The following is a 65,862-nucleotide window of genomic DNA, read 5'->3' as shown; positions in this document are numbered from 1 at the left end:
TGGCTTGGAATTGAGGTTTGGGGGCTGCTACTTACTCCAGAGGACTGGTCACCTGGGACTCAGACTTCATTTTCTTTGCTTCCCAGCTCTTTCCATGTCCCATCACCAGTTCCAAGACCACAGGCTGTAGCCTAAGTCTCCCACTTTCCCACCAACCCCAGCCACTATTTACCTAGGAACCAGGCTGAACAGGTGTATAGCACCCAACTGGTAGCTGATCATTTCCTTTCTTAAACCTGGAAGCTGTGAACTGGTTTTCACAGAGCCATACTGACTATTACGATTGAGTACAGTGATCCAAGAACTGTATTTGAGACATGACATATTTTGGACATCACTGACTCAATCTTTAAAACCACTAATTTCTGCACTTGGACAGTGAGGCTTGCCATTCAGAAAGAAATCATATTCATGTCTAAGTATCCATTCGACATGTCCATATCTAGGTAGTTTTTAAAGACATTTAAGATCTTTCCCTTGCATGGAAATGGAATATGGGTGGCCTGCTTATGCTCAGAGACCTTTTTCAGCACAGATAAAATTCCAAGACAAAAAAGATTTTGATCTGATGTAAGTTCCTTTGTGCTTTGTAAAATGGTGCAGATAAACATAGAAGAAAATGGACTTTACACAAATAAGTGGAACTAAACTATGTTTCTCTAGTGTAAAAATAGATCAAATGGTAGGAAGACAAAAATAGGTGAAGTGGTAACATAAACTGACTTGTGTAATCAGAGGGTCAACTCTAACATTTTTCTCTCTAGGTCTTTTCTAATGGTTTTGTTGCTAGGGCTACAATGTTTTTGCCAGATTGGAACAGGATTGTCAACTCTAATGGAGATTAAGTAGCTTTCCCAGCTAGATTTAAAAAAAAAATAAGCATTGTTTAATACTGCTAGCTTTCAAAGCCATATTCATGAGGAATGGAAAGATCACTTAAGATTTGTTTTTGAAAATGTAACTGTTAAATTTGAAAGTTAGTAGACAGGTTTTATTCCACAGTCATTCCAACACAGACACTTATCATGGTTACACTGAACAAAATAACCTGAAATATAATTTCACACACTGGATTAAAAAATGAGAAATTATTATTTACAAGTAAAGTCAAAATTAATTCCCCAAGGAGTAACTAAGGTTGCTAAATGAATAAGTCTTCTGATTAGTTGGAAAACTGTTTCACAACTGCTTGAAAAGTCACACCTGATTTATTCTTTAAATAATATAGATAAGATATAGGATAAAGTCTTCTGTCTTTTGATTCCTTCCATTCATTGGTCAAAGTTGTCTGAGGAAAGTGTGAATACAAACTCACCCAATGAAATTCAAAGCACAGTAAAGGAAAACTAATTTGTTTTGGATACTCAATTGCTAAAAGGATGTAAAAGGTAAAAACCATTACAAAAAGGGTAAAGAAACATTCCCTTTAACATGCTAGTTGTAGAGTCAGGTGAGCTTCATTGGCCACGGAAAAAAGAGACCATCTAAACTTTAAAAAACAGTGCAATTTGCATCTCCATTGTCCCCACAATTTTGCTTGTGCAAGATAGCATGAGAATTAAATGAAATACTTCATGTAAAGTGCCTAGCAAATGGCAGATGCTGTGTTTTTTCCCCTGATATATTTATATTTTTGTAGCCAGAAATCCCAATGTTAACTTCTGGTTAAAAAAAAAGCTCAATATTATATTCTTTAGAGTCAAAAGAAATTCACCTTAAGTATCACAGCATTGGTGACACCTGGTGGAAAATATAAGCATTACAATGTAGTATTAATATAGCTATTCTAATTTTTCATGTATAATAAAATTAAGATAAAACTTACAGAGTAAGCAATTAAATAGAAACAGAAGGTAAAGAAAAAAATTAAATGTCAAGGTGGACACCTATCTAATGACAACAATTTGAGTTCATATTCTAAAATATATGAGGTTAATGAACCTAAGAAACGAATGCATCCTAATAATAAAAATTTTTATTCAGTATACGTATTTATATAGTGATTAAAAATAGAGGTTTAGAGCCTTTATGCTATATACTAAGTCTTTTTGTGTATCATGTGCCAAAGAACCTTCCTCCCCAAGTTTTCAGATCAGAATTCACTGTGGGGTTTCCTGAGGAGTACCTCAAAGAAATAGCCAGGTGCGTTTCAGAGAATCATTCCTTTTGAGGTATTATGGATGGAGACAACAAATGATGTTTTTAATGTAAGTCATAAATGTCACAAAATCAATTGCTGTGAGCCAGGGAGGGGTTTGAATATTTGTGAACTAGAGAGCAGACAGATCTATTACAGGGTCAGCAAACTACAACCCATGGGCCAAATATAGCCTGCCATCTGGTGTTTTATATTGGAACACAGCCATGATCATTTGTTTACCTATTGTCTAAGGCTGCTTTCAAGCAACAAGGACTGACTCAAGTAGGTGTAAGAGACTGTATGGCTACAAAGCCTAAACTATCATCTGGCCCTTTACAGGAAGCTTACCAACCCCTGGTCTATTGGATCCTTGCATCAGATTTTTCACGCCTCTTCTCCCATCTCCTTGGGAAGAGTAGACGTCCCTTCTCCATTGAAGTTAGGCTTAGCTGTAAGACTTGCCTTGGTCACTGAAATGTGGGAAAAGTGTTAGTGAAAGTTCTGAAGCTGCACCTTAAGAATTCTGGCTAGCCATTGTCCCTTCAGTGGTACAATGACATGTGACCTTCAGGCTTAGGTGAGAATGGGACAAGCACCCCAGCTGACCTGCAGGCCTGAAGGAGAAAAGAATGCTTATTGTTGATATTTTATGGTTGTTTGCTTTGCAACAAAAGCCAACTAATACATGACATTGCTGTAACTCTCTGTAAACATTCCCACAGAGGCTTGACTTCTCTGTCCAATTGATGGTACTGGGAGAAGGATCCTGAAGACCAGATGTGGCTCAGTCCCCCTGGGGCTCTATTTCAGACCTCAGTGGGCTCGACAGGAACCTGTTTTCATTCCTCTACCTATTGTAAGCAAAACTGAGTCAAAGCCCAGGCCAGGTCTAGAGGCCCACCAGACTCTCTTGGGATCTTCCATTCTCTATGCTTAACATGGTGTGCAAGTCAGTCATGATTCTTTCATCTGTTGGTTTAAATATTTTCCTCCTAAGGTGAGCCTCAAGGTACAGAAAGAGCGTGGGATAAGTCTAGTTGCAACCACAGGCCAAAACTTTTCCTATCAAGCTTTATCAATAAAGGTCATAGCTTGGCTCCTACTCAACTTCGATACATATATTTCTGAATTGATATATAATCTGTAAGAGATAAAAAAGATCACAACTAGCTCCTCAGAAACCTCATAAGATTAAATAGTAGCATGCAAATGGTGTAGGAAATCTAATTTAACCATGTTAACAATGTTGGCTGAGATGAAACGAGCAAAATATTTAAATATGCAATTTCACAGAATTCTTAGTCTTACATCTCAGCTTGTTAAAATACAGACAAGAGCTTGTCATTGTCACTTTTTTTGAAACCTTCAGTCTGAGTCATTTGTATAGATCACTGGGTAACCAGGGGTCCATTTATTACATGGAGATATGCATAGTTCACAGATTTGCCAGAGAATCTTTGGAGCTGCTCTAGTTCTCTGGTTTTCAGCCTTCCCTTTCTTTATGTAGCTAATATTCTTCCATTAAATTTTTTCAAAGCCAATTTTTGCTGATTTCAAAAAAGGAAGAGCCTAGCTGATGCAGACCTGATACTACAGAGTAACTATCAGGTAACAGATTGAATGGCAGAAGCTTCTATTATTGAGACTAACATTCAAATCCTGGGCTTTAATTTCTGGACACAACTCTTAAAATGGGAGAGAAGTCAGTACCATACTAAGTCACAAACTAAAAGTAGTAATATCAGGAACACTAAATTTGTCAAAAACATAAATGACAGAAATTAAATGTTACCAGTAATATATGTTGCTGGTGAGCTTTTGGCAGGGAAGAACCACATTTTATTACTGCTGGTGTTTAACAAAGGGGCATTCAGTGTTTCCCGAAGCAACCATTGCTTTCTATAAAGATTTTCAAACATATTTCCTAAAAATAGGATTATAATTTTCAACTGTCTCCATATTTTTATTCAAGTTCTATTTTTGCTTTTCCTTCTTAACGTGTATTTCAAATGTTTACAGGTTATGAACAGCCAAACATTCAAATGTTTTAATCTTAATGGAGTCTACTGTATACCTCACACTGTTTGGAAACTTAAGACTCTTGTCCATCCCTAAATCAGTGTGATTTCCATTTCTGCATAGCTACTTTTCTTATTCAAGGAAAAAAAAAACTTGTGGGTGGACCTCAGCTAGATAGCTTCAACGACTGTTTAGGGCATGGGCTTTCCCAAGAGCATTCACCATACCTGTCACCAAACATAGGCACCTACTTGTCTAGCACTAAGAGATGAAAGAATGTAGGACATTGCCCTTAATTCTTAACAAGCACACAAATGAGTCAAAGAGGTAAGACTATCCAGGTGAAATAACAAAGACAAATACATAATGAAATCAACCTGTTTGGTAACTTCATGGTCCTTCGCCATGTATTTTCCTGTCCTTCCTAAGATTTCAAGTTTCAGAAAGGCCACGATTTTGTTTCATTCATCTTGGCACTTGGCACACAGTATTCTGCACGGTCATAGATGCTCACTATGTAACTTTTGAATGAATGGATACAGGCTATGTGTATTTACTTAATAGTGAAGGTTAAATGAATATATGTAAAGATCTTACACTAAGTGCTTACAAGACTTTTTAGAAGTTTGCCTTAAACTGACCTTAGAAAGATAGGTAGGAACTGAAAGAATATACATGATGAGAGAATAAATGAAGGCACAGGAATAACCCTAGTGTTTAAGTATACATTTGACCCTTAAACAACACGGTTTGAACTGCTCAGGTCTGCTTATTCTTGGATATTTTTCAATAGTAAATACTCCAGTACTACACCATCTGCGGTGGGTTGAATCCATGGAGTAACTACAGATATGCTGGCTATAGTTTTACTGAGATTTTCAACTGCTTGGAGGGTCAGTGCTCTAACCCTGCATTGTTCAAGGCTCAACTGGTGTAAGAAAAATTAGGCTGACAGTAAGGCTAAGAGTATAAAAAGGTTCTACAAGCCAACATTTGCTAAACTTGAATTAATTCCAAATGATATTTATCATTTTACACAAAGAACAATGTTTGTTTTAAATCTACTCTTATGAGATGAAGGGGGTACATAAAAGCTTGTCCATTAAATTGAAAGTACCTTAAGACTTAACTTCTGTACCCTTAGTTCCTGAAACATAGCAGGCACAAGAAATAATATGCTGTACTGAATCCACCATAACTATTTAACTGTATCAACACCATACCAAAATAAAAATATCTTAAGACAAACTTAAAACATACACATTTAACTTTATTTTGTATTTGTCATTTAAATCTTGATTTTATAAAACATAAAAAGACATTTTTAAGAATGGAATTTAAACAGTAGAAATATCCAGGGCTTTACAGGTTCAAGTTATATAAATTAAAATCAAATAATTGGAAAAAATTTCAATATGGAAACTATACAAATGAAATAAATGGCAAAAGGACCTAATAGAAGCAATATTTAATTACTATGGACTATCAGTTACTTTCAGACCTAAACAAAGATTCTGAATATTCATATTTCTTTTGCTGTATTTTATATTTAAATATTTCTCTATTTTCTGAGTCAAGATGCTTGATGAAACAGTCTGATTTAGGAAGGGATTTAGCTTTATAGCAAAAGTTTTTCCATCTACAGTTACCACCTCCAAAGGAACTGACATAACAATACTGATGTAATCTGCTAGTTCCCTTTTGAACAGTATGCAGTAACTTTTGTCAATCCTATGGAAAGTCAAACAGGTACCAAAAAAGGAACAGTTATGCAGATTCAGTAAAGTATAATGTTAAGTCTTCCCCATCTAAAAATTAACCAATGAAATAAAACATATCAACTATAGTTGATCAGGTTCCAGGAAAACCACATTTGAGAATTTTAAGTACATTATTCTCCTTATCTCAGACTCAGTCATTGACAGGAATTTTGTAAGCTACCATGCTGTTTACTTTGTGAATTGTGGTAGTAAATGAACGAAGACGAACTTCCTCAGAATTGGTAATGAATTGTGGTCCCGACTCTTCCCATTTTTCAGGTACAACCAAATCTTTGTCTGTATAAATTAGGAGATCAAATGAACCTAAATTGGGAATAAAATCATTAAAGTACATTATTTTTTCAAAAATAAAACTACCCTCCCTGTCTCATACTTCGAACCATCCAGTGTGTTAGAAAAGAGTTCAGCCTGGTCTCTTAAGTTAACTGCTTTTTCTCAATGGAAATTTACTGCAGTACTGTAAGTATTGCACTCCTTTCACTTTATCTTATGAAAAATTCAAGTTTCTTTTTTTCTTTAAAGAGTAAACCATTAAAAATATTTGTAGGAAGTGTATAATCAATTACGTGGGATATCAAGAATGTAACCTAAGGAAAGCTAACATCTTGGTTCTGTGACTGATGTATCCTAGTGCCTAGAACAATGTGTGGCATATAGTAGGTATTCAGGAAATACCTGATGACTGAAGCAGTAACAAAGATAGAAAGGCAAGACATAATTATAGCTTTAGTCTTAAATATATACATAAAACTGTAAAAAATTAAAATAATGAAAGGAATTACATCAAAACAATCAAGAGTGAGTATTGTGGAATAATTTTATTCCTTTCTTTTTCAGCATTTGCAAATTTTCTAGAATGTACATAACTTACTTTTGCTTTATAATTCTTTTCTCATTTTTATTACATGATATTGATAATTAAGAAAAAATTTAATAAAGGGATAATTCTTAAAATAGTAACTTCGTTTTTTTCCCAATAAATTGAAGTCAACGTGAAGTTGTGTAATACTTACAAGAGACTTCCAACAGTGGCAGAAATGTCACTGTAGCTGTGATCTGTCTGATCACTGAACGGATTTCATCTTGGATAGCTTTCTGAGATTTTTCTCTGGGTGCACTATCAAAGAAGCCAAATGAATTAATTTATTTTAAGTTTTAACAAGTTTTTAAAATTTTGGTAAGATTATCTGATTAAATGCTTCTAAAATCAATTAAGTAACGCATTAAAAAGGAATTAAAAAAAAGTATAAGTATATCCTAAGGACCTTTAACACAATAGGCATAATATGTGTTTTTATTATTTCATTTATTCTTCTAATCATATTTTAGGGTTGATCTTAGTATTAGGCCATTCTGTATCAGATGACCAGAAAAATCTTCCAAATGCTCCAAGTCAGGAAAACATCAGGAACTCTTAAAAAATAAAAATAATAAGTAGTATCTAAAATATTTAATTGTTATAAATATTCTGGCATTTTTAGTAATGTCTAAATGTCTAGTTCCTTATTCCTCAAAGATATTAAATTATATATCAGATTATTTTTATATGCTAAAAATTTCCTAAAATTGACCAAAGGCTTCAGAAGCAAACTACATTTCATTATGAGAAATGGCTCTGAATTTACAGGGAAGCATGCCTACGATAATGCTAGACATTAGCATATAATGATGGGCATTTCCCACTTACATCATCTGGAAACTTCAGAGTTTATGAACGGTCTTAGGAAACTTGTAGCATTAAATGAAATACAGTAGAGCTGCGTCTTAAACTGGGAGAGTCTAATAATCCCTTATGGTTAAAAGTCCTTTCTAAAAATAATTTCTTTTATGAATTACCAGTTAAAAATTAACAATTTTAATGAATTAACAATTCATTAAATGGGCCACCTAGTACACTATGTGTAGTTTTGCATATACCACCAGAAACACTAGTCTGAAATTCACCAGTTCAGACTAAAGGCAATTATGTTAAAAGTACACTATCTATACAAGCCAGTGATACGCCAAGTGAGCACAGTTCTTTTCCGTAGGAGACTGAAGATCAAATTAAACATCTTAGGAAAAAGTATACCTTAAATGAAACTTATTCAATATAATTAGAACTCATTTAGTAAAGAAAACAAGTTTTAGAATAAACATATGAAAGTGGAAATAATTTAATTCATACTTACCTGTCATCTTTTGCAGTCTTGTCACACTCAATATCAAACTGCCATCTTTCAAGGACCTCACCACTTTCAATATTTGAGATGACTACCACCAGTTTCTGAACTGAACATTTGTATAACCATTCTGCAATACATAACAAGGCATCTTTTTTTGGTGCACTGCATTACAAACCAACTTTCTTCTCAGGTCCCCCTCACCACTTTCAGGAAATTTCTACCACTGCTATTTTGGATCTCCTCCAAATTGTAGAGAAAACTTGCCCCATCAATGACCTAGCTGCTGCTTTCAAATTCTCAGTATTTGTCCTAGGTATAGTACTGGGTGCTGAGGGCAGGTAGTGAATATGTGGTACTTCCATCCCAATCGACGGGAAGAGTGTAGGAGATGGTATTAATCATTGCACCAATAAACATGAATTATAATTGTGATAACTGCTATGAAGGTGTGATATATGGTGCTATAAAAGCATAAAATAGGAAAATTTGAGTCACTTAGGGATGGTTTGAATTTAGTCCTAAGAATCAGCAACATTAAATATGCAAAAGGATAGGAAAGAGGTATATGTCTTAAAGACTCGAAAGGCCAGTACAATGGCAGTTAAGAAAGGGAGAATGAACAAGGCAAGTCTGGCAAGATAAATAGGGGCTAGACCATGCAAGGCCATGTGGGCCAAATTAAGGAAATTATACTTTAAGAACTAAGGAGGTCATTACTGTGTTTGAAGCAGGGTATGAAGTAATTAGACTTGTATTTCAAAACTATCATTCTGGATGTGACGTGGGGAGTGAATTGGAGGTAAATAGGGGATGTACAGACACCAATTAATTAGTAATTCAAGCAAGACGTAATAAAGGCTTGTAGGAGGATAAACTGGTAGAGATGGAGCAGTAGACAGAGTCAAGAGATTTCATGGTTAAAATTGTTAAGATTTATTGGATTACCTCTGAGAGTAAAGAAGAATAAATCAGGGCTAAATCCCAAGTTTCTGATTTATATTCTAGTTGGATGGTTGACTCATTCACTGAGAGGAAAGAGAACTGAAATGGAGATGATTTCAAATTTAGTTTTTAATATGCTGAGTCTGAGTAGATCTGGGATAGCCACATTAAGGCATCGAAGGAGACACTCAGTATATGAGCCCAGAGTTAGAAGAGGTTAGTTAGTCAATTACACAAAGGTTATTACTGAACCCATGTACATGTAAGAGATCAACTAGAGAGAGACTATAGGAAGAGGGCCTCACAGATTGAGTCCTGAATTAATCTTAGAAATTGGGATAGTGTATTCAGGAATCAGCAGTTTTTTGTTTCTTGGGATAGAAAATAATTTAGAAATATTTAAGGCTTGTGGGCTAACTAGGTTACAGTCTTTTTTTATTTTTTAATTGAAGTATCATCAATTACAGTGATCAATTTCTGGTGTACCGCCTCCATGTCCCAGTCATGCATATATATACATACATTCATTTTCCTATTCTTTTTCATTAAAGGTTATTACAAGATACTGAATATAGTTCCCTGTGTTATACAGAAAAAAATTGCTTTTTTAATCTATTTTTATATATAATTGTTATCATTTGCAAATCTCAAACTCCTAGTACATAGTCTTTTTAAAAACAACCCTTTAAAAATATAAAATATTCTTAGCTTGCAGGTAATACAAAAATAGGCCACTTGCTGGATTTGGCCTGTCAGCCTTGCTTACCCCTGGCATATATGAACAACTTTTATCAGTTTAGTTCTGAAAAGGAGAGATTAGATGGTAATTTGAAAATCTAGGGTAGGTGATAATTTTTTTCCCCATTTAAAATTGCAGAGAAATGAAACCGATGGGAATAATCAAAACAAAGAAGTTGACAGTACAAGAGAGAAGGAATAGGGTAAAGTTCCTAAGTAGGCTAGAGGAATGGGATTTAAAACAGACTGAACAATTTGCCTGTAAAGAGCAATCCCTCCATTTTAACTAGCAAGAAGTTAAATAAGAAGGTCTAGATACATCTAAGGTGAAATGCCATTAGTCTCAAAGGAGACAACCCAAAAACCAGTAGCTTAGGCAAGGCTTGCTTCTCCATCAAATTATGAAGACATAGATGCATAGTTGCCTAGAGGTTCCATGCCAGATAATCTGAGTGCAGCCCTATGAATGACTATGGGTGATTTAGCCCTCAAGTTAATGAAAATAAAATGATGTAATTTTAAAAATGAAACTATTTGAAACAACAAAAAATGATTCATAAATTTTAAAATAAAAAAGATGAGGACCATAGTGTTTTTTTACAACTAGTATTTTAGAAGATCAAATGGGTAGCTAGGGAGAAATATCCTACAACAGAGGAAAATTAGAAGTGAGAATTCTAAAAGGAGAGAAACATGAAAGAGAAACTAACAAGAATTTTAGAAGAAGAAAAGGAATAGATGGAAAACAAATACTGATCCAACAACACTGTAACTTCTTGAACTAAAAGGAAGAAATGAGTGTTCAGATACAAAAAGACTTACTGACTCACAGGCAGAATTTTTAAAAAAGATAAATAGAAATAGATGAAAAGTAAGAAAATCTTAATGGGTACTCTATTATTTGTAGTTCTTCATTTTTTTTCTTTTTTTTTCAAGTTTAGTTCCCAGGCTGAATTCAGTTTTAATTTCTTGGTCTTAATATAACGATGGCTTTAGACTCCAAGCAATTACAAAAAATATATTAAGAATACATAGTGGATTTTTCTCAGATAATGAATACCGTCATAACTGCGTAAAATTCCAGTGTGTCCCATTAGGTTACATAAACTGCAATAGTCATTTTAAAGGAGTTGATGGAGATTGTTTTGTTAAGTCATATCAGATTCCTAACATTAAAATATGCAGCCAACTCAAAATGTGGTGCGGGAATGGTGGGATTTCTTCAATTTATATATCATTTGTTTCCTCCCAATTGATTCACTATATTTGAGACAGTGGTGTATTTTACACCACTATGCTCAGAGCTGAAAAATGATCACTAAGATGCTAGAAAATGTGGATCCTAGAAGGTCTGCAAAACTCAAAACTGTTTCCATCAATTAAATACCTTTTAGTTGTTCCACGACATTATTTAAGTATTTTATGAGCTCAGGATCAGTGGTTACAAGCAAAGTGAGTCCATATTTCTGCACTCGAGTAAAGGTTTCAGATGGATATATGCCACGCTGATATAAAATGCTGTTGATGCCAAATGCTGAAAACAAAAGAAATGTTACAGCAAGGTCATTATCACTTTGTAACTTAGGAAAATAAAACATAGTTAGCTGTGGCTGTAGTTTCAGTAATGGTGTAAGGCTGCAGATGTCTAAACACAGGTGTTTCTGCGTGTTTTGCTGAAAGCAGAGTAGGTACAAAGTGGCATTAAAAAATCCTTAAAATTTTACTTTTAAGAGAGAAAGCGCCTGCAAAAAAAAAAAAAGGTATTTATGTGACAATGAAAGATACCAAACTGCATTAATCTACTGCTGCCAAATTTCATTTCATTGTAGTACAAGACGAAATTCAGATTATATGGTTAAAAGATGTCAAAATAGGCAACTGATTGGCAGTCCAGTGCCCCAGGCAAGCCTCTCCCTGTCTCTTTTCCTCCATTTCTCCTCACAAGTCCTGTCAGGTTCTATCAGAAGGTACAACCGGCCTGGTCCAGAACAGTGCTTCCGGAAATCTAGTCCCATCACCTTCAACTCCGGATTCACCTGGGGAGGGGGCGGGGGAAGGAGGATCTGCGCTTTAAAGAAATGCTCCTGGCGAAGGGGCTGCGCCGCGAGGCAGGCCTCCGCAGCCCTAGGCCTCCTCCACCATTAGCAATGCGTCCAGAAGTCGCGCCTGCACCCGCCTCTTCCCCGATTCCTCCTGCAGGCTGAGAGGGCCTGAATTCGGGGCCACTCGGGCCCACCCGGCTTCCCCGCCTCGGAGGCCAGCCGCGGGCCTACCAGGCGGCCTGGGCTCAGTTCTCCCCGCCCTCCGGCTGCGCGAGGAGGACTTACAGAAGAACTCGGCCACGATTTCGGCGCTCCCGCGCAGGGTGATGCCTTGCTCCCGGGAGAGCTGCAGCGCCATGGCCAGGCTCACGGACGAAGGCACGCGCTTCCACCCTGCAGACAGCGACACCAGGGGCTTCCAGCGCAGTTCCCCGCCACTCGTTTCAAAAGTAACGACGCAGGACGCCGTGGGGCTCTTCGCGCAGGCGCGGCGAGCCTTTGGGCCCCGCCCTACGCAGGGAGGCCCTGCCCCTTTTTTCCGCTGTCGCCCGAGCCGGCTATTGGCGCAGGCGCAGTGGGTAGGCAAGGGCTGGCTAGTCCTGGTAAGGAAGCTCGGCAGGTTGCCTGTTGTGCGCTGGACCCCAGGGAGGAAGATGCTGGATCCCGTTTTAGTGGCCGCTCCCTCCCTAGGTCTGCGGACAAGAGCGAACAAGGAGTACAATTTCTGAATCTGAAAGATCTTTTGAAAATAATGCGAACGGTCCGCCAGCTGCACCTTGAGTGGCCCCAATGATCCTTCGTGGGCGATGGAAACTCCCTAGATGTTTTGGGAGCTCGTAGAGCAACTGCGTGCGAGGCAGCCCAGCCACAGTGTGGGAGCACGGCTTCTCCTGAGAAAAAGAGGGATTAAAGGGACGTTTAGGAATTAAAGAGACGTACCGCATCCATTTCTCTGTCCTCTGTCAGCCTGGACTCAGCTCGCCTCTACCCGCCCACCCCGCCGAGCCCGCCATGAGGCTGAGTCTGGGAGCAGCAGGGGGCTGCGCCTACTGGTCCAGTTTGAGCTCTGTATACCCTGCCCACCTTTAGGCGACTGGTCAGGAAAAAGGTGACCTCGAGTTTTTCAGTGAATTTTGACTAACAAATTTAGTGACTTTTAATGTTAGGATGAGAAGTATTAAGGAGGTAGTGCACAGTGTTCATGTAAATTATGAAACAATTTTATTCTTAAAGCAATTGGATAGGTTATTTGTAAAATGGAGTCTGAAAAACTTAACCACTAGACATACTGTTACTTACTTATATGAGAAAGTTCCTGAGTGTATTAGTTTTCTATTGCTGCATAACAGATTACCACAGATTAGTGTTTTAAAGCAAGACTTATTTATTATCTCAGTCCTTAGGTCACGAGTCTGGGCATGGCATAGCTGGGTGCTCAGTCTCACAAGTTTGAAGTAAAGGCATCTGTCTGCACGTAGGATCTCATCTAGAATCTGGGGTCCTTTTCTGAGCCCCTTGGTTCTTGGCAGAATTAATATCCTTGTGGTTCTTGGACCGAGGTTCTCGTTGACTTGCTACCTGTTGGCCGGAGGACAGGCTTGTGCTTTTGCTAGGTAGCCCTTCTGTAGGCCTTCACTTCCAGCCTCTCTGACTTCAGGGAGGTTCTTTTTAAGGGCTCATCATATTAGGTCAGACCCGGTCGGATAACTTCCTCTTTGATGAACCTAATCCTCAAAGTATATCTCCTCATAATTACAGGTCTTGCTATACTCAAGGGGAGGTATATAGGATATGCTCCCCAGAGACCACACATTTTGGAAGCCATCTTAGAACTCTGCCTATCACAATGTTATATATCAGATTTTGGTCAGTTTGAGGAGTGAAACAGGTATAACAGGTAATAAGCTGGCTTGACCTAGTAAAATATTTTCCTTACATCTTTTAGTCTCTGTGGTACATGTGCAATAGTGTGTTTAAATCACCATCTTTTCACTCCTTCCAACAGTATTTTGGGTTAGAGCCAGAATTCTGGCATCACCCTGATAGGGCATGATGCTCACCCTACTCCATATAGAAATTGTCTCTTTTTCTAAGATACTTACTACTCAGCACTTCAGGAAAGACTTCCTTCAGTTTCATAATAATACAGTTTGTAAATTATCTGAACAAACAAGTAATTTTTAGTATGATTTTGGACATTCTGGAATTTAAAAGGCTAGCAAAATAAGTGAAATGTCCTTGTACAGAGGAAGTATTTGTTAATGTTTTTTGTGTTCAATGAGGAGATATAAGAGTTAAGGTTTAGAAGACATGGTCTGTACTTTTTGAGTTTATAATCTAGCTTTGTTTAAACATATGTAATTTTTAAAAAGTTGAAGGCTCACATTTGATCTTACCTGGCTCTGCCTATCTGGGCAGCCCTCTTTCAGTTTACTGTCCTAATCTACCTACTTCTTTAGTAACTTTTCCAACTCAAGGCTTTTGATAATGTGGATTCCTTTGCCCAGAAATTTCATTTTATTTGTTTAAATTTCTGATTATATTTATAATTTTTAAACTTAAATGTTAATGCATTAAAGAAACTTTCTTTGATCCCTCAAACTGTAAGTTCCTGCTCATGCTTTCTCATAGCATCTCCTTAGTGTTGTTTTAGGGCATTGCTTTCATTGTTGCAATGAACACAACTACATTATCATTATTTAAAGATTTGTTTTATATTTTCCTGTTTTGGCCGAGGTTCACGATGACATTTAGTGGGTACTCCAGAAATATTTGTTCAATTAATATTTTAGTATTTGCCTAGGAAAACTTCATGGAAGAACCCAAAACATTTTTTAGTTGGAGAGCAGGTTGGATGGATGAAGTGATGCCACTTTTAGGGAGCTTTGAATACCCATCTGAGTTAACTGAACTGGAGGTACCAGGGATTTTTAAATTCTTAGGACTGATGTAATTAAAGGGGCATTTTTTTCCCCCAAGTGTAGATTCTGTAAGGATTGTAGAATAGATTATATACAGGACCATGTAGAGTGGTGGTTCTTAAACTTGTGTATATGAAAGATGACTTGGGTATTTTGCAAAATATGTAGATTCCTGGCTTCTATTCCCCCTTTTTAAAGTCTGGTTCAGTTCAGCACCACAGCCATTAACTACAGGTGACACTTAAGTACTTGAAATGTGTTAGTCCTAACTGAGATGTACTACAAGTATAAAGTTTTTAACTGATTACATATTAAGGTGATATTATACATGCATTGGATTAAATAAAATATATTAGTGGAATAATTTCACTTTTTTGTTTTTAGTTTTTTTTTATCAATCTACCAGCACATTTAAAATTACATAAGTGACGTGTTACATTTATATTGGATAGTGCTGGTCTACTGCATGGGCTATAAAGAAATGACATGTTGTAACCAGCATTCCAAATGATTCTGATGCAAGTTCTTAAATCACTCTTTGAAAGGCAGTAAACTGTGATGGATATTTTAGTAATGCAGGCCTAGGAGGTTGAATTGCTGGACTACATAGATGATAGAGTTTAAATAAGAAGGTATATATCAGAGCAAGATGTTTTGAAGAAATAATTGAGTTTTGATGACTGATATGGAGGAAGAATGAAATGGAAGTACAGAATCCAAGGGGGCAAGCTTGCAATATATGGTAGTGTTGGTCAGGGGATGTCAGGAAGAGCTGCTCAAGATTTGAGCCTGTCCTACTTCTTATTTATCACTATTAACACTCATGATTCTAGAAGCTTTTTGGAGGGACTTCTTTCCCATTAACTTTTGGGTACATGATTTGACATTGACCTCATCTTATCAAAATCATGCATACTCATCTTTACGGAAGGTTTTTTAAAAACTTGTTTTCAGTTACTTGAGTTTACTAAGTTTACTTTTGTTCATAATTCAGTGAAGTCTTTCTAATGTGTATTGTTTAGGGGAAGATTCTTCAGCCAGGGAGAAGTATAAATTAAGATATATTTCTGAATAAAATTCAAGCAGAATATATAACTAGACAAATCAGTATTAATAAAAGAGGTAACTACGGAAACATAAGTCATAAATGGGCCTGCATTCCATATTATGATGCTAAAATCAGAAGTACTTGTACAAATTTCTAAAGGTAGAATCAAATGGAATTTTGGACAGAAAATAACTTAATAACTTAGTTGGACAATCCTACAGATTAGGAAACTGAGGTCCAGAGTCATTAGATAGTCTAAGATTGAATATCTGATTAGTAGATTTGGTAGTAGGATCTAGGGTTCCTGACTTAGTTTCTCTTAAAATTATTTCTATTTGAAGACATACCTGAAAATCCTCTTATTTTTAAAATATTAACTGGTTTTAGCCTCAAGATGTTCAATAACCTCTTAACTTGACTTGCCAAGAAAATGGCAGTTACAATCCGTAATGAATTTTATGCCCATACTCAAATAGTTTCAATTGCCACAAGATGGCACTGTTTACATGTGAAATAATACCATTAAAACTTCAGCCTGAGAGTGTGTGTGCGCGTATGTGCTTTAGTTTAAAGTGAAATGAGGAAGAAAGAATTTAGTGATTTCTAAGGTACTTGTATATGTGGAATACATCAGAATGAAATATTGAATCATAATATATTACTGAACTGACATCCTTCTTTTAAATATTATGCCTGTATGCATACACACATGCCTGAAAACATATTTATTTACATTTATATTTAATTTGCGTATTCGTTTTTACGTGGAAAAGATAACATTTTAAGTAGTTGAATTATTATTCTGATAGACTTATGTCAGTTTTCCGTCAAATTGCCCGATGTTATTTTATTACTTGAGTCCAATATCTTGAAATAGAACATTTTATTCTAAATCAGGGGTACTTATCTTTGTGATAATTTTAATAAGATATTCATCTACTAAATTTAGATAAAAAATCCTGTTCACATAGATATTTATGTCAGTTTGGGAACTTGCTTTCTTTCAAAGAAAGGCTGCTGTCATAAATCTTAGTTATTCTTTTTCTTATTTCATATAGATCATTTCTCATTTGATGCTAAGAGCAAGAATTAAAATCAGAAATTTTCTACTGTGATTACTTAAGGTTTATTTTGTAGATCTAATGAATGTTTACATTTTTCATAAACTTAAAAATTAAATTGCATAATGTAAATCTCCTAAAGATCTATTTTCCCCAAATACTTCCCTCCAAAGGACTCTTTGATTGTTGACCCACATGTTCAAAATCATAGAACAAAGTTCAATCATGACATTTTATTAATAAGCAATGGCTTAATATAGTTAACAAATATATCTCTACTTGCATAATTCATAATTTTTAATGATCCAGTTGCATATGTAGGATATTAAAATTTTATTTTTATTGAAAATTCAGTACAAATATTATTGAACCATATTAAAAAGTTCTTATAATGAGAAATGTGGACTGTTCTTATCAGGAAGCATTGCTATGTTGTATTATTTAATTATAATTCTATTATGTTAGTAATATATAGTCACTTAGAAGTCTTCCATAGATCAACAATGGTTAGACACCAGAAGGCATAAATTAAAAAGTAAGTAATAATCTTATTCATATTTAATCTCCAGAAATTCTTGGATGGAATATTTATATATGTGTGTGTGTGCATGTGTATATGTGTGGGTCTAATATATATATACATATACACACATGAAAAATGGGTTCTTCAATCAGTTGGAATTGACAGCAGAGTATATTTTAAAATATAATTGCAATCAAAACAACTCAGAACAGTTTCTCATATGGAAACTACTTACATCAAGCCTCTGTGAAGAATTTAAAGCTATGGTTGCAATTCAGTTATTAAAAACAGACTTTATATTAAATGATTTTATAATTACATATTAAATGTGGTTAGATATTTTATGTCTATAGTACATTTTAAGCTTATTGCTTCTGAATCTTTTGTATGTAGGATTATTTTTATTATTGCTTAATATGTAAATATAGGTGAGTTATTTCTACTAAATCTACAGCTAATAATACAATTAAGATGTTATTTGAGTAAGTGGAGAAATATTTTTTGAGCTAGTCCATAGACAAAGCAAAGTAAATAAGCCATAAAGTTGGGTCTTTGTCAAATATTTGTCAGTACCATTTTATAAAACATTTATGGGAAGAGAAAGCTTTGTGAAAACATGAAAAGCCACTTTACTTTAAATTTGTTTGTATTTTCCTATTTAGATAAACGTGGCTTTTTCAACTGAAAGTTTTCTTATAACTTGCCTTGTGTTTATAGCTCATTCAAGCAATACAATGGTGAAGCCATATTTATCAGGTTAACAGGTCAGTCATGCACATTAATTCTATTATTTGAGCATGACAGTGTTTTTCATTCTTGAATAATATACATAATCTGTTTAACATCAACTAACAACAAAAAGGCTTACTGAACTCCAGAGTTTTCCGTTTAATGTTGGAGATCAAGTGGATTAAAAATTAAATGGTATCTTTTTATGATTGCCTGGTGCCAATATGGTTATAAATACAGATGCTAACTTTTTACACCAAAATAGATTGCATTTCTGTTTCAAGGTAGTCATCTGGATGATCCAGAATATACCTCCTTAAACCTGTGTTGAGCTATTATCAAAATAAAACAAATTTGAACTTAAATTCATTTAATTAGTATATCTCCAAGAATATTCTTGTAGACCCTAGTATGAGAAACAATGGACTGTAGCCTTTATATATATTAAAATTATTCACAGAATTTTGTTATTACAAGTAAGATGTAGTTACGAGTCTTTACAATTAAAATATTATTAATAAGGTAGGTTCTTTTTTGTTTTTGGAATTTTACATTAAGATTGTTATTAATTTTGAGTTATCTTTAGTCTCCATTGAATTAATAAGAAGTGATAATATTTACTTGGCAAGAACAGCTAAAAATACTACTGTTAACACGGAACATCTCAGGGACTTAAGAAGTTACGTGCTGCTATTCCTAGGGTGGCTGCCTGCCTTAGGAAAAAGATCAGGGGTGTGGGAAGAGCAGGACTTTACTTAATGCTCCAAATACACTTGCCAGTGCCCTCTGGGAGACTGGAACTTGAAGCAAGGTTATTGGAAGAACTCTGGAAGTGTAAATGTACCTTCTCTTTCTCAAAGACCTTGTTTGAAATAGTGTATCTCATCAGTAACAGAACTGAAAGTAACAGAAAAAATAATAAATACACCCTGATATAGGTTTATTTATCTCTAAATTATAGAAATTTTCCACAGTATTAGGTATTGTGTATATGTGTGTACACACACACACACACACACACACAGGTATTAGAAATTAAGAAAGATAAGATAAAGACATGTTTATTAAAAAATGGGAAATAGATTAATTTTACTTTCACTAAGTATATTAACTATGTTAAGATTTATGTGGCTAATATATGTCCTTATTCTTAAAAATCTTGGTCTGATTATTTCTGAACGGTGATTTGAAAGTCTGATACTTATTTCAGCTTATTTTAATACTTGAGTTTTTAAACTTGTTTTTTGAGTTTTTGGTTTTTTGACCGTCCGAGCTAAAACAGATACATCACAAAGATATGAAAATCCAAATGGAAGGGGTGCATTGTTGACTTCTTATTTGTTTACCTGTATTTAGCAGTTATGCAAAGTTTCTGTCGAAAAGTCATTATTAAATTACCCATTTTCCTAGTGCTGATTAGATGTTCTTTCAAACTAATTACAAATTTATATTTTTATAATTTTAGCAAATGGGTCTAAAAACAAAAAGTTAAGCAGCTTTGCTCCATTTCTTAAAAATATGAAAACACAGCTCCTTTCTATTAGTTTGGAACTAATTGAACTAATTGTTTCCACCTTTTAATTGTCTTTGGAACTAATTTGTAATTTAGAAATATTATAAATAGGTTAGAAAAATTGGTTTCCAAGTTTTTTAATGTGTAGATGAAGTTTTTAAAAAAATTGATACAGACATGCTCTCTAGTAGCTTGAATGTCTTTTGAAAAACATTTCCTCATTTTTTAAAAGTCACTTTTTCTTTGAAAGAACATACTGAGTGTTACTTTTTCTGAAATTCTTGTTAGATAGCACAGTACTGACAGTTAACCTGCACAGGGAAAGGACCTGTAAACTTGCAATGGTTGAGCTTCATTCGTTTGGGATACCAGTCATCACTGGTGCCTTTCTGACATGCAGATTGTGAGGGTGTCGGTGTCAATCCATTTGTTACATTTTAGTACAGCTTAGTTTATTTTTTAGATTAAAAATTCAGCATAAGTGGGAATTCTGACATTTCTTCCCGTACTCCAGTGAATTGTTTTATGCACATAGCCCACTTTGGAAATCATTGGTTTAGAGAATGTATACAGAAACCCTATAGGCTGAAGGATATGTCACCCTGAGTTGGCAATGGTAGTGGTCCTTGCTTGTCCCCTCTCCCAGGCAGACATGGAATGGATGTAGCTAGGATGGCCAACTTGCATGCCTGTGTAGAAATTTGAGTTATCATTCTTCTTTCTGGCTTCTGCCAGAACAATCCTATGAGGAAAGTACATTATCTTCATTGGGAAAGAGTGCCCCAGACTTCTGAACCCCATTCATTTCATTTTCCACTGAAGTCTGCTGAAGGGGTAAAATAAAAACCAACCCTAAGAGTTTGGACAAATTCTTATGTGGCAAAAGTCTACTTGGATCACATGAAAAAGAGCTTTACTACTGGTAGCGTAGAGGTGGAGTATCATAGCTTTGTCTGAAGAAGCAGGAATCTCTAAGCAATCTATCAGAAGCAGAGTTCGTAGGCAAATGCGCAAGAAAAGGATGCCGAGTTAGCATGTTCTAGAAATGTTTTAGAGGCAGATTATCTGGACAATGTAAGAGAAATTATCTAAGGATTTTTTCCCTTCATTTGTAAAATGGAGGTAACAATAGTACTTGCCACATAAAACTTTTGTAAGATACATGAGATAATGCAAGTGAAGTTTTGGCTTACTGACACTAGATTATTCTTAGTATTATTGTTATATTATTGTTATTATTAGTTATTGTCATTATTTAGCTAGCTTTTCCCCCCACTTTCCAATGTACCTTTCCTGGGTCTGGTCCATGTTTGGTCCAGGATAATAAAGGAATCCTCAGATAATGCAACATAAGGCAAAGATGGGGGTGGACACTCTCTTGACATTTTGACAAACATGATACGATAATAAAAATACCAACTACCATTTACTGAGCACTTATTTTCTGCCAGGAGCTCTTCTAAGTGCTTTGTTAATTTATTTAATCCCTTCATAAGCCTATGAGTTATGTATTATTACTACCTGCATTTTCACAGTGGAGGAAACTAAGTTACAGAAGGAAATTGGATAGTTTATCCAAGGTCACCCAGTTAGGAGAGCTGGAATCAAGTCCAGGCAGTCTGGATGATAGTGGCATGTGAATCCTGAAAATGAGGAAGGTCTGAGTATGTTTTAAATAATCCACCCTTGTGCTCTGTCCCTCCCTCCATCCTTGATGGGAAACTCCTAAAACCTCCCATACCAATGGAACACAGTGAAGCTGAATGGCTGGAAGCCTAATGTGAACTCAGCATAGAGAGAAGACCCTGGGCTTAGGATAGGGGTTGGAACAAGAGAAAGAGGCCAGAAGTGGAGGAAGAGAGGAGAGGTGGGGTCCAGGGTGAAGTATGATCTCTTCTGATTAAGCATGGGCAGGCAAAAAGGGTACCCTGAGTAGGAGTGCAAGAACAGGAATGGTTTTTTATTTTGTGCACTGTACGAATACTCTGGCCAAAGGGACAGAATGGAATTTAAATCCAGCCTTCTATTCACCTTGCCATCTCTGTGGATAGTTCTAACAAAAGGAAAGAGGATGAGTACAGTAAGAATGTAAAGAGATGACAATTCTGAGAGGCATGTTGAAAATGTATTCATATGTGTTTGAACTCTGAAGAATAACATCTGGTATCTTGGAGGTCATAGTGGAATTGTATACATAGAGATGATAACTAAGTTTGTGCAATTGGATTAGTTTAGGTCAGGAAAAAAACTCAGAGAAGGATTTGAGGGTAATAACTAATAAAATGACATATGGAGGAAGAAGAGGCAGTAAAGGAACTCAGAAGGAATGGAGAAGTAGGAGGCAAATCATTAAGATGAACGTCCTAAAAATGAACTTAGTGAATTTGAGTTGAGTGGAAAAATATTTCAGTAGTTCAGTACACAATTCAGTAAAAATTAGAATGACTGGGAAGACATCATTAGATTTCGCACTTAAAAGATCTTTGGTGAACTACAAGGAAGCAATTTGGGTCATGCGGAGGGGATGGAAGTCTTTTGCAATGAGTTTTTGGAAGTGAGGGATAAGGAGATAGAAGCAAAAGCTTTGTGAGTAAGAGAAACGAAGAATGGGGAAATAACACGAGCAACTTCTGCACTTGGAAATTTTATTTTTAGGAGTATAGAGGAAAGAGAGCCAGAAGAAATATAAAAACTGAGGTTGGAAGTTGGAAAGGTTTCATTAATAGAGCCAGAGGCCACAGAAAACACTGGCATCAAGGACCTAAATGGAGAATAAGCCTTAAAGAGAGTTTTTTCTTAGGAAATGATAATATGCAAGAAAGGAGAGGTGAGAGTATAGACATTCTTATTTTTATGAAATATTATTTGAGGATAACTGCAAAGATTTCCTGGACCCAATTCCTCTGTGTGTGTGTGTGTGTGTGTGTGTGTGTGTAGGCTTTTGCACACCAACAAGCAATTCTCAAATGCCATCAGTGTCCGAGAATTCCACTTAATTCTGACACTATCTACCCAGATATGGAATCAGATTCCATAGGTAAAGGGCTCAGTCCCACAAGACCACCCTTCACTTGAGACACCAGTTTTAAGCCCAGGTTGTTACATGTGCTTCTGACCTACTGGTCATAAATGAGAAATTCCCTCGACCCCCTCCTCAGGTTCGATTAATATGCTAGAACGGCTCATTGAACTTGGGAAAACTTGTCTATTCATTAATTACCAATTTATTATAAAAGGATATTAAAGGATACGAGTCAACAGCCAGATAAAGAGATACACAGAGTGAGCTCCTGAACGAAGGAATGTCAGTCCTCATGGAGCGTGGGGCCTGGCTCTGTGGTCTGTGAAACATTCTGGTTCCCCTACACGGAAGCTCTCTGAAAAAGGGCAAAAGCTGTCCTTTTGGGTTTTTATGGAGGCTTCATTACATGGTCATGGTTGAATGAATGATTGGCCAATGGCAACTGATTCAACCTCCAGCTTCTCTTGTCTCCCAGGTAATCAGGAGGTGGGACTGCAAGTTCTCACCCCCTAATCACAAGGTTAGTTTTCCTGGAAACCAGCACGCTTGGGTGAGACCCAAAAGTTACCTTCCCTGTAGCTTTCTCTGGAACTGAGGACAGGAGACCAAATACTATCTTTTTGCTCTTATTGATCAGGAAATTCCAACGGTTTTGGGGGCTGTGATCCAGAAACTGTGGATGAAGACCAAATATATATCGCTACGTATATGTATTTGGTCACCATGTATATATGTTTATGTTTGTATTTCTCACATATTGTTTTTCTATAAATTACAATAACTTTTAATTCTCAGTGGAGAAAGAGGCAAGATAGGAAGTGGGGGAGGGCCAAGATAGGCAGACATGTTTTTTTTCAGCAGCCATTGTGGGAAATGGGAAAAGAAGTCAACCAAGGAGAAGTAACAATACAGAGCATTTGTTTCTTGATAGATATTTATTGAGTGCTGTTTACCTCATGATGTGGTGCTGTGTGGCTACAAGAGGGAAAAGAAAACAGCCTTTCTTTGCCAGGCAAATCTAATTGGGGAGCTGATACACAAAAATAGCTGCAAATAAGGAGGTATGAGATGAAACCAAGTGAATGTAAGCAGCAAATGCGAAACAAATTCAAAGATGATTGTGGGACTTTCTCTTGGAGAACAAGAACTTAAAGAGTGCTTGGAGCTTTGGCTGACAGAGAGGGGTGGTGGCCTTGGGAAAGGTTTAATGGAGACCATTAAGTCCAGTTTGGGTCATAAAGGAAAAGCAAGGAAATAACGTTTTTAGTTGTAGCCGTATAAGTAGGACATTATAGGCACAGAACTTGAAAATCAAGGACCAAAAGTGTTTTAAGCACCAAACTAGCTCACTTTTACCCAGAACATGGTCTTCATGTAATTAGATCACATTTCGATCCTTTTTCTAGAGAGTCTGGTGTGGCAGGCTAAAAATATTGGACTTTACCCAGGACATTAGAGAACCACTGAAGGCTTTTAACTTGGGAACAATACGCAGTGATGTTTTAAGAACATTATAATAGCTGACGTAAAGTACAGACTGCAAAGCTATAGTAACGGTCAAGACATGAAACGCTCAAGAGTATTTGTTTATTTGTTCAGTTTAAATTCCTGTGAGTGCTGTAATTACCAGGAGAATCCCTGGTTTTGCCTCATTATCTTAGATTTATCAATTTCCCCGTTTTTATCCTTATCAAAGACACCAAAGGTGTCTTTGATTTGGTTCTTTAATTCTCCCAAATTTTCAGTCATTTAACAAATCTCCTATTCTTTCCTCTTGATCGTATTTGCTCTATCTTCTGTTGCTCTTTTTGTATGAGTGAGCTGTCCTGTTCTTTGTCCTGACTTTATTCAGACACTAGGCCTGCACATTTCAGCCTCACTGTGAGAATCCCAACAAACTGATGAGCTGTATCATTCAGTTCCTAATGTCACTGACATATTCCATAATATTTTAAGCTTGAATGGCCACTAGTGCTTAATATCATTTTATTATATAAGTTCAACAAAGTAGTTCTGCCTTTTTTTTGGTATGACCAGCATATGAGCATATTGAATTTCGTGTGCTTGTATTTGTGAGTGGACGGTAGCTCTAGGAAACCTAGAAGTTTTTACCATTTTTACGAAGTTTTCATTCAATTTTAATTAAATTTGAAAGTCATTAAAATTAAGATCAGAAAATTACACACATCACGTTGGTTTTTATACTGTCTTTAAAACATCAAAGTATTGCTGTTGGTTGCTATTTGAATAAAATGGTTTCTATTTAAAAATTATCTATTTCTGCTTTCTCTTATAGTGACTTAGTATCCAAAAAATAGTGGATATTAAAATGAGATGAAAAGGCATCAAGGGTGAAAATGAATAGAAAGAAGTCTTGATCCTGGAATATGGATATGACTGCACACATAGTAGGACCCCTATGCCATTTGAATCTATAGTAATCACCCTCTAAAAGCATCATTAGAATAGTTTGTAAGTCTCGAAATTATTTTTAAGTTACTTAAGGCTTTAGAAAGTAGAAGTTTCAAGTAATTAATGCTTAATGTCAATTGTATTGAAGGCAATAAGAAAACATCAAGTTGTTAAAACGGCCTTTTTCATTATGAGATAATTTATGAATGATTCAGTCCTGCCCTTCTGCTTGAACACGTCTACTTGAAACCTCTTTTCTTTAGTGAAAGAGGACAATCAAATTTCGTTTTATCTTGAAAGTTCAAGAAGGGGTTAAAAAATGAATAGAAGGAAGTCTTTACTTCTGGAAAATGAATCTAATTTTGAAGTTCAACTGGAATAAGCAATTGCTAAATTTTGTATGAAAATTATATGTAACTTCATAATTAACTGATTATTTGATCTGTTAAATAAACAAAGCGTAATGTTTCTTAAAGCCTATGAATAAATACTTCTTTCCAAGCATGACAAATTAAGTGAAAACAGAGGGAGTGAACAAAGATGGGAGGGGGTCAGGGATCTGTATCTGCATGGAGGAAGAGGGCAGTACTTTTGGGGAGTGCAATTTACATGAGCATCTGGGTCTTTTGTCATGTTTTGGATGGATGACCTAAGTCTGATATACTGATGAATAGCATTAACAAAGGTCTGGTTGTCAAAGGCTAGGAAGAAAAATGCAATTAGCCACAGCAATGAGGTGATGTCTGTGTTTGGGAGAGAAATGGATACCTAACTGGCTATAGGAAACACTGAAATGATACCGTCAGTAAACGGCTGGATTTGTGTGTGGGGCGGGGGGCGGGGGGCGGGTATCTGTTATATAGTGATTTTAATTCAGTGGAATATGACCAAAAAAGTTTTTTTGGGGGGTAATATTTGGTTTATGTGCTGAAAGTGGATATGTACTTGTTACTAACGAAATGACACATTAATCTCAATACATTTGTAATTTATAACACACTAATTTCACCAACCTGCCATTTGCAATGCTATTTGTTTCTATTTAAAGAAAAAAATAGAATTAAATAAAAGTGCACTGGAGTTCAAAAGAAGTTTGCTCTCTTTTGGTTTAATTTTTTTTTTTTCTTTATAAACTGTGCCATCCAGAGTAGAGAACCATATCTAATCTCCCAATTAGGTCAGGCCCTAGGATAATCAATCTCTTTAACAGCAGATGCCTTGTTTTAGCAAATGAATGCTTGGTTTCAAAAGAAGTTTTGTGTTGAGAGAGGAGTGCAGTTGGCATGGGTGATTAGAACTCTTTTAAACCCTATAAAAAGCTTCTGGAGATTGTTTTATCCCCACACTTTGGGAACTGAAGTAAATGCTGTATATATCCATCTTAAAATGAACATGGTGGGGAGTTTCTACAGCCTGTGAGAACATCTGCATGCATATAAATGGACTTACTTGAAGTTCAAAGTATTTTAATGCCCATTTGAATTACACTGTGATTTTGATAACATCTAAAAAGTAGTGTATATTTTTTCAGTATGGTGTTCTTTGTATTTATTAAGTAAGCTCCTTATGGTAATAACTTAATTAATAGATTAGCATTTTTTAGACTGAAAATACAGTAAGTTAACATGATTCTCATATTTACTTTTTGGACTACATTAATACTAGTTTGTGAATGCCCTTCTTCATATCTGATGCTTTTTCAGTTCATATTCATACCATATGCACATGGGCAGTGTGTAAGACAACTTTGAAATCAAGAAGAAATAATTTAAAATTAAAGTTTATAAGCGATATGTATTAAGTTAAAACTATAGATTGAATTAATTTTGCTCACAATTCAACTCATTTAATCTAAAGTATTGAAATATAGTGAAATATTTTTCAGTATGGTACAATGAAAAATTCTAAGGCTTTAGTAAATTATTTTAGATAATCATTGTTCAAAATTTGATTGCTGGAACTCATCAGTGATGCCTGAGAGTGATACATAAAATAATTCAGGAGGCCACAAATTACTTATTGCCTTTTTTTAAGGAGGACAGATTACATAATTAAAAGCATACATTGAAACATTTGCAAAGTAGTCAAGAAAAAAGCATTTACCAACATATTTTGGATATTACTATTCCAACTTTATTGTATAATGGTCAGTTCTACCAATTTTTCTCCCTTTTTAAAAATTGTTTCAATCATGACTAATCTTTGGAAAGTAAATGTTTTTCAGTGAAGGCTGATAAAACATCTGAAGAAAAATTAAAAGTGGATGGTCTTTAAGAAACATTAATGCTAATTACTGTTTACTTTTCACACAACTCAAATGTCAGTAAATGTATAGGATTACATTATTTTTTCAAGTAAGGTTTTAAGGCTAAATTGGTAGGTAAGGCAGAGATCCAGTGAAACCAGATTTTAAAATACAGCCATTCTTAATAATAACAAATACCAAAAAAGAACTGTGATGTTCATTTGTACTTATTCTACTGTATAACAGCATTTTAATATGATTAATAGGATGGCTTCTGTATATTAGGAACTTCTGTATATTAAAAAATTCAACTGGAAGACAATTTAATGCCCAGATTCATTACTCAGCTACATTTTAGATTTAAAACTTAATTATTGTAGCAGGTCAGGCAGTATATATTTGATTTAATGAAATTAACACTTAGGTTTACACAATAGTTTTCTTACTTAGATCTCAATGATTTTCAGAATCCAGAGATTTCCCCACATCGTACTCATTGCAGTTGGTAATTATTTATTTGCACAATCAGTTGATTAATAGCTGCTTCTCTCACTACACTGTTAGCTCTAAAAAGGAAAGGTCTGAGCCAGCTTTCCCACCTCATAGCCAGGACCTTCAGCATAGTCTTTGGCATGTGATAGAAACTCTTTAAGAGGTGTGGAATATATGTTAGAATATGACTGAGCATTTAGTGCACTTTGGATTCCACAGAATATTTTCCTGTACATTTTATATTTTGGGGTTCTCCATCCTTCTTAAAGTTGGCTTTTGTGATAATTCTCAGTTCTCGTTTCTTTCTCACCTCCTTGGCTGTGCCATTTCTATCTCCCTTCATGACTTTTGTTTTAATTTCTAGTTCCTTAAGGCAAGCATTAAGTTCTGCCTTGCCCTTTACTGTTTTTCTCTTTTATACACGTTCTCTCAATTAACCGTGACCTCTGATTCTCAAATCTAAATGTCTAATCCCAGTCTCTCCCTCAAACCATAGTTGGCATCTTCTAGGTATTCTCTGTACATTTCCAATCAGGTGTCCATCTTTAAAGCCAACAGATACATGACTAAATTCACCGTCTTTCATCCTATATCAATTATGCCTTGTGCTTCTCTGTCCCAGGAGAAGCACTGCTTTTCCTCTTTTTGCTCTTCCTTCATCTTTGCTTTTATGGAGACCTATCAGGTTTGTCTCTCACTCAGGGTCCATAGTTTCATCCCAGTTGCCATCACACTAGCTGACCTCTTGGCTGTCTCATGTCTGTCCTTTGGTTATGGCCTTTATACTTCCCCTTCTCTGTGATGGTTTACTTGGCTGTAATACGTCTTGTACACTGGCACCATGGTAACTTTTCTAAATCATTGCTTTCACCACATGTTTTTTCTCTTAAAAATTTTTGGTCAATTCATAATTTGAACATTGTCTGTGTATTTAATGATATTAAGGAATTATTATTTTTTAGATTTGATAGTGGTATTGAGATTGTATTAAAAGAAAAACAGGTCCTTATATTTTATACATGCATACTGAAATATTTATGAATAATTGATGTGATGCCTGGGAATTGATTCAAAACATATGGAGTGAGAATACATGGATGAGAGTATAGATTGACTAAGACAGGCCAGAGTTGATGCTCACTGAGACTAGATGATGGGTACATGGAGGTTCACTATACAGTTCTTCATAATATTGCATATGTTTGAAATTTTGCATAATAAAAAATTTTATTTTAAATCAACTCTAGTTCTTTAAGTGCTCATAAAATAAAGTCCAAGCTCTTTATTTAGAAGTTCAAAGCCACAAGTCAATCCCAGTCTGTCTTCCCAGTGTGTCACTGGCCAATGTCCACTACATATGTCCTCTGCTGACAGAGCAGATCTGCAGACTTTCTCTATGGAAGTCTCTAATAAGAGATGTGCCTTTTTCTAAATGTCCCATTTTCATAACTTTGGACCCTTAACACTTTTCAAATTCAGCAGCTCCTTTTCCTGCTTCTTTTCTCCTGTTTGAAGGCTAATTTGTATTCTCTAGTCTCTGTTCCCTATGCTCTTCTTTTATAGCTTGCTTTCCTGCCCTTTTATTTTCTTTGCTTTCATTTTTAGAGTGTGGTTGAGTTGATACCTTAGGCAGACCACTGTCATTAATCATCTGCACTTATTAACTTGCTTTGCTGTGAGTCCTTTCTTTGGTAAACAGCTAAGAGGTATTCTTATTTTGGTAAATATTTAGATTTGCTCAGGCTTTGGTTGATACTTGATAAGCTAAGGATGGTTGAATAAATGTGAGCATGTGCTGCAAATGAATTCACAATCCCACTTCTCTTTTGCTTCTTCTAGAATAATAGAAAGTGTCTCTTCATCCTCAGACCATCAGTCTCATTTACTGGCACACTTCATCCTCAAAGCTGTAAAGTGTTTTCAAGTTTACACAATTCTCTGCCTTCTCTTTATGTTCGTCATTCAAAACTTCATGTAACCAATTGCTACCTACATGAATGGAATCCTCCAATTTGGCATCATCCAGAGCACCAATCTTATCATCTTATTGCTCATAAAACTCAAACTGCTCATTTAGGGTCAGCTGTTCATTTTTCTCATGACTGAGAAAGTAATAGAATTCTCTATGAGGTGATTTTTTATTTCTCTGAAATGGCTTCCTATGACTCCGTGAGGTTTGTCCAGCCAGATAAATCATCTTCATTTGAGAATGGGCTTTACAAATCAGAGCCATCATTTCTCCCATCACTTTTCTTCTCATCCATATCTTCCTACTCACTGACATTTTCAGCTTCAGATTTCTGTACATCCATTCCCACTTCCCCTCTTGTTCCCCCAAAAATCTGGAAGGTAAAATCATCTTCACATGGACTCTCTGGATCATCAAAGTTGAAATCATCACCAAGAGCTGAAACAATGTCAGGATCCACATCCAGTCGAGGGCCCAAAATAAGAGCTTCTTTATTACCAATTCAATACCTTCCTTAAACTCTGATGCAAATGCTGACTAAGGCACTTAATTCTGGGGCCTAGAATTCCTTTAAGTTTCTTCTTTCTCCTCTCTCCAGTTAGGTGCACTAAAGGTATTTTGGATTTCAGCATGGAGGGCCCAGATGATTCTTTCAAGTGCTGTAGGCAGTTATCATCATCATCAAAGAGCTCTTTATACTTCCTCTGTTTTGCTCACATCCTTCATCATTTGTTTTCTGTGTAGGCAACAGAACCCTCTGGGATGCATCTGCATCTGCTGCTAAAGACTCTGTGATTTGAATGGACCATGTGGAAAGGACACAGTTTATCTCTCTATAAAGGGCTTCCCCTCATTCTATTGCTGTGAACAATAGACCTGAAGGCCCCAGAGCATGTGACACATCTTAGAATTGGACAAGGCCCAGATAGCAGCCACGTCTTAAGGCTGTGCCATACATCTGCCCTCAGACTTCAAAGTACAGGTCTGAGGAATTGGCTCGGAGACATGATAAAAGCTACAAATATTGTTTCACCCAACAATGCCTAGAAACACCTCATCTCTGCCTCAGCCACACCTGCAAGGTCAGCCAAAGCTGTCAAAATAGTCTCAGATTACCTGTCTGACTACATGCCCACTCAGGCCTGAAAGCCCACATAGCCTAACACAGTACAGCCCCGGCCTTGAGCAGAACATCACTTTCCCATGCTATTTTGTCCCCTCCCTCATCCTTTTCTTATTTATTTCTCAAGATTCCCTATTCATTTACCAAGATGTTGGAGTCTGAGTGGGTCAATAAGTACTACTCCTTTCTCCCCATCTTGAGTCTGGAACCAACCCAGAGACAGATGTAGGCTCTCAAGAGAAGAAAACTTAATAGATCACTTTTACTAAACAGAAAGCTGATTTCTAGAATCAGAGTATTCCAGACATTGTTCTTTTAAATTAAACTCTTAACCTCTGGATTCCATATGACCACTGAGTGCTATTTTTCCCTTACTTAACCCAAAAATGTGATTTATTCTTTCATAATATAAACCTCCACTAATTGTTATTTGTTCATTAGTAAGTCTACTAATTTTACCTAGTTAAACTGGGATTTCTTGAGACCTATAGCTAAATAGTTATGCACTTCCAATTTAGACAGGGTTACCTACTTTGCCACTGGCACAGCTGACAAGCACAAGCCTCCCTCTTAGGGCAGGTCTCTTACTCCATCACAGAGAGCTGTGCATGGCTTCCAGTTCAGGCTGTCATTGAAGGAAGAGTGGTTCGTACTGAATGGCCCAGATGTTCCTCCCAAACTGTCCTATCAGGTACATCACTCCACACCTGGTTGAAGCAGAAGTCAGAAAGGTTGCTTCAGTCGATGAACTTCTACATACAACCTGAAGCCAGGTAAATGGAACTCCCCTCCCAGTAGATGTATACTCTATCCATCAGTATGTGAGAGGTAATTTCAGGGCCCCCATCCCTCCCCCAGTCTTAAGGCTGAGCTAGCCCAGAGGCAGCTGTTTCTGAAGGCTGAGCAATCCTCAGAAGAAAGTACCAGGAACATATCTAGTCTCATCCCTGATGATAATTGCTATTGTTTTACAGATAACTGCTAGTCAGTGAAAAGGTTCAGATTTAGATAACAGAAGGTTTAGTTAGAAAGATCAAATCAAATTGCTTCCATTTGACTTTCATGTTTTTTTCCCTCCAGTTTGAATTACAAAACAGGAAATGGGAATGACCATTTGTTAGCATTATAACGTAGCAAGTAGAGAGAAAATTAAATTTTTGCAAATATAAATGAGTGCATTAAGAGCAAGAAATTACTATTATGAAATCCCAAAATTAATTTGTATCTTAGTTATACACAATATTCCTTTTCCTTCTTTTTAAATTTTGTCATCTAATGGATTAATTGTGCCCTTTCTTGGATTCCATTTTACCTGCGTAGTTTATTAGCTGTAACTCTTTGCTTTATTACTTGCTAGGTTATTTTAAAGTGTGTATTATACATCTTTACTTCATCACAGTCTACCTCCAAGTGATAGTATTTCACACACAGAATGAAGACTTTAAGTAGACTTCCATTACTTTGCTCTGCCTTTCTGCTCCTGTTGTCATACGCTTCACTTCTAGATGTTATTAAGCACCTAATATATTATCATTTTCACTTTGAACAGTTGATTATATTTGAAATGTATATCGAAATATATTTAAATAATAATTTAGAAACTTTCTTTATATTTACCCTCTTGATTACCAGATCCAATGTCTCTTACGTCCATTGAGGAGATACAAGTTTCCATCTGGTATCATTTTACTTCTGCTTGAAGGACTTTAACATTTTTTGTAGGGCTCACCTCAATTTTTCCCTGTCTCCAAAGGATTACTGTCCTTCATTGCCTGATATCCAGTGTTCTGAATGCTGTTGTTTCATGTGTTTTGTCTGTTTCTTCAGTTGTTTCAAGAAGGAATGTAAATCTAGCCTCTCTTAATCAATGTTGAATGAAAGTGGAAGTCCCATTGGTTGATTTTTTTAATGTTTCCCCAGTCTTACATACTGGTATAAACTCCACTTGGTCATGATGCACCATTCTTTTTATTTATTGCTGGACTGGGTTTGCTAATAGTTTGTTGAAGAATTTTACATCTGTTTTCATAATGGATATTAGTCTGTGCTTTTCTTTCCTCATAATATCTTTATCTGGTTTTGATGTCAGGGTAATGCAACCTTTATAAAATGAATTGGGAAGTATTTTCTCCTCTTCTAGTGTCTGCAGCAAGTTGTGTATAATTTATTTTATTTCTTTATTAAAGTTTGGGTAGAATTTACCAGTGAAAATATTTGAACCTGGAGTTTTCTTTGTTGGAAGATTTTTAAGGAAAAATTCAATTTCTTTAATAGATACAGGACTATTGAGATTACCTTTTTCGTCTTGAGTGAGGTATGATACTTTGGGTCTTTTAAAGAATTGGTCAGTTTCATCAAAGTTGCCAAAAGCAGTTTCTGGGGAATGGTGCAGGCGAAAACCAAACTGGAGTGGATTGAAGATCTTTAGAGGAGTTTTTGTACAAAAAGTAGCACATAATGTGGTAGTTTCTGAAAAGAAATCGGTTCAAGAGAAGTCTTTAAATTTTTTTTAATATAAAGAGAATAATATATGGTGATGAGAATAACCCAGTAGAAAATTCTTGCTGTCCATTGTTTAATTCATATGATTAGTGTGCAATCAAATGGGATAAAAGATATACAAACTGATTTTAAATTGCCAAGTTGTATCTGAAGAGAGTTTTAATATGAATTTAGTGCACATTCTTCTTGATCTTTCACCCTTGCATCCTAGATCAAGGCAGATAACTGAGTATATCTAGTCAAGAACTTCTCCACCAGCTTGAAAAAACAAGCTTCTGGGAAACTGATGGTTTTCAGGCCTAATTCCAAATGAGAGTTATTATAGTTGAGGGGGAAGATGTTTTATTATACATTACTACTGTCTCCTGTTTTCCCATTTACTTTCCCACAACTTGATATTTTATTTCTAAAATGGGAAATGAAAAATTATGCTGATAACTTATACTCAGTTGTGAAAATAGGCACTGAGTGGAGCCAACAAGATACTCTAATGCCCTTAGAAGAAGGGGGAGAGTCTCAGCAGCTGGTATGCAAACAGTTATACAGGAGACAGGGGTTGAGAGATGAACCCTGATGACTGAGATCAACAAATTATCTTTAATTTGGAGCCAGTCATCATGCAAAGAGCTGGGACAAAAGTGAGCTCGGCAAAGCATACCATAAATTCAAAATCCCGAGGGGGAAAAACGTCATGTTATTTAATGCATAGTGCGACAGAATACAGTGATGGTGGAGTGTGTTAGAAGGTGGGATCTCAGATACAAGACAGGGTCCAAATTATTAGGGATTTGGGAGCTATGGTTTAAAAAATTGCATTTTATTGTATAGTTGATTCTAAATAGAGGATTTCTATTTTTAAATGATCACTTAGGCTGCTGCATAGAAGACGGACTGCAGCAAGAATAGAGGTTGATAGACTATTGTGGTAATTCATAAGATGGTGGTGTTATACACTAGGGTGGAGAGGAAGTGAAGTAGATGGGTTTGGGGTATACTTTGGAGGTAGAACTCAAAATCTGAAATTCTGCAGCTTACTCATCATATGCCTTTGGCCAGATTTAAAAAACTTCTTTTACATTGTTTCTCATCTGTAGAATGGGGATTATGGGAATATTAAATAACACATATAAAATATGAAGTGTATACTACAATGTCTGACATGTAGCAGTCACTTAATAAATAGTAGCCATCTTTCCTATGTTTTTGTAGCCCTTAAGTGATCTTCCTGGGTCCAGTTCTCTCTCCACACAAACATTTGTCTACATTGCCACCAAGACTATCCTGTAAGTCACAGATTACATCACTCCATTGTTTAAGAAACCCTTTAAATCCTTCTAATCAGCATAAACTTAATGGCATATATCAAGGACACTCATCTGTCTTTTCATCTCTCACATTATTTTTCTCCCCTTTACCATAGACTCCGGACTAGTGTTTCGTAAATTTTAATGTGCCTACAGCTCACCAGGGATCTTATTAAAATGCAGGCTCTACTTTAGAAGATCTGAGGTTCTGCATTCCTAACAAGCTTCCAGGGGATGCTGCTTCTGCTGGTCCCTGGGCCTCACTTTGAGAAGCATAGGTCTAGAGTATTTAATGTCCCTGAAGGTTACTTTGTGTTCCTGCAACTTTGGCTCTTCTCATCAGTCTGATCTCACTGTCAGGAGTGACCTTTCGTTATTTCTCAGCTTAATGAAATCATTCTCATCTTTCAAGGTCTATCTAGCTCAAAGGTCACTTTCTCTAAGAAATGTTCTTCAAACATCCATTTTATTCACCATCACAGCTTTCCAAATGTTTGGTTTCTCTATTCCCGACAGTATTTTGTAAATAGATTTATCACAGCATGTATCCTTTTGCAATACTGCTGATATTTAGATCAGCGGTCTTGTCAGATGGTGCTTCGTAAGGTCAAGCAGGTGTCTCTGTTTCTTCCTTAAGTTGCACAGCTCCCTGTGCAGAGGGCACTTGGCAGGCGCTCAGTAAATATTTCTTGAATAAATGAAACTGATACATACTTTCAAAAAGTGGTGAATCACTCTGTACAGTAAATGTTATCCCAAGTAAATTAAAAAGATTTTTTTACCTTAAATTATTGATTTTGCATTTCTTTATGTAAAATACTACCTTTTCTTCTTAAATTTTCTTCAGTGTTCTAGCTGGTCACCCAGAGCAATAATATATACATAATATATATCTATTAACTCTTAACAGAGCAATATATCTTTTCGAGGTTGGAAAGCCTCTGACTTTCTATTAACTAATGCCAAGCTAAAATTTATAAAGATTATGCACACTGTGACTAATGATTTTTTTCTGACTGTGCTACCAGAGAGTAATATGGTTAAATTTTTTGCCTGAAGCTGGTGAGAAATGAGAAAAAGAGTGGGAATATAACTGCCTTTTAAACATTTAAATTATATAAAAAGAAGAATAGGAATGTTACTTAATATATGTTTTAATATTTATAGCCAAATCCAAAAATTTTATTTCAAACTTTTAAGAAATTATATTTATCTAATAGAGTAATTTGACTTGCATTGGATGAAAAGTTTCTTAAGGAGATGCATGTACAATTACGCCCATTTCTCAAGAATTCTTTAGCCTTTATGAAATTTTCTCAAGAAGAGAAATCAGGTTAACCCTCCAACCCCACCCTACCAGGTTCCCAACCTGGGAAAATCTCTTCAAGAACTCTAAGAACTCCTTGCTTACTTTGTAACATAAAATGAGCACATTCTCTAAAACGGCTAAGCTGGAGCTATGTATAGCCATCAAAGCTTGGACGGTTCTGTTCTCAGGGCTGATGAATTGTGTTTTCCATATGCACAACTCTTGGTGTTGCTGATTTCAGTTAAGTAGACTTTCAAATTTTAATTTGCATAGCATTAACACTTTCCCCTGAGAAGTGACAGTTTTATGGAGACATTTCCTTGACTGTTCTCATGCAATTAAAAAAAAATCCACGGGGCATTCATTAACACTTCTAAAAGTGATAGGCTCTGTTTTTATGCCATTTTCATTTGCACTGCTTTTGATTTTGCCATAACTAATCAAAAGGGAATTTAGGGTAATATAAACAATGCTTTTTGGTCAAAAGGGAATTTAGGGTGATATAAACAATGCTTTTTGGCTATACTAGAAGCTATTTTTTGTCTGATAAAGATGAAAAGTCTACAAGGTCTCTTGGACAAAGGATAAGGATGTACTTTTTATGACTTGACTCTCAAGAGGCCTTCTAGTCTATTATGTTTGAGGTGCCTGCCTTTGTGGAACTTGTGGAACTAGTGTAGCTTCTACTACCTAGCATCCTGTCCTCCTACCTCAGCCCTGTACCCTTAAGTAAATCACTTTGAAGGGAAGGTTTTCAACTGAGTCTTGAAATAGGTATATGATTCTAGTATTAGGAGGGAAGGTAGTTGGTAATGGCTGGTCAAGAAACAATTGTCAGCCAAAGCCCAGACATAGGGAGAAAGTTAGTAACATTCTGGTGGCAGCTCAGTGACCAGCTTTGCTGAATAATAATAGATAATTGAAAAAGGAAAATTTGAGACAGATTTTTGAGAAACCTCAATTTGGAGCAAGTTGTTCGGAGTTCAATCAGTACATATTGCTAAGTTGTTAAAGTTTTTTTTTTTCTCTAATGGCAGGATGATGGCCATATTAAATTTGGATGGGCATAGATATACGATATCTTGGGCCTACAGTAATTCTCAACCTGCTAGGAAAGGAGGAAAACACAGTAGATGAAATGGAACCTTAGCAACCCAACCCACATGTATAGTCTGGTTTATGGCAGGCTCACAAGCTCCAGCACTTAAGTGGGAAGTTATAGTGACAGGAATCATTCTTTCTCCTGGAGAATAGCAGTAAACCATATTAAACAGCAATTTTGGAATTCAGGAAGGTCACAGTGCATGTCACAAAGTCCTCCCATTTGGTAGATCCCTTGCAGGTAGGGGACAAGTGATCAGATGAAGAAAGAGCTTATCACAATTGAGGCAGAGAACTAGGAGCCCCTATTACTTGTTGGGGTTCAAAAATAGGATTCCAACTCTATCGTTTGTGTGGTGGGTGGAATAGGTTGATTGTGGGACTGGGATTTTAGGCTAATTAACTTGGCAGAAAATAGAAAGAAGGAAAGAGCCAGACACTCAGTCTGATGGATTAGGCAAGCAGAATATGGCTCCATGATCACCCCAAGCTTATCCCTCTTTTGCTGGACCCTGTTTTGGTTGGTGATGGAGGAGGCTCTAGGCTTGAGGAAATCCAGCTGTCAGTGCTGGATCATAGTATCTGGAGAGACTAATATGTTAGTGTTACTGAGGTTGTAAACTGCAGTGGGGCTAAGCCTGCAGTAAGCAATTGAGTCAGTTTTAGGGGAAGAAGCAAAGAAAATGAATCAGGGCATAGCAGATGTTTCATATAATGTCTGTCCCTGTGGAAAACTCTTTAGTGGCCTTTATAATAATATCCAAATGCAATGGCCTACTATTCAAGTCTCTATCCAATACAGATTAAATGCCTTTGTCCTATATTATCTCTTATACTTCTCTACATGGATTTTCTACCGCAAGCAGTTTAATTTACACACTACTCTCATATACCTCATACTTCTCATTTTCCACTTCTTTTCATTTAATTCTCATTTCCTGAAATACTTTGTTACTTTTTTTCTGTCTATAAAATTCTGTAAGATCCTGGACAACCATTTATGTCCTTTTTGTTTAGTTCAGCACAAAGTAACCTCTCTCCCAATATCTATCTTCTTATTCATAAGACATTTCCTTATCCTATGTTCTTGTGAGAAATTCTTCTTAATTCTTAATTCTCTTAACCTATATTTATTCAGTAGGTTAGGTTTATTGAGAGTCTACTATATACCTTTATAACAAACTCCAATGTTTGAATTTCCTAATCTCTATCACAACATATCACTGGATATATTACTCTGCTCAGATTGTCATAGGAAAATACCATAGAGTGGGTGGCTGAAACAATAGAAATGCATTTCTCACAGTTAGAGAGGCTGAGGAGTCCAAAGTCAGGATACCTTTTTCCTGGCTTGCGGATGGCTGTCCTTTTGCTATGCTCACACGTGGCAGAGAAAGGAAACTATGGTGTCTCTTCCTCTTATAAGAGCACTAATCTCATCATGGGAGCTTCACTGTCATGATCTCATCTAAAACCTAATTACTTCCCAAAGATCTCCAACTCCTAATACCATCACATTCAGGGGTTAGGGCTTCAACATATGAATTTTGGGGGGACAGAAAGATTCAGTCCATAACATCCCACCCCTGGCCTCCCAAAGTTCATTTTCTTCCTTCATGCAAAGTATATTCATTCCGTCCTAGCATCTCTAAAGCCTTAACTTGTTCTAGCATCAACTCTGAAGCCTCAAGTCTCATCTAAATATCATCTAAATCAGATATGAATTAGACTCAGGGTACAATTCATTCTGGAGCAAAATTCTTCTCCAGCTGTGAACCTGTGAAATCAGGCAAGTTGTTCTCTTCCAAAATACAATGGTGAGACAGACATAGGATAGACATTCCCTTCCAAAAGGAAGAAACAGGAGAGAAGGGAGGAGTGAGGGGTCCTAAGGAAGTCTAAAACCTGGCAAGGCAAATCCATTCGATATTAAAGTGCAAGAATAATCCTTCTTGATTCGATGGTTTGTCCTTCAGGCCCACTGAGATGGTAAAGTCACTCCCACAGCTTACCTGGTCTACCCCATGCTTGTGACTAGCCAGGACCAAGGCTTTCTGCAGAGGCCCTACCCACACTGGGGCTTTATGTGGGGGCAGTGGTCCCCCTTCTGAAACCAAGGTGGACGTAGCCTTGTCTGACATTTCCCCTGGGCCTTTGCACACTGGGTCTTTGGTGGGGGTGGGAACCCTGATGATCTTTGAGTCACCTTTGGGATCCTTCACCCTTCCCTTTTCTTAAAGAATAGTACATGTTTACAGAAATTTGACAGCTTTCCTTCATTCTCTTCTGCTTTCTCTGTCTCCTTTTGTTCAGCTGACAGTGTCCTTGCTGGTTTAATCCTATTGTTATTCCAGGTCTCTGTTGAGATGCCTGATAATTTCGTGAGCCACACTCATCATCTCTTTATCAAATGACTGTTCAGACAGACACTTACTGTTCTCTTCAGAACAGACTTTCTCATTTTTGCAATATGGATAGGCTGAGATTTTTTCAGAGCTCCAAGTTCTGGTTCCTTTTTACTTAACAATTACATCTTCAATTTATTTTTTCCTTTGGCATTTTACTGTAAGTAGTCAGGAGGGATCAAGCTACTCCTTCAATACTTTGCTTAGAAATTTCCTCTGCTAAATATCCAGTTTCACTGCTTGCAAGTTCTATCTTCTACAGAACACTAGGACATGAATACAATTTACCCAAGTTCTTTGCCACTTTATAGCAAGGATCAGCTTTCCTCTGGGTTCCAGTAATGTGTTCCTCATTTCTATCTGAGACCTTGCCAGAATGGCCTTTACCATCCGTATTTCTGCCCAGAATCTATTCATGATTATTTGTATGTTCTCTAAGAGTGGAGGCTTTCTCTGGCCCCTTTTCTTTCCGAGCTTTCATCAGAATTATCCTTAATGTTCATATTTGTTTCATGCACCTCAAAATTCCTCCAGCCTCTATCCATTATTTAGTTCCAAAGCCACTTCCACATTTTTAGGTGGCTGTTACAGCAACATCCCACTTTTTGGTGTCACTGGCACACAATTCTAAATATTGATTTAACAAAAACTGATAGAAATGTAAGGAGAAATAAATAAATCCACAATTATAGTTGGAAATTTCAACACTCATTTCCAATAAATAACAGAATAAGAAGATAGAATACTAGGAAGATTGTAAAGTTGAACACCATTATCAACCTACTTGACCTAATTGACATTTACAGTACCCTCCAAATAACAGCAGCAGAGTACACATTCTTCTCTAGGGCACGGTGTCAAGACAGATCATATGCTGAGTCATAAAATAAATTTAAATAAAATTTGAAAGATTAAAATCATTTTTGGATTAGGTTGTTTGTTTTTTTCCTTATTAAGTCATATGAGGTGCTTATATATTCTGGAGATCAAGCCTTTGTTGGTTTCATTGTTTGTAAAAAGTTTCTCCCATTCCATAGGTTGTTGTTTTGTTTTACTTCTGGTTTCCTTTGCTGTGCAGAAGCTTGTAAGTTTCATTAGGTCCCATTTGTTTATGCTTGCTTTTATTTCTATTGCTTGGGTAGATTGCCCTAGGAGAACAATTTTGAGATGTATGTGAGATAATGTTTTGCCTATATTTTCTTCTAGGAGGTTTATTTTATCTTGCCTTATGTTTAAGTCTTTGATCCATTTTGAGTTGATTTTTGTATATGGTGTAAGGGAGTGTTCTAGCTTCATTGCTTTACATGCTGCTGTCCAGTTTCCTCAATACCATTTGCTGAAGAGACTGTCTTTATTCCATTGTATATTCTTGCCTCCTTTGTTGAAGATTAGTTGACCAAAAGTTTGTGGGTTCTTTCCTGGGCTCTCTGTGCTGTTCCATTGGTCCATATGTCTGTTTTTGTACCAATACCGTGCTGTCTTGATTACTGTAGCTCTATAGTATTGTCTGAAGTCTAGGAGAGTAATTCCTCCAGCCTCTTTTTCTTCAGTAATGTTTTGGCAATTCTAGGTCTTCTGTGGTTCCATATAAATTTTATTATGATTTGTTGTAGTTCTGTGAAATATGTTCTGGGTAATTGGATAGGGATTGCATTAAATCTGTAGATTGCCTTGGGCAGTGTGACCATTTTAACAATATTGATTCTTCCAATCTAGGAGCATGTGATATCTTTCCATTTTTTTAAGTCTTATTAAATTTCCTTAAACAACCCAATCCAAAATGGACAGAAGACCTAAACAAGCAATTCTCCAAGGAAAAAATACAAATCATCAGTAGACACATGAAAAAATGCTCAATATCACTAATTATCAGAGAAATACAAATCAAAAGTAATGAGATATCACCTCACACCAGTCAAAATGGCCATCATTCAAAAGTCCACAAATGACAAATGCTCGAGAGGCTGTGGAGAAAAGGGAACCCTCCTACGCTGCTGGTGGGAATGCAATTTGATGCAGCCACTGTGAAAAACAGTACGGAGATTCCTCAAAAGACTAGGAATAGACTTACCATATGATCCACCAATCCCACTCCTGGGCATATATCCAGAAGGAGCCCTACTTCAAAAAGACACCTGCACCCCAATGTTCATAGCAGCACTATAGCCAAGACATGGAAACAGCCTAAATGTCCATCGACAGATGACTGGATAAAGAAGAAGTGGTATATTTATACAATGGAATACTATTCAGCCATAAAACTGACAACATAATGCCATTTGCAGCAACATGGGTGTTCGTGGAGAACGTCATTCTAAGTGAAGTAAGCCAGAAAGAGAAAGAAAAATACCATATGAGATCGCTCATATGTGGAATCTAAAAAAAAAGAAAAAAAAAAGAACATAAATGCAAAACAGAAACAGACACATAGACAAAGAATACAAACTTGTGATTGCCAAGGGGGAGGGAGGTGGGAAGGGATAGACTGGGAGTTCAAAATTTGTAGATACTGACAGGCATATGTAGAATAGATAAACAAGATTATACTGTATAACACAGGGAAATATATACACGATCTTGTGGTAGCTCACAGCAAAAAAGAATGTGACAATGAATATATGTATATTCACGTGTAACTGAAAAATTGTGCTCTACACTGGAATTTGACACAACATTGTAAAATGACTATAACTCAATAAAAAAAGTTTAAAAAAAAAGAATGAGAAGACAGAAAAGAAATGATTAAAATCATGAAATACATTATCTGACCATTAAGGAATTAAATTGGAAATCAAAAATAGAAAGATACTGGGATAAACAAATCAATATTTGGAAACTAAATAACATACCCTTAAATAAACCATTCACAGAAGTAATGAAAAGGAAAATTAGCAAGTATTTTGGTCTGAATGAAACTAAAGCACCACAGTTAAAATTTATAGAGTGGAGCTAAACAATACATAGAAAATTATAGCACTAATTGCATTTTAGGAAGGAAGAAAGGCCATCAATGACCTAAGTTTTAACTTTAAGAAACTAGAAAAGGAGCAAATGAAATCCAAAGTTAGCTGGACAAAAAAAAAAAAGGAAAGAAAAATACCAGCAAAAATCCATATTAAAAAAGCAAAATAATTCAGAAAAATCAATGAAACCCAAAACTGATTCCTTGAGAATATTAAAAATATTGATAAAACTCTAGTCAGACTGATCAGGAAAAAAAGAGCAGAGATACATATTGCAAACATCAAAAATAAGAGACATGACATAACTGCAGTTTATACAGATATTTCAAAAGATAACAGGGAAGAAGATAATAGGGGTTTATTATGTACATTTCATACTAATAATTGAGATAGCTTAAATGATATGGTCAAAGTCCTTGAAAGCTGTCAACCCTCACTGAAGAAGAATTAGATAACCTGAATAGCCCTATATATTAAAGGAATTGAATTTTTAGTTAGAAACCTCCCCCCACCACACACACACAGATACACAGACACACACAGACACACACACACACACACACAAACCATGCCCAGCTAGATTTCATTGGTGAATTCTACAAAGCATGCAAGGAAGAAATAATATAAATTTCACGAAAAATTCTTCCAAAATTTAAAGAATGACTGCTTCTCAAACTATTCCATGAGGCTAGAAATCCTCTGATACCAAAACCAAGCAAAGACAGTACATGAAAAAAAAACCACAGACCAGCATCCATTCATTAACATACATGCAGAAAGTCTTAACGAAACTTTCAAAAATCAAATACAACAATATATAGAAGTGAGAGTACATCATGACCAATATAAATCCAAGAATGCAAGGTTAGTTTAAGATTTGGTAATCTACCAGTTTAATACACCATGACCAACTCAATATATGCAGAGAATGTATTTGACAAAATCTAATATCAATTCCTGATTAAAATCTTTCAGAATAGAAAGAAACTTCCTTAAGTTGATAAAGAGTTATAAAAAAAAACCTTACTATTAAAATTCTACTCCATGATGAAAGACTGAATATTTTTCTTGCTAAGATCAAGAACAAGTGAAGGTTTTCTGCTTTCACCACTTCTGTTCAGTAGAGTTTAGACAGTGTAGTAAAGAGGAAGAAAATCCAAAGGCATACGATTTGGAAGAAGTAAAACTGTCTTTATTGACAGATGGCAAGATTATATCTTTAGAAAATCCAATGCAATCTACAAACACATGTTCAAGCTTATTCAAAATGTAATAAGTGAATTTTGCGAGTTTGCAAGACACAAAATCAATACACAAAAAAAATCAATTGTGAAGTGGCCTCTATCAGTAGAGTTCTGTTAAATTCAATATTTTAGGATTAGCAAAAGAAGATAAAGAATCTGTTGATACCTACCCTATTAGTATGTATTACTTTTTCATGGATACCATGTTGCTAATACCCTCAGAGACCAAAATCTATTTTGTTTTCTATCTTGAGAATGTTTATAATCTGTCCTCTGGTACAGCGATGATTGGAGTTACATTTAGGACTCTGCAACTCTTCAACTTTGTTCTGTTAATATCTGTTCTACCTAATTCTTGCATTCCAAGCTGTTTTATTGGCAAATATATTTCCTCACAAAAATCAAGAATCATTATCTGATGTGGAGATTCATAATGTTCATCAATCTTTTGTTTTGTCTAAGTTACTTCACTCAAATATTCTGAATAGCAGTATTCTAGGAATTTCTATGTTAGAAATTTAGACATAATAGAACTCCAAGAGGTAAATAAAATTTTTATCTGCATTGCATAATTCCTACCTCCAGACTGGTTCCCAGGGTTTGATTTGACACAGGTGGGGCTTAAAGAGTTGGCCCATTTCCAAGCCATCTCCTACACAAACATTGACGAATAAATTGGTTTCAATGTCAGTTATGGTCCATATGAGTGATTATGCTTAACTGACATCAAGAATGTTCTTTTTCTGTATTTCCATCCAAATGGTCCAAATAAATATGTGACAGGCTATCCACGCATTTGAGTGAGAATAACAACGAATGATTGACTATATTTTTTAGGATGAGAGAGGAGATTTTTTGGTTTATTTGATGGAGACATTTAATATTTTAAAATGATACAATGTGGCAGAAAACATTGAGCCAAAGATATGAATAACTTAGAAGTATATGTTTCTAAAAGAATAAGGAAAAACACCATATATATATATAAAATAAGCCATAAATCTGTACCTATTCTAAAATAACTTTTCAGATTCTTTGACACTGAGAACTAAAAAACTAATGGCAAGCATTATTAGATAGTAAAGTATTAGATAGTAAAGCAAAGAAATCCCAAATAATCTAGCTTTCTGATAGTACCTTTTCTTGATACAGCCAAATGTAACAGACTAACTTCCATCTTACATATTGCAAGACGCGTACGGCTTTGCCCATTATTTCTATTGATTCTTGTTTTAAGGTGGGCCGATTTCTAGTCTGCTCTAAATTCCTGCTCCTGCTGGTTTATCAATTCCTATTTGTCATTTTCTTTAGGTTCTGTCCTTTTTCTATTCTACTTCTTTCCTAAATATAAGTAAAAAAACCAGACTTGGTTTTTCCATTCCTCTAAAGTATACCACAACAAGGTTATCCATGTAAGTGTCTTAGGTTTGATGGCTAATATAGGAGGATTAAACACAGAAGTTAAACACGTTAAATCAGGACAGTAGGTAAAAGTCCTCTGGCTACTGGGAACTGCTCATTGGCCATCTTTCTTCTTTGTTGTCATTTTTCTGAATTCCTTTTTTTCCCCCTCTATCAGATTCTTCAGACATCCCTAATAATTCAAGTAGCTGGTCACCATATCTGCATTATCCATTGCCCATTAATGGGAAAGTTTCACAATTTTTTCTGAACAAACAAAATCAGGGTTTTTCCCTTGTATTAACTGATCAGTCCAAAGAAACAAAAATCTTCTAGTAAGTAAACAATCAATACATAACTTAAATATTTTATTTCTTTCTTTCATATATTAAGATATTGAGCAGTTTTGTGGGGCACATCATGTGCAGACTGATGGCTTAGTATCCAGTTGATGGCACTGATAAGGTTGTTTTGGTTGTTGACAGCAGTGCTACTGGCATTGATTAGTGCCTGTGCCCAGCAGTTATTAAATACTTTGAGTATCACCTCTAGCTAAATCTATTTTCCTATGAAAAAAAGGTGCATATTAATGTAGTTTTATTTTTAGGTTATTATAATTCTCTTATTTCAGTCAATCCATTTCAAGTTGCTCTTTCACGCTTTTAATCAAAGATTGATAATACTTACATGTCTTAAACAAATAATAAATATATGCATGAAAAAAAGGCCTAGTAAAGCATATTATTTCCCGTTTTCTTTTTTCCCTAGACTTCCTGCCTCAAAATTTGGGTGCAATTATATGTAATTTTCCCAGTGCTACCTAGATCAGAGTTTAGCATTTAAAAATATTTTATATGTAAATTCTAGAAAATATTGAACTATTTCTGTGTTTTCTGCTTTGTGTGATTTTGGGTAAGTAAAAATAAAATCTCAAAACTAATCTGAGTCAGTACTGCTATGAAAGCTGGAAAACTAAAACTTCAGTGTACACAATATATTCAGGCATAGTATTTATTTAGATTCATCTTGTAGCTGATTTTCTCTGGTTTATGTATAAACTTCCAAAAGTGAGAACAGCAGTGCCTTAATCATACGCATCATACTAGTCTGACTCCTAGGATGTTTACTTCAGGAGTATGTGCTTGACTCAGTGTTTATAGCCTCAGAAAACTGGAACCTAATTTCCAGAAATCAGTCTATACACTTAAAATAAGAAGACATTATTTTCTCAGAAAAGGGCCATCTCTCTTAGATTTACCTGTAACTTCTGAGAAGCAAGGATTTTATCTTGAGAACGTGAGAATAGAATGAGTTCAGTTCTACGTAAACTAAACTTAATAGCCTCTAAGACGTAGGTACAAATAAATTGATGGTTTTGCTGCAGCTGGTAACGATGCTGGTGTTGACATCATCACTACAGTAAAAGAAGTAGTAGAAAGGCTGCTGTTTTCTTTTTTAAAGCCCTGAATTAACCCTATAAAATAGAGTTAACACTTTGTTAAATTCCAAATTTAGAAGCTCAGGTTCAGTGAAGAAATTCCAGGATGCCAGTAAGAAACTAGAGCTATAGACAAAATTTCTCTACAAATCTCGACATCTAAGATACATCATCTTTCAAAGATTCTAATATTTACATTTGTCTTCACATTTTAACATTTTAACTTCTCTGGAAACAGGTTGTGTCTTGTGATAGTCCTAATGGAGTTGTCTTTGCTTGAGTGTGCATAAAAACTTGCAGAATGTGTGTCAGCAAGTTGGAATCCAATTCCAGAGACATAGTGCATCACCAGCATTTGTGACGATACACGTGACAGTATTGTGTGGGAAAACATGGTTACCCATGACTTTGGATTTAAAAATATTGTGAAAGGTTGGACTTGGACTATGAGTGGACTTTAGGAATACCTTAACCAACTTGTTTTGCTTATCTTTTCACTTTTATGTAGGCTCAAGAATGACATAAGGTAAAAACTATACCTTAATTAATATAAAGTCCTTTCAGTAAGTATGTAGTAAAAGTTGTTACAGAAAACATTGTATTATAACTCATGTGTTTGTTTTCTTTTCTCTGTGGTACATAAAATAATGACATCCTTATAGTCAATTTGATATTATGATTCTGAGATAGACATAGATAGTGAGATTATAGAATTTTTGAATTGCTAATTTCAAAGATGTGTTTGTTATTGCTCTGTTTTTAAAGGGTTATTATGAATCATATCATACCAAAGGAGTCATTAAAGCATTTCTCAAAGAGGATTAAAAGTAAAAATTTAAAGGATTTAATATTTCCTTTCATTCTCATGAGTAACATTCTTTTTGAGGACTACTTTTAAATATGTTCTTTAAAGGCAAACTTCAAAGTCTAACTTGGGGCCATAAGTAAACTGCTTTGTCTTGTTTATTGTAGACAATCATCTTTGAGGTTTTTGAGTTTAGTTTGGAAGAGGATTTAGCACTCTGCACGTTTATATTTGAGATTGCAATATTGACTGATTATCTTCCCTAAAATGTAATAGATATCAAAAACGGCTTATAACACTCAATATTTTCAGAATGTTTGCCTTTGCTTTACTTGATGATTATTATTTTAAAAAAAAAACTCTCTGATCCTCCTTTCTGAAGAGGAAACCAAAATTACTTCTCAGTCACTTCACTGTCTGTGTATAATCTATGATTTGGAATGGGTAAACCAATAAGGCAGCACCTCATCTTCCCAAGTGTTGCCTAAGAAAGATATGTTTTAGGTCAGAACATTTCCCAAATAATTGAAACATAGACATTTAGATGCCAAACCTAAATTTTTTGTTTACTATTTCTGATATAAGTATTTCTACAACACATCTTTCTGTCATTCTTAATTAGTACTGAAAATAGAAGCTTTAACATTTTGCATTATGTGGCAATCTCAAGAGGGAAACTGCTTGTTGATGAGTCTTTAGTACACAGTGAACAGCGGGATTAGAGGAAGCAATTAATGGCATGAACTACACTCAGAACCATGTGAACTTTCGCCTTTTGTAGAAGATGGAGGCTCTTTATTCTGAATACCAGTTACAGCAGATCATGTGCTCTGGTCCCTAGGGCTGTGTGCACAACGTAGGGGCCTCGGCCTCCAGGGTTCTGCTATGACACTGGAAGCAGGACTCTCAAATCTGCATTTTCACTTCTTTAGAGAGGCAATTCCATAATCTCACTGCACTGTTTTTGACTGAGAGCTCACATGTGTTCTGATCAATAATTGAACTAAGCATCACCTCACTGTTTCCACTTGACTTTCTTCTTTCTAGTTATGGTACCACTATTCACTTAGCCATCTATCCTTTTTTGAAATCTGTGATTTTCTCCATTTCTGTTCTTCCATGTAGGTCTGTCAGTCGTACCACTGGCTTCCTCTTTACATCTTTACTCTCAACATTTCCTTTTTAAATTTAATTTTTAAGTTTTATTCTGTGATTGTCTTTGCCTGGAAAATTTCAGTTTGCCATTATGCTTGATCTATAGGCCTCTGATCTCTTCACTTTCAAGTGGATTAGGTACAGATTTGACAGTATTTCCCTGTTCAAAAATCTCCAGTTGTTCCCTATTTGTTTTAAATTTTTTTTTCACCAAATATTAAAAACGATTGCCAGCAGAGACTTAGTTCTATTGGTTCACATATGGATAAAAGGGTATAAAATTATTTTGACATTAAAGTACTGCATTTCTTCCACATCAGTCATTTGTTTGGCAGTATACTCTAAAATCTCCTTGAGCATCAAGATCGAATGCATCAAATATATCAGTCTTCATGTGTTGTGGATCAATTCTTGAGAATCTTCTCTACACCCTCAGGAGATCGTTTGAAGCTGTTCAAGAGATTGACTTTTTGAAACTTACCTACAAATACTTCAAGGACATACTTGTACATTTTGTCAGTAGCTTGAGATGCTCCTGAATCTTTTTAAAGTCCTTAATTCTGCTTTTAAAATTTGTTTTCCAGTTTTACTGAGCTGTAATTGACACAGAATATTGAATAAGTTTAAGGTGTACACATGTTGATTTAATATGCTTATATATTACAAATCAGATCCACCACAGCATTGGCTAGGAGCTCCGTCCTGTCATATAATTACCATTTCTTTCATGTGGTGAGAACATTTAAGATCTACTCTCTTTGAAACTTTCAAGTATATAATACAAGATAATTAGTTATAATCACTATGTTTATATAGTAGATCCCCAATGTTAATCTTACAACTGGAATTTATGTCCTTTGACCAGTATCTCCCCATTTTCCCCACTCCCGAGCCCCAGCCCCTTTTAACCACTACTCTTGACCCTTATTACTGTGTGTTCATTTCTGTACTCATATGTTTGTCACCATTTTGTCTGAGATACCAACCACTGTGTGTGATGTGCCAGATGTTATAGACATGATACTACACAAAAATGGATATGATTTTTATTCTTATCTAGCTTATCAACTAGCCTTCTTCACCATTTGGAGTTGAAACATATATTTTTATTGTATATTCTATTTCTAGAACTTGAAGATCATTTTTGTTGCTGGAGAAAAATAAAATTATGTTGTCTGTTAGCAAGTTGCTCTCTTCTCCAAGCAGTCAGGTCCTTCTTTGCCTGCCTTTTCTTTCCTCATTGCCTAAAATATGATGAAAAAGTACTTTATGTTGTCCTAAGCATTTTTCACAAGTCTCAGCTCATTTTGAACGTAGCTCTTTTGACACTGATTTGAAACATATTGTATATATAGCTGTGCATGTTTTTTAACTTTATGGTGTATTATACATATTGTTCCATTTAATTAAGTATAACCTGAAAACATGTTATTTAATATCTGTTTAATAGTCCATCTTATTTAACCATCCTCTATTTGGGGCTATTTGGTTTGAGTCCAATATTTTTTTTGCCTTATTCTGCAATTTTAAATAATGCTTCTGTGAACATCCTGGTACATAATTCTTTGCCTGCATTTCTGATTATTTCCTTATGTTGTACTCCAGCCTCCAAATACTGTCCATTTCTTGTGCCCAGGGACTAAGTAGACTGGCTGTTTTTCCAATCTATGTCCAGTGAATGTATTTTTCACTCAGTGATTTTTAGAACTTTCTTGATGACTGACCAGATGGAGTGTTGCCCATCTGTGCCTCGAAATCTTCCCCAGTCTCCTCCAACATATACCCTTGCAGCAAGCTAGGACACTGTGAGGACCCATACACCTTGCTGGTGATGATGGTAGGGCAGATGAACTCAAGTCTCTGTCCTGTCTTCCCACTCTCTGCCATGAGAGGACAGTGAGAAGGAGGCCGTCTGCAAGGCAGGAGAACTCTCACCAGGAACCCACTTGGCCCACACCTCGGTCTCAGACTTTCCAGCCCCCAAACTGGGAGAAAATCAATTTCTGTTGTTTAAGTCACCTAGTCTATGGGATTTTTGTTATGGCAAATATACCATTGAAGGCAACAAATTTAGGATGTCTTATAAGTTGGAAAATGGCAATACACAGATGTTTTAGACTGCCGCTGAATATTAGCTTTAAAAAACCTGAAACCCCAAACCCCAAAGTTTAGCCAATTGCAGTAAAATATTTTGTCTCATGTTATTACTATTTCTTTAGTCTTGCTTCTTCTTTCTCACTTCTTCTCCTTTTTATTTATGTAGCATTTTACAGATGAGTAAACCATGTAAACTATACATGCTATTTCAGCTTCAATCTTTCATTAAGGATTTTAACCTATAGTTCAAAGTAGGAAAGAATCAACTGATAATCATTTCAAAGGGAGCCCTTTTTAAAGGTGTATATCCAGTCACTTGTATGAGTACTATTTTCAATCCTTGCTAACCAAGAAAAAAAATTGAATATGGAATTTTCCCATTTAGTTCCTCTTTTTGGTTGACTCTTCTTAAGTTATGATACTACAACTTACGATTTTAATGAATTTTCTGGAATTCATTTTATGAATTTTCTAATGTTTCAGCTTTGCTTTGTGATCAAGGAGTAGGACGTTACTTATTCTCATATATTCTCAGTGGATCGTAAAGAGGAATTACTTACATTGAACCATTTTTCTGACACTTTGTGGCATGGGGTTTTCTTTGTTCATGTTGACTGATTTGCCTCATTAGCATACTGTTGTAAATGAATTGTTGGATCTAATTCATACCAGGAAATATTTGCCTTATGTGGCCACTGTGTGGCCTGGGATGTGTGAGCTGAGAAATCTATTAGGCTGTAAGTTTTCCTTTAGAGTGTTTGATGAACCCTCAGGTGCTGTTGAAAGTAAAGGATGAGACTGCTCTCAGGAAAACAAAGGTTTTATTACATTTTCTCAAGTAATGAGGATAGCTAGATAAAAGAAAAAAAAAACAAAGCAGTAAAAGTCATACATGTAGTGCCATATGCCAACAAGAGGAATGACTGACCAGAGAAGAGTCCCCAGGGGGTCGCTGCTAGCTTACATTTATTTCCTCATGTAGCTAGTGGATCTTTCAGAAGAGAAATCAAGCGCCCTGACTCCCAACAAACAAATATATGTTCCTGGGGTTTGTGTGTTCCCCCCCCCATTAATCCAGATTCTATTTTCAAATAAACAGAGTAGGCTTTATAGGTAGGAAATGAAACCTTGACTGGCAACAGATGATGTCTCAGGTGCTCGACAAAGCTATGTCATGACATTGTTATCCTCATCTCATTTTTTAAAAATTATAAGCAACAATGGCCAAATATCACTGGTGATTAAGACGACTATGAGAGATTATCTGTCTGTCTATCTATCTATCTATCTATCTATCTATCTATCTATCTATCTATCATTGATAGGTATTGATTCCAGGGTTGATACCAAAACAGATGTTCCAAATTCTTGGGTATTTTTATTGGGTGAAAAGGTCTGGTAGACTTAAGGTAAAGTATCATCTTACTAAGATGGTCTGTTGCATCTGTGTTCTTCTGGAGTGGTAAACTGATGGAATTTTCAAGGCTAGAGCTGAAGAGGAGTTTTGGTTTCTATATTTTCCTGAAGATGGAGGCAGCAAGACTTCTTAAGATGCCAAGTTGAACATTTTGGATATGTATTAAATGCCTGAGAAAATAAAGCTTTTGTTCAGAATTCTGCCCAGTGGGCTCAACTAACTCAGCCCCATAAGTGACCTTAGAACTATTGTTTATCACTCTCCTAACTCCCACATTTGAATGAAGACTGATTTTTTTTTTCCCTTTCAGTTCTACTAGAGAAATAGGACTGGGAACTCAACAAGCAGTCTAATGGGTGGTACGTGTACTTGTATTTGTGCTAACTGGCTTCAGTAGCAAACACATTGAAATAAGTGTGGATGAGATGGAAATTCTAATCTGATTTAACTGGCGACTCACCAAGTAGAACTTCTCAGTGTAAAAAAGCAACTTGTGATTGCCATGAGAAAACACAACTTATTCTTCTATGCACTTGAATATTCTTTGTAAAAGAGTCTTACTTCTTAACAAAGCATAATAGGAGGTAGCTTCTTTCCCTGCACCGTGGCTGAAAGCAGCGTTTGTGATGTATACATTTATATAGTTAACTAAGAGGAGTTCTCAGATTAGACCGTAAGTTCACACATTCTCAGTGACGTCTCGAGTTAGGGAACCCCATCTCAGTTCTTTTTATGTATAGACGTGCCCTGCTTTGCTTACATCCATGTTTATAGAAAAATGCTCTCCTTTTCCAATATCCTTTATACATCTGGAATGGTTCAGGTAGGAGAACTCAGTCTCACACTTGTCTCTCATTATGACCTATTATCTCTGAAGGCTGTAGATCTCTGTCAGGACTGGTATGGCAGCAGAGTCATGGTAGGGGGAGAGATAAAGCACCTTTCAGTAGGGAATCATTTTATAGTTGAAGTCTAACCCAAGATGTCTTCACTGGTCTTCAGTACCATGACATTTTCTGTGTAACAGCAGTAAACTGCCAGGAAGCAGCCAATGATGGACAATGGTATTTCAATGCGTGGTGACCATACCATACAAAGTATTGTAGTGTCCCTCTTAGCATTGTGAAGAAGACACTGGAATTTTCACAGTGTTTAGGTGCCTTACTTAGGTAGAGGAAACTCGGAAAAATGACTGACATAAGAATTTTAGAAATGGAGTCTGGGAACATTTAAGAACAGTGAAAGGAGCAGGTAAGAGTGCTCACACTTCAAGATTCAGGAGACAGTTTGGCGTGATCTATAAGAGCAATGACAGGCATTTACATATGGAAGCAACACTCTAGATTCTCTGTGCCAGGGTCAAGCTAAATTTGTACCAGATAGAGTAGGCGGGTATCAGACAAGATCAGATCCTAAGGAGGCAAGTGAAATCTGTATCAGGAACAGAGTGGCCATCCATATGTGCTAAGAGGTGCAGGTAAGTAGTCAAGGATGGCTCTGAGAATCGTGTCAAAGGGTATGCTACCTTCCCAGATGTCTCCATGGTGAGGAAAGCAGAACACTCTGATGTACAGTAGTCCCCCTTTATTCACAGGGTGATGTTCCAAGACCCCCAGTGGATTCCTGAAACCTCAGATAGTACCCAACAGGATAGATATTAATTTTTCCCTCTACATTTATACCTATGATAAAGTTTTATTTATATATTAGGCAAGATAAGAGGTGAACAACAACTAATCATAAAATATAAAAATTACAACAATATGCTGCAGGTAAAGTTATGTGACCATGGTCTCTCTCCTTAGCCAGCTTCCTCAGCCCTGTCTGAAATGTGGGAAATGTGGCAGTTTCTTCATCGGCAAGATGCAGCCTCTCCAGTAGTTTTTGTATTTTTCAATCTAAACCTATTCCTGAATCTCTGTAACCACTGCTGACTTGCAGTAAATAGCTTGGTGTCACTCCATTCAGAGGATCCCTTGTTGAAGTTTTGTAGAGGCTCCATGCTTTCTGGCACAACACATTGCTGTCAGTTGGAACACGTTTTCTGTTCATGTCCTCCATCCACAAACTTAATGCCTTTTCCATCTTCGCTGAGTGCCTATCATGCACTGTGGCCATAACTTTTGCATTTGGAGGTGTGACAGCAAAACTAGCACGAATTTCTTTTTCCTTTTGTACAATTTCATGCATAAAAGAAGATTCGTTGTTACTGTAGATCTTAGTAACTTCAGCATACTGTTTTTTTCCTTTCCTGATTAAGCTGATAGCATTCACATTTCATTTAAAGGATGCACTTAAACCGCATCTCTTTGGTATATCTGAATGGCTGGCAACACTAGCCATTGGCTTCAGGGCCATTATTAAGTTAAAGTAAGGGCTACTTGAACATAAGCACTGTGATACCACAACAGTCAATCCATCTTGATAACCAAGAAGCTACCTAGTGACTAACGGGAGGGATACACTGGACAAAGGAATGATTTACGTCAGGCAAGACAGAATAGGATGATGTGAGATTTCATCACACTACTCGGAATGGTACAAAATTTGAAACTTATGAATTGTTTATTTCTGGAATTTTCCATTTAATATTTTTGGATGTGTGTGTGTAGGGGGGGCAGGTAGTAACTGAATCCTCCAAAAGCAAAACTGTGAGTAAGTGGGAACTATTGTAACCACTTTAAAAATTCATTTTGGTGCAGTCATTTTGACTGAGGAAAATCTCACCGCATAGTTTTGGTGACGCTACATCAAAATGATTCTGTGAAAATAGAAAAATTCCAGATTTTTACTGCCAAAAGATATCCCTTCTACTAACTCTATCTCTATTCCATGCCTTACTTGCAGGATTTTTCTTTCTCTTTTACTAACTGTTTTATTTTTAAACTTTTCATAACTGTGTTTTACTTGTATTTCAAATCTTCAACATGTTTTAAATTACAGAAGTAATATATGCTCCTGGAGGCAAATAAAAGATACAAAAATGTATAAACTAATATGGATAGGAAGGAAATGAACATTCTCTGACACTCCACCACCCCATTCCCACCTCCTAGAGAAACCACCATTAATAATTTACTACACCCATAGACTAGTCAGGGGAAATTTCCCGTACAGCTTTGAAAAACAAAGTTTTAGTTAAATCCTGGAGAGATAACCTGCCAGTGAAGTCTTTAGTAAGATGTTCTGCTGCAACTGTATGTAAAATTAAAATTAGATTGAAATTTTGGCTTATGCACTGAGATAATACACATTGATCTCCAAAGTGAAGTTAGAAAAATCTTGCTAAATTTTCAAAGGAAGTGTCAAAAACCAATGTTACTGTTTTTAAGCTTCTCACCTCTATCGCAAAGTATTAAAAGTTTAGGAGAATTAAAGATAAAGAGGAATATTTGAGAGAGAAGTGTCTGGATGCTGTAACTCTTCTAACCTATAGGATGAGCAGGATGGAGATATCTATCCCTTTATACTCAGTCAAGAGAAACGAACCTTGAAAAGACCTTGAAAAGTGTTGGACATAGTGAAGTCTCACCCTTGCCTGAGAAATCCAGTGGGTGAGGGATCAAGTGTGATAAATTGGATGTCCTCGATGACTTGGAGTTAGTAAACACAATGTTTTTACTCGAAGTGATATAAAATTAATAATTTCATGATAAGTAATACCACATTCATTGCTTAGCAATTCAGAAAGCTCACTTTATTTATGTTTTTAATTAATTAATTTTTTTGCTTTTCTAATTCCTCCGTTTATTTTATCTTTTGACTGTTTCTCTGAGGTAAAACTCTTAATAAGGAAAAGACCTTTGAAAATTCACTTTAAAAAATAATTTTTTGATATGTGAGACTTTAACTCTTAGTTTTGTTGGATATGTAACTTTCATATTCCAGAGTAAGAGGAAATAAAAACATACATACAAGTACACTCTTAAATCATTTAAAATACAAGGCCCTTTTGTATCATGTAATTTTTCTTTTCCATAAAATTTACAAATCTAGTTTGAAGGAAAAATATGTCAAAATGCATTGTAAGTATTGTATTATACACTTAAAATTGGTGAATTTTATTGTATATAATTTATGCTTTAATAAAGCTGATTAAAATGCATTAGCTGGGAAAATCAGTTAAAAGTTATTAAACAGAGTAGAATAATGTAAGTTCCTGAAGCATAATTCAGAAATACCCTGGAAATGTGTGTTCATGATATTCATGTATGAAAACCTGGATAACCTAGTTATAAAATATAAAATTTTATCTTGCTTTGGGTCTGCACTAATCATTTATGTTTGCTGTCTTTTACGTTTACTTTCCCACTGATTTAACATTGAATCCTGGCACATCACATTTAGAAACTGAGCAATCACTTTTTAAAATATGTGTTCTGTGCTTGCCAGATGGATCTGGAAGTTCTCCCAGTAATGCTTTCATTGTCATAACCCACTTCACAATTCCATCATGAATGAGGTCATTAGGGAATGACATCATTTTCAGTGCCTCCCAGACTGCAAGATTAAAAAAAATGCAATAACCTTTGTGTTTTAATTCATTTCTCTTACATAATCGTGTCCTAAGTTAGGCAAGACATAGTTCCTAAATCACACACACGTACAAACATGCAATGCAGCCTGAAATCACACAATTGGAGGAATTTCTAATGTTTGGTCGTGGGTGGTCATGACATGCTAAAGGTTCAGGAAATACTAAGGGCTATTTAAGGTAGTCCAACAGGAAGAGGCCACCAAGAGTGGGTAGATGAATGCAGACGGGAAGTAAGAAAGCACTTCGGAGCTTTTCTGTCATTTTTCCTCCTTTAGGAGACTATATAGAAAGTTGCTGCTTTCTTTAAAATGAGGAATTATGTAACAAAGCTTCAAAATTAAAATTCTCAGTTATTTTTTTCAGTCACACAGTCATATATTCAACAAATATTCATGATTCATTTGTGATGTGTAATATATAGAATATGATTGTTGGGTATTCAGTTGTGACTAAGATATGTTCTCTGCCTTCATGGAGCTAAAATTCTAGCTGGAGAAGTAATCGTTAACCAATTACAAAGATAATTTAAAATGTTCAAATATGGGAGAGAAGGGGGTCAGGGCAACAATGGAGCTGTATTGCTTATATGCTCACAATCAGCAGACAGGTGTTATGGTGGGGACCATTTAAAGATTCTATCCCGGTAACCTTGTCACTGAGCAAGGGCTTGCTGCCTGATGTGCACAGAAGGCAATATGATGGCACTGGCTTTTGAGAAAAGAAAGAACTTTATTGTGAGGTCAACAGACAAGGAGACAGGAGGCTAGGGTCTCAAATCTGTCCTTCTGACCCAGGGTTTGGGATGAAATTTAAGGGGTTAGAGGAATTTCAAATTTGGAAGCCAATTAGCTGGTCTTGAATTAATCCATAAACTACTCACGCTGCTAGAAGCCAGATTTTCCTTACTGAAGGATGTCTTGCTTCCTAAAGGGCTCCAGTGGCAATATTTCTATTCTTTGAGTTCCACAGAATGATGATTCTTGCTTCCAAGGTTATCTTGGCAACATGGGTTCCTGTCTTGCACAAATGCAGTGCTGTCTCCATAAGATAACTCAGGGTTTAATCAATCAATTAGCCTATTTAAGGAGGCAAAACCAGTTTAAGCTGGTCAGTGTTTTATGTGCTATTTCAGTCTGTTAATGTTAGATGCTTTGACAGCATTAAATAGACAGTTACAGAATGTCTGTTATATCCCAGCCACTGGCTGGCCTCGAGGTCTTGGCATATCTTATTGCAGTGCCCATATTGGTAATGACAGTGATAGTCATAAAGACACAAACGAACAGGACAAAGTTATGACCCCCGAACTCCTTTCTGTTTCCTGCTGGGTGGCCCTGGCCGTCCAGGTGTGTGCCAGAGATTATTGCAAATATGAATACTTATAGTTGCAGCTGCTCTGAGTTGGCTCAGTTGAGATAGGGGAGTGGAAGGTTTTCTTGTGCAGAGATACAACCTCCTAAACAGTGTCTATCGGTGATAGAAATCTAAAACAAGACTCAATACCATTTTTTAAAACAGACATTTTATAAGTACCATAAATGATTTGCTTTTTTGGGAAAATGGCATGAGTGTACTGTCTTATTTTTACTGTTTTTACTGGGGATGTTTGCATCATAATTTTTGCATCATTTGAAAAAATTATTGAAGTATGCATTTTGTAGGTTGTATTACTGTTCACAATTATACATGGTACCTCTTCCTCATAAACAGTTTCTATCTTCTGGCCCATTGCCATGGGACTTGCCTGCTTTCTGTTGTGAGGAGTATGTATTTTCCCTCCCTCCCCATTGATTTTGGATTTAACCATGTAATTTTCTCTGGTCATTGGAATGTGAACAAATATGACTACATTATATCCACTTAGAAGCACTAAGTGAAACTCTAAACCTCAGCCTCTTTTCAAAATGTTACTTTTTTTCCACATAAGAACTTCAGCTTCCACCTGGATCTTCAAATAAGACCCAAGGAGCCGAGCCAAGCAGAGTCACCTTAGCTGCATCCATCCAGTAACTGCCCACATGAAACATTAACAAGATGCTTCTTTTTGTAAGCCCGTGAAATTTTACAGCTGTTACACAGCAAACTTGAAAAGTACAGAATTTGATGCTTAGAGGTGGAGCATTACCATATAAAAACTTAAAATATGTGACAGTGATTCTGGGGGTGGGAGAGCCAGCAGTGAGGAAACTTTTTGGAGGCTAGAAAATTGGTGACACATTTTATGCAGTAGCAAAGCATTTGGTAAAACTGTTACCTGAGATAACTTGAAAGGCAAGCATGTATATAATGTACTTAAGGATTTCTGTAAAGAGGATTTGAAATGTTACTAATGTGAATTGGTTGTTAGAAGCTGTGTTCGATAAGGTAACACAAGAAGGAAAATGATCTCAAACATCGGTGGCTTGTTCAACATAAGGGATGAAAAGGAAACTAAAGACTGAGAAACTCCAGGACTTACAGGGTAGGAAAAAACAAACTATTTCTCATCTCTAACTGGTTAAAAGATAAGCACTTTGAGCCACAAAGGCCAATTAAGACTCAGATTAAGACAGTTTAGGGACAAAGACAAAATTATTGACATGTGCACAAAACCTTTTGATTGGATTAATGTGCCCCTCAGTAACTCCTTTCAGTTGGACAAAATGGCTCAGGAAAAAGAAACCAAGGAAGTGATCTCTCAAAGCCTGATAAACTCAAATACCTGTACTTCAGTTTAGAGAGAGAAGCAGATTTGTAAAAGAATAGTGAGCGTATCTATCAGTACATGGAGCAGAATAGATCACATAAATATAAGAAAAGACAAGATACAAAGAAAAATTAAAAGAGTTTTAATGCCAAGAGTATTTCTAGCCTGAAATAGCAGGTGTGTGGCTTTTTGTATCTTAAAGTGACACGTGGACCACCAACTTTCTCTGGACAGGAAGAGGCCAAAAGCGCTCTCAGCTCCAAGGAAGGCCTATTTTCTAATTTTCTATTCAGATGTGATCACAGAGGTTAAAGGAAAAGGAAGGAAGAGGTTGGAGTCAGTAGCCCTGGAGTAAATTCTCTGAGGAGAGAATCCCAGACTCCTAATCAAAGACACTTCATTTCCCCTACCCCCAGTGCCCTCCTGCTTGCCCAGTGGGATTTCAAAGCTTCTATGGACCAGTGAGTGCTCTGTGTTCTCCATTTTTTCCACCTTAAAGGGGAATGTTTATGTGTTTATCCTGCCTCTTTCCACATCTCTAGATGTGTGGAGTGCATCTAGAGAAGATCACTTGTCTACTTAGTTCGTATGTGTCCAAATCAAGAGGAGCTGTTTGGATTTGGTGTAGACAGGATCATGACCGCCAAGGCCAATGTCTTAGTTGGTTGAAACTTTTAGGATGTCTTCCTTGTAGGTGTGAGTGAATTTTGTGTGAAGAAGTGTACAAAGTGAGTGTCTGTGACCAGGAAGGTGAACTGAGATAGGTTTTGTTTGCAATTACTTATGTCATCCTTCCAAGAGAGTGGATTATATATAAGGCCACTGCTGTGTGACCTGCTTGCCCCTCTGGGAGGAGTACACATCTCTGCCCTATGTTCTCTGGCCTTGGCCATGCAGCTCACTTTGTCCAGTGGAATAGGACATACACCACAGATAAACAGAAGCTTTGAGTGCAGTTCTGTTGCTTACACAAGGCCTCTTGCTTTTCTCTCCTGTAAGTTTTTGAGATTGTCTCCTGAAGAGCTGCTTCTTTAGCATGGGTGCAGAAATGAGGAGATACGTGGAACTGAGACACACAGGAGCAAGCAGCTAACTCTTAGCCATTGGCCTGTAAAAAGAGCAAGAAATAGATGCTTAGTTATTAAGCCACTGAGATTTTGGATTATTTGTTGTGCAGCAAAACTAATACAGTTAAGGGATTTTGCAATATTGATTTCTTTAGCTCCATGATTTGATCTTGATTTATAAACCTGAAGCATTTCAAAGAGAATTGATGGAGACGTTCATTACTGTTTTAAAAGCTTGCATAACTCTCATACTCATTTATTTGAACATAAAGTTTAATTTGTACCATGTCAATGATAGTTTAGATAAATTTTCATTTACTTAAAAGTCTCCTGCTATGATTTTGTTATCATACGGTTCTGTATTTCATGGCTGTATGTTAGAAGATATTTGGGAAGGAAAAATAATTTTATTTTTTCTGATTGTTATCTAGTGGCAAGAAGACTGTTTAATAATATGTGAGGTTTATCTAGAGCTCAGTACGTCAATCATTGTGTTATATTCTGCACACTTATTATCTTAACACTGAAAAACTCTTCATAACAAAAAGTTCTACATTATTTCCCCAATAAACATCAGAGAAAGAGGTAATTTTTTCAAGGTCACACAGTTAGTAAGGTGGCAGACTTGAGACTCAAATCCAGATCCCAGACTCTTAATCCACGCTGCCTCGTTATTTTGGTTGGTGTTCACTGATACACAATTGGCCTTTAGGTACTAGTTTCTCATTAAGCTGAATATTTCTGAGACTTAACTACTTTGGAAAACCCAAAGTGTCTGTCTTCATTTATAATAAGAAGATATGCTGTGTTCTTCAACTTTCTTGGGTTAAAAATAGAACATATATGAACAAAATGAATGTCTAAATATGTATTATCTGTAATGTAAAATAACATATACATTTATATAAATCAATTGACAAAAATATTTATTTACCAATTTTTAAGCTTGATCATAATTAGTTGTATAGTTTCTAGATTGAAAAAACGGTACAATACATAATCAATGTGATGTGTCAGGCAGACTCTGTTACATTTTCAGGGATTTCATAGGATAGTAACATGATAATTAGTTACACAATTTATTTTACAGAAGGGGTAAATCTGCTTACTGTGTGACAGAAATCATACAATGATCTTCTCAAAAAGTGTCCCAAGGGTCATTACTTGTCCTAAATGTTAAATTATGCTATACTATAAAAGTGTTCAGTGGGAAATTTTGAATTCCACCTTTTTTTCTTTTTTAGGTTTTTTTTTTAATTATAGGAATCATCAGTGTCTTTGATAGGGTGATGTGCATTATACTGTACAAAAGACATATAAATATGCTTTATTTCTCAGATTTATTTGACAAGGACTGTCAAAATATAGGTCAAAATTTGGAAAACATTGATTTAGTCTTAGGAGGGATTAAACTTATTCAGAAACACCCAGAAATAAATCAACCCACCATATTAAAAAGAGAGGATTACATGCTGTGTATATAAAAAACTTCCTATTAATTTAAAGCAAAGTTTATTGATGAATTAATAATTCAGCAAATAACAGAGCTAATAATAGAACAGATATCATATTAGGCTGGTTAAGTTATGTTGTGGGGGGACTTTAATAATTTAAAATGGCTTCCTCTGTTTCATATACACATACTCATAAATCAGATGTAAATATTTATTTAAGACAGTTCAGTCATATATAATTTAAATCATGATTATTGGGTTCTAAAAGGCAGACATACAAAGACTGAGAAAGGAAAATACTTCAACTTCACTAGCAATTAATACTGATAGCCTATATACAGAACATTATTTCTAAGGGTAAAATACAATCATATGGTCAGAAATACTATCCTCAATGCTTTGGTTGATGTTAAATGTCAGAGTGCCTAAGGCTGTTTAACGTCTCCGGGAGCCAGTCCTCACTGAGTTGTAGTGGGTGGTATAAGAATTCCATGTGACAGAATGTCACTGGTGAAATCCACCTGGAAACTGCATATTGCTTCTATTGTTTATTGTGCTTCCTTCAAAAATCTCTGGGCTATTCAATCAGGAGATGTACCAGAATAAAAAGATGTGAAGAAATGAATGTAGGATATAGCCACAGAGCTGATGATCAATGAGCAATAAATAATATATTTATTTGGGGTAAGTAAAGAACAGAGATGCCAGCTTATCCCCTGTAATTTTAATTTTGGCTTTGTGTTTCCAAAAATTGAGCACCTTTTACTTTTATTTTCTTTTATACTTCTAAAGTATATTTTGTGATATCCATCAAATTGCAACTTTTAGAAAACCTGTCAAATAACCCTGAGAATTCTATTTGACTTCAGGTTAACTCTTCATTTGTGTTACACAATCAAACACAATATTTACTAAAACAAATACATATTTTGTATGTGGATCTTTTTTAAAAAAGAAAAATTAAACATTTTATTCAGAAAATAAATCTTGTTTTATTCAGGAAAGTGACACCATCATTCTAATACTATAATATAGTATTATTATTATAGTACAATTTTATAATAATAATGAATGTGCAGGTGACACTATATATGTAATACATTTTTAATACTCAAGATGACTTGAAGTTGTTAGGAAAAATTTGTGAATTTGGGAAAACAAATACCATGTTTTCAGTGATTCATGGAAGAAAATATTTCCATGGTCACAAAAATCTATTTCTAAAAGGGAATATACATAGATTTCTAGGCTTAGTGAAAAAGCATCTATATTCAGAAGCAGTCTTTGGTGAAGTTTTTACTATTGTGTCTTGAATGAAGATCTTTGTAATATTTGACCATTTTCGATAATCAGGTTAAATGCCAAAGATACTAATGCCAAAAAAATTACCATTTACCTTTTGTCATTCTGAGAGAAATATCTAGAGTTTGAAGTATTATTTTCCAGGAATGTGGGGGTCTTCTTCAAAATCTGGCATTTTAGAATTGTAGATGTGGAAAATTAGTGTGGTGATAATTTTATTATGATATCCATAGGGTGTGAATCTTCCCAAAAAAAAGATTTCTAGGAATCTTAGATAAATTTTATTCTTCTGGTATAGAGGCTAAACATTTTTAGGGAAAGAATTATGCTTACCTTTGACATTTATGTTACTCAATATAAAATATGTGCATTATACTACATACTTAATTTAAAAGCAAAGTTTATATTTTTCCAGACACTTTTCAATTTCTACTACCAAATTTTTCCATGAAACCACTTTATTGTTTCTTGCAGGAAAAGATACTTTCTGGAATTGGATTTACTATGCTGAACCTTTCTCAAATATGGTTGTTTCTTACCATTGGTACATCTTTTCATAGTAAACTTAGCTACAAAATGACAGAGGCCACTGTGGTCTCAATTATTTGCTGTCTATGAACAGTGCTACGTATGAATCTAAATTTTGAGAAAAGTTTCTAAAGATTTCCTGAGGCCTTTACAGAGATACAGCAGATCTACAAGCACCCAAAATGGGCTGATGCATTTGGTAGATTTACAGCATGACAGTAAGTAGCTCAAGATTTGGCTAACGAAAGATGGCGTTGACTCGCAGCTCTATCATTTGCCTGTTCTGGGGCCTTAGATAACTTTCTTAATTTTTCTAAACCTCAATTTCCTCATCTGAAATAGAATAAGAAAAACATCTAGCTTACAGCTATGCTGGGAAGATTAAATAAAATATTGCATATAAAAGCACCTATTGTGCCTAGTATATTGGTTGAAACTCAGTAACTGGTAGGAGTAATTTTTTTCTTAGTTATGTCCTTAGACTTCATTTGCTTGTCCAGTATTTGTAGTTGATTATTCAAAATCTTGGAATAATAATGTATAAATAGTTTACTTTTGATCACTAATTAGCATGCTCCCTGTTAACACATGTTCTGTAGCAAAAAATGTTAATCTAATAAACTGTGGGTATGTCTTCTTTAGCTATAGGACAGACCTTCTCTTCACTTGGCTGCCAGAGTGTTTTGCTCTTATAGCATGACTGTGTACCTGTAAACTATGTAACTGTAAACTATGAGAGAAGTGCTGGGCAGTGGCAGGTGCTGGGAACTTGTGTTAGTGAAGAAAGTCAGCCTAGGAGAGAGTTAGGGCTGATAAGGAGCTTGGGGGTCACTCTAAAGGGGAAGAGCAGGGCCCACTCATCAAGGGGCAGGCACACAAAGACTAAGGCTTAACCACCACAGTACTGAGTAGGAGAAGAAGGTGGGGTCAGCTGCCAGTGGGAGGTGGACATCATGACAAAAGATGTTCCCCTTGAAACAGAGGAAATTTACCCTGGTCAACTATCTCTGGTTTTGAAGTTAACCATTTTTGCTGCTGTGCAAGACAATTTACCTTTTAAATTTTATTTTAAATATTATACAAAGATCATGGAGTATCATATCAAATATTTTATTCCCACTTTGTTGAAGGTTAGAGTCACAAAGTTAGTGGCTTATTATAGTAAAATATTTAAAAAGATATAAATTAAAAAAATAAAATATAAAATAAAGATATAAAACATAAAATTAAAAAGTAATATGCATATAAAATAAAATATATGTATGAAAAATAAAACATGAAAATAAAACAAAAATATAGAAATATAAAAAATGAGTAGCTTATATTGAAATATAAAAATATATAAATTTCAAATATGTAAAAATACATAAATATAACAAAATAAAATATAAATAATAGTGAAGTAGAATCCAATCTCAAAATTAAATGTTTTTATTATCATCTTTTTCTGACTATAGATTTTTAACTAAATCTCATACCGTTAACTCTACTGCCTTCTCCAATTAGTAAGCTGAAACTAAGATGTCTCCCTAGACATGTGCTTGCCTCCTAAAGGGAGGGTTACACAGTGACTAACAAATATACGCAAGTAGCTCAGTTAAGAAATCTATTTAAATTTGTTTAATCCCATGTTTTCCTCAGTTTGGTTCAGAAAACTTTTCTCACATGACGCTTGAAAACATGCTTGTTAGCTGTGTTCTGAGGGACACAGGAGTGCACACTTTGTGGGCAGAAGTGTTGGGTAAGCAGTCAGGCCCCTCTGTTGCTCCTGAGGGTGCTACTATTTTAGAGCTAGTACAAAAATTTATTTATAGACTATGTCCTTTATTTTAGAAAAGTCAAGAAAGTAGGACAGAAATTTTAAGAAGATATTTGATAAGATAATGAGAAATGTAAACATTTGGTACCTAGAATGCTAGTATTTGGGAGATCTGGAAAAATACCTGAGCCAGCCTTCTCCCCCTGCTCCCTGACCCAGGAGGCTGACCTGTATGGACTTCCTCATTAGGCTTCTGGGCTTCCACGTGCCAGTGAGAGACCTGGTAGGGGGTCCCCAGGAGGAAGTGTGAGGCCAGGTGTCTACTCCTTTGCCTCCCTCCCTGCCCAGGCACTTTGGGTTGGCTGTGCCTCTTAACCCAATAACTTTCTCAATGAGGGCCTCCCTACACAACTTGCTCCTTCTGGGTTCCAGCAAAATTCCATTTCTTTGTACTTTTTGATCTACACAGCCCCATGGTTTCTAACCAGAGACACTGCATTCTC

General features: G+C 35.8%; 1 protein-coding gene and 1 pseudogene across 1 annotated transcript; both read right to left on the bottom strand.

Annotated features, from left to right (window-relative positions):
* Positions 1-5,408: 5,408 nt before the first annotated feature.
* On the bottom strand, positions 5,409-12,320 carry MAD2L1 (mitotic arrest deficient 2 like 1). Its single transcript, XM_006213927.3, has 5 exons — positions 12,113-12,320; positions 11,173-11,319; positions 8,112-8,232; positions 6,954-7,057; positions 5,409-6,243 (listed from the first exon to the last, which is right to left on the bottom strand). The coding sequence occupies exons 1-5, from the start codon at positions 12,183-12,185 to the stop codon at positions 6,071-6,073; spliced, it is 618 nt and encodes a 205-aa protein (XP_006213989.1). The 5' UTR covers positions 12,186-12,320; the 3' UTR covers positions 5,409-6,070.
* A 16,916-nt stretch (positions 12,321-29,236) lies between these two features.
* Positions 29,237-30,105, bottom strand: LOC102526077 (protein LTV1 homolog pseudogene; annotated as a pseudogene).
* Positions 30,106-65,862: the final 35,757 nt, after the last annotated feature.

This window comes from Vicugna pacos, chromosome 2 (assembly GCF_048564905.1).
Source record: "Vicugna pacos chromosome 2, VicPac4, whole genome shotgun sequence".
NCBI lineage: Eukaryota > Metazoa > Chordata > Mammalia > Artiodactyla > Camelidae > Vicugna > Vicugna pacos.
Note: the sequence above shows the minus strand (reverse complement) of the source record. Positions and strands in the feature narration are given on the sequence as shown.

Bases quoted from the DNA above. Each gene is read 5' to 3' on its own strand.
- MAD2L1 (XM_006213927.3), bottom strand. From the start codon at position 12,185: ATGGCGCTGCAGCTCTCCCGGGAGCAAGGCATCACCCTGCGCGGGAGC. The intron at 7,058-8,111 runs GTAAGTATGAAT...CTTCTTTGATAG, and splicing joins AAGACTGCAAAAGATGACAG to TGCACCCAGAGAAAAATCTC. The intron at 6,244-6,953 runs GTAAGTATTACA...TTCCCAATTTAG, and splicing joins GCCACTGTTGGAAGTCTCTT to GTTCATTTGATCTCCTAATT.